At 39.2% G+C, this 72,089-nt stretch overlaps 1 long non-coding RNA gene and 1 other non-coding gene across 2 annotated transcripts; both read right to left on the minus strand.

Annotated features, from left to right (window-relative positions):
• Positions 1 to 29,087: 29,087 nt before the first annotated feature.
• On the minus strand, positions 29,088 to 37,086 carry LOC126514761 (uncharacterized). The gene is made up of 3 exons (XR_007595670.1): positions 36,994 to 37,086; positions 36,094 to 36,134; positions 29,088 to 30,687 (listed from the first exon to the last, which is right to left on the minus strand). It is a non-coding gene; the product is annotated as an uncharacterized lncRNA (long non-coding RNA).
• Positions 37,087 to 62,805: 25,719 nt separating this feature from the next.
• On the minus strand, positions 62,806 to 62,913 carry LOC126486890 (U6 spliceosomal RNA). The gene has a single exon (XR_007588227.1). It is a non-coding gene; the product is annotated as a U6 spliceosomal RNA (small nuclear RNA).
• Positions 62,914 to 72,089: the final 9,176 nt, after the last annotated feature.

Here is a 72,089-nt window from a genome sequence, read left to right on the forward strand (position 1 = left end):
ATGAAAGAAAATCTCATACTTGTAAAGACATTTTCACAGAATCATAAAACATTACTGAACATTAAACATAGCCCATTAAAAGTAGTTCAGACCCAAAGTAGTTCATGTATTACAAACTGGTTTGCAAGAAAACTTTATTTTTCATATGAATATTCTCTAGTTTAGATGAAACATTTCTTTGGTTCATGGCAAGTTCAAGTTCTCAGAGAATTAAAAAGCCCAGCATTTAGAGTCACAGCTCCAGGTAAGAGCTTATGCAGGAACGACATTTACAAATACGTACAATTTCCAGTCGTTGGGTTCTCATGACTTTCTGCAATGAAAGCTGTGAAGGACAGAACCTTGAATCTTACACTGCATAAAAAAAATCACATCATAACAGAATTGCATCAGAATTTGTAAGTGAAATAAACATGGCTAGTAACAAGGAAAGAGTGGGCCCTTTCAGGACAACATGTGAAAATCCAGGAAAAGGCAAACTATTAAATTCAGCTGCCACTGATATTTTTTTGATTCACTGTGGTCTCCTTTTTGGAATAATAAGGAAAAAAACTGGGGCCAAAGGATTATAGCTTAGTGATAGAATCCTTGCCTAGTATACGCAAGACTCGGGTAAATCCTCAAATAAATAAATGTATAAATAAGAAAGAAAATCAAAATAAACAACAAAGGACCTGGAAATTGACAGGTATTGTCCCTGTCTTTTGTGCAGATGCCACTGTATCCAGGTAACACCCAGAGCTCCTTTTTCCTTTCTGAGATGAGGTCTCCATATGCCTACAATGGTTTCAGACTCAGCTCTCTTGCTCTGCCCCCGAGTGCATCACTGCCATGCATTCCTCCATCCTCATCACCAATATGAGGAGTTCCTGTTCTGACCCAACACTAAAGATGGATCTTGCTTGGTAACTAGAGCTTTTAATCACTCCCTCCTCAGCTAGGCATTCTCTTCTTCTATACCCGTGAAGTTGTGTGAGACTTTGGTCTTGAGGTTGACTTGTAACGCTGAGGCTTTGTTTATCTTCCTGCATGCCAACCACCCAATACTGTTTCTCCTCAAACAACTTACACCAAGCACAACTCATTTAAGAGATTTGGTGACTGCGTGATGTGGGCCGCCCTTCTTTATACGTGTTGCTTTTATTGATTGATGAATAAAGCTGTTTTGGTCAATGGCTTAACATAGCAAATCCAGGAGGAAATCTTAACACACACACACACACACACACACACACACAGAGAGAGAAAGAGAGAATAGGTAGAGTCAAAGTGATGCCATGTAGTTGTCAAAGGAGTCAGATGCTGGACCCTTAAGTAAGCCACAGCCTCGTGTCTATATATATATATGTATGTGTATATGTATATTAATAGAAATGGGTTAATTTAAGATGTAAGAGTTAGTTAATAAGAAGCCTGAGCTAACAGCCAAGCAGTGTTGTAGTTAACACAGTTTCTCTGTGATTTTTCTGGTCTGGGTGTCCAGGAAACAAATGCACAGACTCTGCTTACAACTGCATTCTGCTTTCTCTTGATAAGCAAAGAATTTAGACAGAACTGGTATTAACACCAAATGTGTCTCAGTCACTTACATAACAGATAACAGTTTAAGAGAAAACACATTAAATATGATCTTATCTTTCCCTTTGGTCACTAATTTTGCATATCCTCCATGTAACTGGCAGAAAAGCCAGGGAAGGTTGCTGTGACTACCCAGTTTGCCGGCTCCCTTTGCTTTCCAATAGGATCCTTCCGGTAGTGCTGTGCTTGGCTGACTGATGTACTCACCTGCCCTTCCTCTCCTGCTACTCCAGGGCCTGTCAAGTTCAGTACCTCTTTCAGCTGCTCTGATTACTGGCGCAACCCTGTGTCCTTCACTAGGTGGCACTGTCAGTCTCTCCTGTGGAATTTGGATTCTGTGCCGTGGGTGAGCAGGTGAATCAGATATGTGGCACATGCAGAGAAGTTACTTCCTTAATCCATTGCAAGGCTCATGACTGAGAGCCCTGCAGCAGGGAGATATGATTACAGAGCAAGTGGGCATTATCCTCAGGGGCAGAGGTCTGAGCTTCAAAGATTAAGTTCAAAGTTTATATATTGGAATGTTAATTCCCAGTGCAACTGTGTTCAGATGCAGGAACTTTAAGAGATAAATTAATGATACCGTATGAGCAGTTTGCTGTCTCTTTTATCCCTGTCTCTCTGATGCTTTCTTGTTCTTCTGCTTTCTACTAGAGGATGATCTAGTAGGGAGGGCCTCACTGTATGCAACACCTTGGTCTTAGGCTTCTCATTCCCCAAAGACAAACCTATGTTCTTTATATTGTTTGTTCTGTGACGATTGCATCAACACAGGATATACTGAGATAGCCCAATTGCTCTGATCTTTCTTTGTATCTGCACTTTCATTCATTTCTTTCAGGTGCAGGGCTCCAGGGGTTTTGTGATTCCCAGGGGAAGCCGAGCTAGATCTCATGATCTGCTTTGGAAGAGAAGAAGTAAGGTGAAGTTCCAGTTTCTATGGTCTGCTTCGGGGAAGGCAGTGCACAGAGGAAGAAGAGATGCCTTCACATTTATGTAGCTTTCTGGTTCCTTCAGCTCTAAATATTCCATATCTCAGGTTAGCCCTTCCTGTGCCTTTTGGGATGTTGACACTTACTGAAGGAACTGTAATTAAGAGATTGGGAACCAATGGTAGACTTCTGCCCTCACCTCTTTGGTTAAACAGAGACTGTATGCAAGAAGTATCCTGTAAAACAAACAAAAACAAACAAATAAACAACAAAATTACACTTCCGTTCTGTGTCTTTCCTGCCTTTCTATCATTTCTTCATTCCTCTTGATGGTGTTGGAAGCTTCTGTGTATCATGCCATGTGCCCTTTTGTTCACTCAGCTTTACTTGCAAATGTTCATTGGATAATGTGTTGATGGTCAGTTTAAAGGACTCTGACTTCTGGCGCATCATCAATAAAGGACCCTCACTAAATCTCCTCTTGAGTATTCTGCAGTTCTCCTGAGTCATGGAGATCCTGCAACTTTGGTTCTGTAGGAGTAGTACCTTCATGCCCTTCAGCAGGTCATAGATGGGGTAGATGATGGGGAGTACCCACCCACAGTTCTGGATATATGTCTCATAGTACCTGGGTTGTTCTGACTGGGCTGCTGGGAACTCCACGTCAGTCAGATGAGGGGCAGAGCCATGCCCATCATGAAGGGAGGTGGGGGAGAGTTTTCCAAAGTAGAGGGCAGCAGAGAGAGAAACTACAACCCTTAATCCTTTCAAACATTCCCACTCATTGATAGCTAAGCATTCAAACATATGAACCACTGGGGGCCATTCTTATTCACACCAAAATGGGAGCCAAAGTTGTTGCTAATTAATATAGTAGGAAAAGTTATCCGGATTTACAAATATTATGATACTGATTAAAATATTGTCTAAGCCATCTTGCCTTTCTTTGTCATGTATACCAGGAGAACTTTGGGAAGCTGGTTCTATCTTCCCAAATGGGTGAAGGCAGTTGGTGCCCTTCTTTACATGTCCCTGTCTCTGCAAGTGTTTGACTCTTATGTCCCCTTGCTTTTTTATACAGCCATTCATTTTTTTTAAAGTGGGAATTAGACACACACCAAAACAACCTAAAAAATTATGGTCTGCACTCAGAATTCTTACGCCATTGTCCTTAAGGATTCTGAACTCTCTTATTTTTCACAAGATGTTTCCCAGCTAAGTATGTTTGACTTTCATTTATTTAATTTCATTTGGCAGGCAGCAGTTTGCAGAAATGCAAAGAATCAAACGACATTAGATAGCGACACATAAATGGAGCGACTTTGTCTCCTTGGAAGTCAACTGCATTTCATGGAAAAAGCCAGAGCAGTTGTGCTTTATGCACTTGAGAACATTTGTTTTATGATGGTTTTTGTCTTGTTGGAAGGTAAAACAATAGAGCCAGAACTGCTATGGCCCCAAGATAGAGTTCTAAAAAAATCACCAAAAGGAAATTGCTTCATTAAAACCCAACTTTCTTTTGTTTCATTAGGCTGTAACCAGATGGAAATTCAGTGTCTTTAAGCAGGCACTCATGTGGATATTGCTTTTGACATTGATGAATGACTGCCTGGATCCCAGGATGGATGTTTTCACTCTGCACTCTGACTGCAACTTTTGTTGATTTAGACACCAGCATAAGCCAACCAGTACACAGTTGAACAGCCACAGTAGTAAGACACAGGTGTCTAACTGCATTGCCTGGAGAAAACATACAGGGCCGAGGCAAAGCCTGCTCATATTGCAGCACTCTTAACTGCCTCGGATTGCTCTTCTCTCCTGTCACCAGCATCCATAAACTTGAATAGGAACCCATTTCAGTTATTCCTTATAAGGATCATTATAGACTCAACAAAGTAGTTCATATTTTGGCATTTGAAGTCCTTTGTTTGTGGTGGTGTACCACAGGAATGCAATGGTAGATGTTTATAATCATACAACATACGGCAATGGGGATGATGCATTCTGGGAAATATACTAGTACTCAGCTCCATCAGTGAGCAAATTTCAGAGTGTATTTATCCAAACCTGGATCAAACATGCTTGAATTCGCCTACACTAGGCAATACATCTCTTTGTTCTAGGTTACAAAGATGCACAAAATATCACCTTACTGAGAAACTGTAACAGAATTTCAAGTGTCTATGTTTAGAAATATGTGGAAATATGTCTAAAACTAGGAAAGGCACAGTGAAAAGTGCTGTGAAAGATACTGTTGACATCATTGTCAACTTGAACCTGAGAAGGGTGAGTTGTACTACATCTGAAGCAATGGAGAGTTTAGCTCTGTTATAATCTATGGCTTCATTTCTGAAAGTGCGGTTGACTGAAGCATCATCATGAATCCAAATGACTTAGATATTTGGAGAAAGAAAAATTAGTAATTTTTCTCGGTAACAATTTCTTTTGGTCACAGTAAATGGATACAATTGAAATTCATAAAGAAGTTTATCTGACTTGAAGCCTTTTTTTTTTTTCCTGCTCTTCAGTAGATTTTAATGTAATGATTGAAATTGTGCTAGATGGAGTCAGTCAGAGCTGGGGTAAAATTCCAACTTAGTAGTGACTAGCTCCATGCTTGGCCTGTAACTCATTTCCTCACCTTGTTTCCTTACAAAATCAAGCAAACAAAAACCTGTAGCGCACCACGCCCATCTGTGGTCTGTGTGCTATCATACAGTTCCTGAACCAGGCAAGGGGTGGAGATTGAAACACACAAAGACTCACAGACAGAGACACCGATCATCCTTGAAAGAAGAATGCACCCCCTATTGTGTACCAGAGCCACTTCTATAGAGATCCTTAACTGCTCCCCACGCCCCAGCCAAACCCACCAGAAACCACTCTCCTGCTATCAGGAACTCCTGAGAGTCTCATGCTCAGAGCAGCTGCAGGCTGTCTCAGAGCAGAGGAAAACAAGTTGTTTACCAGAAATTCAGGATCTGGGGCTTCACAGCTCCCAACAAAAACCTAAGCAAGTTTAACATTTGCTTCACAAAAGATGAATGCATGTCATATGAGACTCTTGCTTCCTTGAACCTCTTTAAATGTAACACTGGCACAGGAGTCCAGTTAGCTGTAACAGAGCCTGTCATTTGGCAATTCCTGTATTGTTACTGGATATAGTAAGTTTGGTTGTTTAAAACCTTAGGATGTTCCTCTCTATTCTTAAAATGCAACACTGAAATTGATTTTCCATTACATTCCTCTATCTGGATTTGAATATCTCTGTGATCTGTTTTATTAGGTTTTTCTAAGGCCTGTACTTAGCACTCAGATTACCCAGTTATTTTTAGTGATAAGACAATAATGACAAAGATGACGTTTACAATTTACATTATGTAAATCCCATATAAATTAGATATTCTCTCATTTAATCACTCCATTTTCAAACTGTCTAGCATATTATCATATAGAGACAAAAATACCTCTATTATAATTTTTTTTCCATTTTTTAATGTGGAAAAAAAACCTCTCCCTTTTAACTAATTCCTCCTTTTAAGAATTCCCAATTGTCATAACAAATCTACTGACAATGTTGATGAAGATGATGCGAGGCTTATTACTCCTACATGGAACAGTAAAGGCCTGATTGGATTTCCAGGCAGCTACCTAGTTTGACAGCAGCCTAAGAAAGCAGTTCAGGGAGAGCCAGAAAACCACAAGAGAGAGGGAAAGGGAGAGATAGATAGATAGATAGATAGATAGATAGATAGATAGATAGATAGATAGATAGATAGATGAGTTGTTCGAAAAATGTACAAGAGGCAGAACCAGCCAGTGTAGGGCAGCTGAGTCCTGTGTCATTTGGAGTCTAGGCACTTCTGGAATTTGTGTGGCAGCTGGAGGCTGTTTCAGAGAGGCTAAACCAGAAAAATCTCCAAATCACTCAGAGATTTGTGGTACAAAGGAAAGAAAACCTAGTTTGGTAGGGCTGGGCCCTCATGTGCAGCTCCAGCCTGTGCTGGTGGCTAAAAGGCCACAGGCAAATGGCTTTTCCATGAATTTTTACCCAAAACAAAATATATAACAAATATAGCATAAGCATTATAAATCTAGACACAGATATTAGGGTTCAACCTGAAGATCAGAAAAGCAAATCAGCCAAGCCACTAGAAAACTCTTACCTCTATGAAATCTTCAGACTGGAAAGGAGTGAGTTCCTGTCTCATCCCACCTTTTATATTACTCTCTAATGCAGAGGTTAAAGGTGTGCACCACCACTACCCAGCCACTGCTTTGCCTGTATGGCTGACTAAAGTGGCTGTTTTGCATTCTGATATTCATGCAAGCTTTATTTATAATACAAATGAAATATCACTACAACACTGGGAACCGCTGCTTCCCACTTCTTGCCACATGTTGCTTTTGGTCTCTATAGAGGGATTATTCACTGTGCCTATAGCTTGTACTTCTTATGTGCTCCTTTGAGAATTGTTTGATATTTTGTAATCATCACTTATTTCAAAAACACAAAAATTTAAAAAATGATAAAGCAAGGAAAGTTTTTTTTTTAAATGTGTGTGTGTCCATATAACTGTATGGGGAATATTCCAAACCTTTGGCTGAATTCTGTGCAGTTAGTGGGAATCCCCCACTGTCTTCTTTGATATAAGAGTCTCAAATTGAAGAATCTTTATTGTGCTATTAACTTATACTTTGTGTAGAGTATGTTTGATTAATGTATTCAATTTATGTTACTTAGATGGCATGGAGAATGAGAAGATGTTCCTGAAGAGCTGAGAAACTAATGACACGTGCTACAGACTCAGCAGCCCCAGGCACAGCCCACCTGCTGTTACATATTCGATTAACTGCACTGGGTTCAGTTAACAGTGGTTGCACAATAGCAGAAAGAATAGAAGGACAATTAATGTCACTGTAGAGGATGTATGATAGCTGGAATGAAATAGTGAAAAAAAATTGACTGAGACTTCAGAGTCTCATACCTCTCTAGGAGATTATAACACACAGAGAAAATAACTAGCAGGAATTTTTCTCTTTCTGCCGTTTTTCTACGCATTTCTGGATTATAAGATAAATATATTAATAACCGAATATGGGGCCTCCAACTCTGATACTAAAGTAGGGTGCTAGAAACACAGAATCGTTTATAGCAATTCCTTAAGTTGGGTCATTGTATATAATCTTTGTATTGATAATGTTTGATAGATGGAAAAATTGAGGTAAGCAAGTCTAAGCCATTTGTCTGATGTCCTACAATTAATAATCTGTAAAATAAAATTCGTGTCCAACCATCTCTGTTCTATAATAAAGTTTGGGCTGTATCCTAGTCCACTTGAATCACAATTGCAACAGCTTTTGTTTGTTTTTCTTTTCTAGGCACAGAAAATTTCCTTTCCCAATTTGGAAACTTATGTGGACTGAACCTTTCCCTGAGGGTACCTTTCCTTTTATTTTAATGCATGTTTGGCCTCTCTTTAGTGACAGTAACTTTTTTTTTAAACAATAATAGCCTTTTTTTTTTCAACACAAGCCTTGGTTGGAAGATTCCATGTGCTTTGCTACTCCAAACTGTACATTTTGTGTCATTTTCTGATCCTGCTATTTTCCACTGTTGCTCTGCCTAAGATTGGTCACTGATGGGGAGCCTCCTTTAGTCAATGGCTTTTGAGAGACTGGACCAGGTTGGGCATGGATTTGGGTACCAAAAGGTGCATGCTTGCCACCCCTACCACCCCACACCCCACCGCACTCTCATACCTGGATACTGGGTTCTGTTCCTGTTTCCTGTTGCGATCTGTGAGTTCCCCCTTAAATAAAGAACCCCTTATTAAAACTTATTCAGAGCTAGTGTGGGATTGCTTTATTTGTGTTCTCCTTCATCTGGCCACCCACCGTGGGAACAAGTACATGCTTACTGGGGCCAACCTAAAAGTCCCCCTCCATGCTGCGCTTCCAGGTCAACTAGATCCAGCATGTTTCTCACCTGCAGCCCATCTGCCACTGGTTTGCCAGTATTTTATTGAGCAATTTTCCATCAATATTCATGAGAAAGATTGGCCAATGATTCTCTTTTTAGTTGTGTTTTGGTGTGGTTTGGATGTCAAGATAATGGTAGCCTCGTTGAAAGATTTTGGCAGCGTTCTTTTCTGCTTCTATTGTGTGGAAAAATTTGAGGAGTAACTAGTGTTAGGTCTTCTTTGAAATTCTGGTAGAATTCTACACACAATTCATCTGGCCCTGGGATTTTTTTCATTGGGAGTCTTTGGATGACTGCTTCTATTTCATTCTGGGTAATAGATATATTTAATTCACTTATCTGGTCTTGATTTAATTTTGGTATGTGGTACTTATCCAGAAAATTGTCCACTTCTTTTAAATTTTCCAATTTTGTGGAGTTCAGGTTTTTTAAAGTATGACATGATGATTATCTGGATTTCCTCAATGTCAGTTATTATATCCCTCTTTTGTTAATTTGGAAATGCTCTCTCTGCATATTGGCTAGCTTGGGAAAGGTTTGCCAATGTTGTTTATTTTCTTGAAGAACCAACTCTTTGTTTCATTGATTCTTTGTATTCTTTTCTTTGTATTTAATATTTATTTCAGTACTCATTTTGATTATTTTCTGCCATCTACTCCTTCTAGGTGAGTTTGCTTCTTTTTGTTCTAGAGCTTTCATGTGTTCTGCCAATTTGTTAATGTGAAATTTTTCCAGCTTCTTTATGTAGGCATTTAGTGCTATGAACTTTCCGCTGAGCACTGCTTTCATGTGTCCTAGAAGTTTGGTTAAATTGTGTGGTCATTTTCATTTAATTTTAGAAAGTCTTTAGTTTCTTTCTTTCTTTCTTTCTTTCTTTCTTTCTTTCTTTCTTTCTTTCTTTCTTTCTTGACTCAATGGAGATTGTTCAACATCTTTAGTCATCAAGAAAGTAAAAATCAAAACAACTCTGAGATACCATCTTACACCGATCAAAATGACTAAGGTCAGAAATACTCATGACAGCTTATGTTGGAGAGGATGTGGGGTAAGGGTAACTAACACTTCTCCATTGTTGATGGGGGTGCAAACTTGTACAGCCACTGTGGAAATCAGTATGGTAATTTCTCAGAAAATTAGGAATCAATTTACCTCACGAATCATCAATACCGTTTTTTGGCCATATTCCCATAGAAAGCAGATTCACCACAAGGACATTTGTTCACCTATGTCCATAGTAACATTATTAAAAATAGCCAGAACCTGAAAGAAACCTAGATGTTCCTTAACTGAAGAATGAATAAAGAAAATGTGATATATTCACACAGTTGAGTACTACTCAGCAGTAAAATCAATGACATCTTTAAATATTCAGGCAAATGGATAGAACTAGAAGAAACCATCCCAGGTGAAGTAACCCAGACCCAGAAAGACAAATATAGTATTACTCACTCATGAGTGGATACCAGACACAAAGCAAGGATAAACAGCCTACAGTCTTCAACCCCAGAGAAGCTAGAAAACCCTTCCAGAAACAGATGGAAGCAGATGCAGAGATCCACAATTAATCACTGGGCCAAGTTCCCAGATTATAATTGAAGTGAGGCAGGAGTGATTATATGAACAAAGGGGTCAAGACCATGATGAGGAAACCCACAGAAACAGCTGACTTGAACTAGTGGGAGATCACTGCCTCTAGACTGAACAACTGGGGAACCTGAATAGGACCAAACTAGACCCCCTGAATACAGGTGACAACATTGTGGCTTGGGCAGTATATGGGGCCACTGGCAGTGGGATCAAGATCTAACTCTAATGATGAACTGACATTGTGGAGCCCGTTATTTATGGAGCGATATTTTGCTAAACTTAGGAATGGGGAAAGGGGAGGAAGGCATTGGTCCTGTTTCAAAGAGATGATGGGACAGACTTAGTTGACTTACCATGGGAGGTCTTCACTTCTCTGGGAAGTGGATGGGAGGTGGGGTGGTGAAGGAGGGGAGCAGGAGGAGAGGAGGAAGGTGAAACTTGGATTGCTATGTAAAGAACAAATAAACATATAAAAGTAATTATTAAAAAAACAAAAAGACACACTGCCTGTGAAATTAGATCTGTGAAGTGGTTTTGCAATGTATTAAAATTTATTTACCTGTAAAAATGCAATAATGATAAAACAGAGTGGTTACTAATGACCACATAATGGAGCCATTAAGTCTTGAATTCTCTTCCATCAAGGAAATTCATTCACTACATTAAAATTCAGTCTCAGGCAAGTTCTTAGAACACAGACAGAAATCAGCACCATTTTTTTTCTTTTCAAAATATCACAAGAACTCTCACTAGTCCTGGTGGTAATATTTTTTCCTCCTGAAACCTCTTGAGCTGGACCTCAACAGTCCATATTGTTGCTATAAATGTCTTTCAGGCACCTAGTAATGACCCATTAAGTTCTGCTTGCAACATTTAACCTCATTTATAGTCCACAGTCTCATATTCTTCCACATTCCTCAAAAAAAATGCTCAAACAAACAAACATAGACCACATGATCAGATTTTTAAAGCAAGCCCTCACTTCCTGGTACCAAATTCTATATTAGTTATTTTTTTCTGCTGTGATAATATACCACTACAAACAGAGTTTACACAACAGTTTCTTTTGTGTTAGGATCCATAGTGGAAGGGAAGTCAGGGAGCAGGCATGGTGGGTGCAGCTGGAAGCAGAGAGCTCACATCTCAAATCATAAGCCAAAACATGGCATATGGCTTTTGAAACCTCAAAGCACACTTAGTAGCACACTTCTCCCAGCAAAACCTCCCCAGATAATTTCAACAACTAGGGACCAAGTATTTAAATGCCTGAGAATTGTGGGTGGCATTATCATTCAGACAACCATAGTCTTGTACAGAAATTTTCCTACTGTTGAACATTAATTTTTCCTCAAACCTACATGATTATAAACATAATCAAGAAAGTATGCTTTAGGATTAGCTAATTTATATGTATTTTGCTGCCAATTAGTTATCAGTATTTCACATATACCATTTTAATCTTGATCATATTTAAATCATGTTCTGTTTTCATTATATACAAACATAAAATAGCAATATTTGGCAAAAATTAATTCTGCATCGCAAGTTCGGGGGTCCATCATCCAGACTGCATTCAGAGATCCTCATCCAAACTCAGTAGATCTTCTAATATTTCTCTGAATAATTTTTGGAATCTATCTTTCCAGACAAAATTTAATCAATTGTTATTAATTCTTACCTATTTTAGAGAAAGATGGGATAGAAATTCCAGTGTTTAGATTTCAGGCCAAGCCATCAAGCGTATTTCCTGTGCCACACTGCCAGCACTAACAATCCTCTCCAATATTAGTCCTCGGTGCCTAATTAAGGTTATTAGTGTCACCTCTGCAATCATATATTTCACAGCCTTCTTGACAGGGTGGTAATTAAATACAGACCAACATCAGTGATTTACATTAGTAATGACTATCTTTCCCATTAAATTTCTCTATTTTAATTCCATCAAAACAAATCTCAGCTGCCTAAATGCCTAATATTTACCCACACAGCAGTACTCTGCTACATCTTAACTTAAAATCAAAAATGCAAATTTTCAGAATCAAATACATTTAAATGAAAACCATTTAACAAATTGGAACCAAGTCCCATGTCTCATGTGGATAGTGTGGTAGTTTAAATGAGATGATCCACATACTCTTGGGCATATGAATATTTGATTTTCAGTTGGCAGCAGTGTACAGATAGGTTTAGTGGTGTGGCCTTGCTGGAGAAATTATGCCACAGGGGATGAGTTATGGATTTTGAGGTTTCAAAAACCATATGTTGCTTCCTGTGTGTTTTCTCTAATTCATGTTTGTGGTTTGACATGTGGGCTCTCACCTGCTATTACAGCTGCCTATCACCTGCTACCTTTGCTTTGCCATCATACACTATTGTACCATGGGAACTGGAAGTCAAATGAATCCTTTCTTTTATAAATTGCATTGGTCATGATGCTTTATCACAGCAGCAGAAAAATCTAACTAAGATAGAAGTTGCTATCATTTGCATTATGATGTGATCATGAGACAATGGAGATGGGGGTGGCATGTGGTGATTTGAAGGAGATGTCCCCCATAATTCTCATGCATATAAATACCCTGCCTGCAGTCATTGGTACTGTTTTGAGAGTTTTAGGGATACATCCTTGAGGGAAGAAGTGTGTCACTGAGCACGGGCCTGTGTGGTTTCAAAATCCATAAGCTGTTCCCAGTTAGTGCTCTCTATTTCCTGTGGCTCAAGATCTGTGAGATCTCAGCTTCTAGCTCTGTCTGCTATATCTGTTGATGGCCCCACTACTATGGAACCTAAACCTCTGGAGCTGAAAGTCCAAAATACATGCTTCTGTAAGTCACACTTGTCCTGATGTCTTATTACAGAACTAGAAAAGTTGTTAAAATATAGAGAATCATAGGATAGTGAACTTTGCTTTACATTGTGTATTAAATTACATTATATTAAATTTACTTTTATAAACATACAATACAGATATACCACTAATCCTTTGATGTGTATTTTCTAACAGAAGTCAGTGCCTCTCCTTTGTATTTTGTTCTGACTCTGCTGAAGTGATAATCTGGAGGGGTTCTTTCAACTATGACTGTTCTCAAGCATGCACCATTTTTGTTGGTTTTTACTTTGAAATAATAATAACATGTCCCAAAGTTGAATGTGCATGTGTGTTGGGGTATGCATGTACATATGTGTGTGTGTTCACACATGTGAATACATGTGTTTTCTATTGGCACAGAGAAGGTTTGGAGCCTTAGGCATTGTTTAGTAAGGATATATGCATGTATATCACGTAATATGATTGAAGCTTGCAGAGGTCAGATAAGGGTGTCCTTCGAATTGGAATTACAGGTGGTTGTATGACTTCCTTTTGGATGCCAATCTTGGCTCTTCTGAAGGAGCAAACGTTTCTCTTAACTGTTGAACCATGTCTCCAGTACACCCTAATAGACATATATTGTGTGTGAGACTTTTCCTGGATAGACACAACACACACACACACACACACATTTATGCACACACATGCACATGCGCACACAAGCACTCACACAATGCCTACTCATCTTAGAAAGGAAGAGGTCCTTTTGAATCTTGGAATCTCATGGGCTCCCCCACCTTCCTGGAGGGAATGGTTCCTTTCAGTGGAAACAGTTGTACAACACCATCTCACTTCATCCTTGGGATACTGACAAGAGATTTAGGTTCAAAGAAAGGAACTGGGAACTATGAGAGGAATAGATAAACAAACAGCTTTGACTAAACTGTGGTCTGGATGATCCTTCTCAGCCCCTTTACAATATTGTCAGGAGAAATCCTTGCTTCTTTTGGAGAAGAATCTAGTCCCTATGACATAACCCTTTCTGCTTGGTTCTTTTCTTCCTTCCGTCCATCCATCCATCCTTCCTCTTTTCCTTCCTTCCTTCCTTCCTTCCTTCCTTCCTTCCTTCCTTCCTTCCTTCCTTCCTTCCTTCCTTCCTTCTTTTTCAGTGCATGTCCAATTTAACACATACACAGAAGCACAAGGATAATGGAAGGTCAGTCTTACATTCTTCTTGAGTGGCTTTCCTTAATTTCAAAATAGGTTTGATTCTTGTGAATTAGGCCATTTCATATTGTTATTGGAAAAGAATGGAGGCAGAGTCCTTTATTTAAAAGAAAAAGTTCACTGTTTTTATAAGACCAAGAACAGGCAGAGACGGGAGGATTTGCCTTTGTCTCTGATAATGACATTGAAGATGTCATGATGGCTAGATGCATGCTAGAGAAGTATATTACAGGCAAAGAAGGAACCCAAAGATTGACTCAGGTAACACACTTTACTCTTATTTAAGCCTTCTTTTCAGGAGCTCACAGGTTCTGACACAGCTATGTCCCTTCCAATCTCAGATGACACTGTGACCTAATAAGATTCTCCGTAGGGTCCCTTACTGAAGATCTCTCCACCTCTCAGCACTGCTACACCCTAGGCTACTCTTCTACCACGGCCAAGTTTAGGGTGTGCACTCAAACTATATTTATACCATGGTAAAAAATAAGATCCTCCCACAGAATGTATTTATACTATATAGTACATATATATATTTATATATAACACATAATAAATTCCTCCCACAATCCAAAATACATTTCCAAGAACCAGAAGAATAACCTCAGAATATTTACATGTTGCAATATTTACACAGCTATTTAAAGTTTACTTGTGTTACTTAATGTCTTAAAAGTAATGTGGATAGATTTTTTTATATTTTTCCTTTTATTAAATATAGATTCTTTCCATGAATACAGTTTTCCCTTCCACTACCCTTGCAATTCCTCCCTGCCTCCTCTCCCATCTGGATAAGCTACCTTTCTGTGTCTCATAAGAAAATAACAGGCTTCTAAGTGGGAACAACATAAGAAAATAAAATACCATAAGATAAAACAATCATCATACTGAAATTGGACAAGAAGACAAGCCAATAGAAAAATAAACGAGCCCCAGTAGAAGGCACATAAATATGAGACCTAGTCATTCACACATCCAGGAGTTCAATTAAACTACTAAACTGAAAGCTATAAGATATGCACAGAAGACCTGGTGCAGACCCGAGTAGGCCCTGTGCATGCTGCCTCCGACTCTGAGTTCATGTGAGTTAGTTCAGTTATTTTAGAGAACCTTGTTCTTCTGGTGTTCTCCATCCCATCTGTCTCTCTCATTCCTTCTGCCTCCTGTTCCTTGGGTTTCTCTGAGTTCTGAGGGGGTGGGATTTGATGGAGATATTCCATTTCGAGCTGTGTGTTCCATGCTGCATCTGCTGTAGAAGGAAGCCTCTCTCATGATGGCTGACTAAGGCTCTGATCTTTGAGAAGAGCAGAATATCACTAGGAGTCATTTTATTGTTTTTATGGACCAGTAGTATTTAATTTTACTCTAAGTCTCTGGGCTATCTAGTCTCTGGTTCTTAGTCACCCAAGAAGTGTCAAGTATGGGCTCCTTCTCACAGAGCGGACCTTAGGTTAGTCACACATTGGCTGGTTACACCCACAAGGATTGTCCCAGGAAGATTGCAGATCAAAGGTCTTGTGGTTGGGTTGGTATTTGCCTTTCTCTTTTGGTTGCCTGCAGAGTATTGGAAGGCATAGTTCTAACAACTTCATCATAGCAGCATACAAAGTTGTCAAAGAGCTAAGGTGGATCACCAGGAAAGCTGTCCCATGGTTACGTCAGACATTTATCCTGAATCTGCCATATTTTCATATGGTCATTAGAGCTAAGGTTTAAGTCACCTCTAAATGTATTTCCTTCTGTCAGCTCTGCCTCTCAGAAGGGGATTCTGGTCCTGCAGAAACAGAGGGAGTGAGGACCGGAGATCACAGCTTCTCAATTATCAGCTTCCCTGGCATTCAGTCTTTGGAGCTATCCAGATCTCATAGTCACTTGTTTTGAATCTCTCTTTCCTTTCACTACCAGAAGAATGTTCACATTCCTTTAAGTAAGGGAACCACTTTATGGGATAGTGAAGGGGAACCAAAAGTAACACCTCATACAAATGCCTTGCCATTTTCTTTGGGAGACAACAGCTAATGAGCATCTCAGGTATTTGGCCTAAGAATCATTGGCCCCAAACATCTCACTCATTCAGCACATTGACACTAGTACAGATCGTGGCACGTTAGTGCCGGGAAGATGGCTAAGCCGAAAAAGCACCTGCCACACAAACATGAGGACTAGTGGTCGGATCCTCAGAATCCATATGCAAATCCTGAAGACCCCACCATTTCCTATAATCCCAGCACTTGGAAGGATTAGATGGGGGAATCCCTGGAACACACAGGTTGGCGAGGGAGAGAGAGAGAGAGAGAGAGAGAGAGAGAGAGAGAGAGAGAGAGAGAGAACCTGCCTCCAGAAATAAAGTGGAAAGATATTAAATAAGACACTTGACGTCTGCTTCTCATGTGTGACACACGTGCAACCCCTACATGTACCTGGCACACACACATGCACATGAAACTGGAAAGCAGCAGAAATAGTGTACTATACATCAAAATTGTCCTGCTTGACTTTTTCCTGCTCCTAGGCTATGAACCTACATAGCATGCTCCTGTGCTCAGCACTGTAGGCAGCTGTAACACAGGGTGCCTTCATATATCTACACCTTTCCAAACAAAGATGAAGTAAAACTGCAAGCTAGTATTCTGCTTCTGCCTCATTCTGTCCTTAGGGGGCTGCCATTGTACACCGAAGATCAACATGCCCATACATAGTACCTTGTTGTACCCGTGGGAAGGTTTGGTTGCTAATGTATGACGTTATCACTGCTGTGACCCAGTGCTTGACAGAAACCACTTAGGGAAGTAAGAATCTACTTATTCACACTTGAAAAGTGGAAGGGAAGACATAGTGGAAAAGCTATGCTATTCTTGACAGTCAGGATAAAGAATGGAGCAGCCCACATCAGTAGATGACAATGAGGGAGAGAGGGGTAAGAGAGAGAGAGAGAGAGAGAGAGAGAGAGAGAGAGAGGGAGAGAGAGAGAGAGAGAGAAAACTAGAGAAGAGGCCCAGTCCTCCAGATTCACTGTTTGACCTGTTTGCTTCCTCCATCTAGGTCCCATCTCCTAAAGTTCCTAGACCCTCCTCAACTAGTACCAAGAGTTTGTGACAACGAATTCCCAACATGAACCTTTGGGAGGCATTTCACATTAAAACCAAAACACCAAGGCAAAAATGTATTCTAGACGATTGGATTTTGTCACTAGAGACCAAACAATTCTGTTTATTTTCTCATGAGTTTACTATATTTACCTTCCTGAATTCCCACCCGGAAGATGTTGTAGTGACACACATTAAAACAGGTGCATATCTGTGTGCTGTGACTTTCTCTCTGGAGGACAACAAATGGGGGAACAATTGACACATTGTGACAACAACTGATACCACATGATGCTCATGTACACCAGGAAAATCTCTACAGTGACATAACACAAAACAGAGTCAGGAAGTCTTCGGCACCATTCCCAATGCTGCCAACCTTTACAAATTCACAGTGGTGGGAACTGGTCCAGGATGCTAGGAAGACGACTACAGTTTTCATCCGGAATGTCCTTCGGAATTCCGCTGGTAAAGCTTGTACCTCATCCTGCTGCACATGGGACATTAAGGTATGGGACCCCATGGGAGATTTTCAGTTATTGAGAATCTGCTCTTGAAGTGATTATGGGAGCCTGGTCTGGTTTTTTTTTTTGTTGTTTGTTTGTTTGTTTAATTTTTAATTTTGTGTTTCTGGGCATAAAAGAAAGGATTTGCTCCACTGTACTCCATGATATGATGTTCGGCTTTCCTACTGGCCCCAACAGTGGGACCAACCATGTAGGAACTGAGACTCTAATCTTTGTAAACTAATAATCTAAGGTGTGTGTTTTAGTAATGGGAATATGAGTAACAGATGGATCAATCAAGAGCCTTATCCATCACCTTTAGCTTATTTGATGCAACCCAAGTCTGTTTTGATTTTAGTTTCTTTAGTTTTAGCTCTTTTGATTCTACCTATGAATAATTTACAATTTCTGTTATAATCTAATTGAGACCATAACTAAGAGAGTGGTTTGGATCATGTCATTCTGTACAAATTTGAGATGCCTCCTTTAAATATTCACTTGTAAGTGTGTGACTCTACACATTTATTTTTTGCCCTTCTGGGCAGAACCATGACATTGCAGGTAAAGAGGAGAGATGATGCAGGTATTGCTCAATAGCACAATAATTTGTGTGCATTTGTCTTGACTTCTAATGACTCCCCTGACATGGTTTTGTGCACTTTTATACTTTATTTTAAATAAATAAATTTCTAAAATTAGGGATTTTTCACATTAAAATTAATTACCTTAAGTCATGCGAACATAAATACTGACCTAATTTCATAGCTATTTTCTCCAGAAGGACAATACTTTCCCCATATTTGGGGTTATCACTTCAAGCTGTTTTAATGTAGTTTAAATTTCTCAGAAGAAAAATAATAAATAGCTGCCTTTTATTATCAGAAGATTAGAAGGTGTGGCTTAGCCTATTAATTCTCTATTATCCCACAGAGTTTGAGAGAATCTTTTATTCACCACCGGTTGTTTGGGATGGATTGAAATGTGCTGTCTTTTAATCCTACGGAGACTTGTTTTGTGTTGGTGAATCTTGGTGGGTACTCTCTGTCGTAGTGCTAGGTCAGCAGTGTGCCTCAGCAGAATGTCATCATTCTTTTAAGAATGACTAAACATATTTTCATAAAACCAGTTTCCTTTTGAATATTTCTTTCTGTATCTCTGTAGCAGGACATAGAGTCCTTTGCATAGAGTGGAATCCTGTAATAGATCTATTTCTATTTTTTTGAGGAATCTTTACAGATTTCCATAGCGGCATCACCAATCTGCCTTATCACTGGCAATTCATAAGTGTTTCCTTTTCTCACCCCTCCATGACCTCTGTGTATGTCCCTGCTTCTAGGTTCCTGCACTGCTTGAATTCATGAGTATGCTCTCACTGGCTACAGAAAAGGTGTTTGGCAAAATACAAGTCCTGAAGTACTTGCCATCTGCTGATGGCATGGTTGGTTTTAAGAAATATATGTCGTATATTAGACAGATAATCTGTTTTGCTCACGAGAGAGCTCAAGTACTAATAAGCAAAGAAATATGGAGGGTAGTTTCTGGCTCTGAACAAGGGAAAGTCACAATTATTGGGCACTGAATGTGCTTACTAAGCTTTTCCCTCATCATTAGCAAAACAAATGGGAAGTAATTAGAAGTGAAACAGGGTTCAGGCAGCAGATGCCCTTCTAATTAAAGCTTCAAGTAAACACTTGTGGTTGAATCCTGATTATTGTTACCATAGATCCTCAGTTCCAAGACTGTGTCTGAGGGAGATGTCTGTTCTCTCTGGTTCCTATGTTACTCTCTCTCTCCCTTCAAGGATCCCTTTCCTGTCTTGCATTCTAAAGCGAGCCCTTTAAGTATGTCTTACCTAAAGAATTATCTATCATATGACCAAAAGATGTATGTGGTTGAGCCTAATTATAGATAGTGATGAGAAAATAAGCCTGACCTAACTATGCTGCAGATGACTTTAGGAGGATGAGAGACGAAACCAACAAGCGGTGCACGTGTCTTCCAGGCATCAGGATGCTCAGGCAGTGAGGAATTTAGTTGACTTTGGGCATTTGGTTTCTAGAACAAGAGTAGGGTAAGGTAAGCATTGTCCAAAGATTTCCACCCTGAGCGTCAATAGATGGAATGTCAATCATCACAGAGTCAATGGCCAGGGTGGAGGGATGTGTCTTTGTAGATGGCTGCTTACAAAGTTAAGTTTATAGAAGTCTTGAAATGCTTATATTTGATGTCTGTTTTCTATTGACATTTCCTAATTAAGGATGGAAAAAAATCTTCCCTATCCAAAAGCCTATACATCTCAAATTTCTAAGTCCAAACTTATGAAAGATTGCTTCCCTCTGATGCTTCTTCACTATATAAACTGTTGAGGGAGGCTGGACTTTCTGTTTCTTCAGCTATGAGTCCCTGTTTTCACACATGAAGGTCATAAATTCTTTGCATCACAAGTATCAGAGTTTAAAAATATTCTTTTGACTCTACTTGTGGAGGCATGCCAGTGCGGGGACCTAGCCCTTCTCCAGAATACCTGCTGCTATGGGCACTGCTTGCTTCCCACTGTATTCACTCTTTGGACAGCTGTGGTTTAGGAGCCCAGCATGTTCATTAGCTGCCATTCACCTCCTCAGGATGTTGGACTTTCTTATTGTCTTCAAGCACTAACGAAAACACAGTTTCTATTATAAAAACAATGTTCAACGAGTCTGGTTTTATCCCAGGCTTTTTCAGACTCGCTGAACATAGCGGACAATGAGGACTACTGAGAACTCAAGAACAATGGCAATGGGTTTTTTGATCCTACTGCACGTATTGGCTTTGTGGGAGCCTAGGCAGTTTGAATGCTCACCTTACTAGACCTGGATGGAGGTGGTTGGTCCTTGGACTTCCCACAGGGCAGGGAACCCTGATTGCTTTTTGGGCTGACGAGAGAGGGGGACTTGATTGGGGAAGGGGGAGGGAAATGGGAGGCGGCGGTGGGGAAGAGACAGAAATCTTTAATAAATAAATAAGTAAATAAATAAAATTGTATACATAATAAATAAATAAAACAATGTTCAAATTAAAAAGAACATTTGTTCATATAAGAAACTTTAGAAAATGTAATGAAGAATAAGTAGAGAAAATGCTCACTGTCTTGCCCAGAGACTTTCCTTCTGGTGTTTAATGTGTGTGCTGTCAACGTGGTCAGTTGCAAAACTGGGTTAAACTCTAGCTTCACACAGTATTCTCAGAACCAAGTGTTGCATTGTGAGGTCCTCACATTGTTGATCTGCTTCGTTACTGAAGTTTTCCACGGACAGGAGAACTGGTCCAGGTGAAACCGAAGATAAGAAGACTTTTGTGTTGGGGCAGTGGGGAGAGATGTGGAGAGATTCTACTGGGCTGTCCCAGAATGATAGCATCCCAAATTGTGGATCAGCTTGCCATGTAACGAGACAATGCATAAGGGAGCAAAGGGTGGGGTGGGTGGGGGGAGCAGAGCTACCCTGTCTCTGATGCTCGGGGCCAGCCGTGTTCAACCAATAAAATGGGAGCCTAGTTGGTGGGAGTCACCTTACTTCTTGCACATTTTGCAGAACCCCCAGGAAGGAGAAAGCAGCTTCCAGAACAGCATTGTCCACACCATCCTCACCATTTTTATGAGTTAGAAGTGAATAGGACAACAGTTATGTCAACTGGATAACCATAAATGATTGCATTTTAAATGGTTGTTTAGTGTTAATGGGAAATGTGCCTTAAGTTTTGGCTTTTACAGACTATACTATAAACCTTAAGAGGTACACATGCCTGTGCCTTTGTGTCTTATTATAAATGCGTCTGCACACTTACACGGTGTAAGCCCACGTACCTTATTCCTCTGCAGGATGTATCATGGGTCTGCTGAGTCTGCTGTGCACTGCTACCAGAAGGACTGTATGTATAATATGCAGTCACGCTTCTGCATGTTTCTGTATCCACATTTCTACTTACTTCTCCTGTCTATAAAACAGACTCTTCTGGAAAAAGACTCTCCTGAAAACAGATCAAGTTAAAACCTTTTCTTTTATTGATTAGAAAAGATCAAGGACAAGGTTTTTTTTTTGTTATGAAAATCATTAGACATCTTGTCTCCAGCTTTGTTAACTTGAGTACAGTACATAGATAGAAGACAGAGAACAGACAAATGCCATCCTCAGTAAGTTCTACATGGCCATCTTTAATCCTGGCTCACTGGCTGGATCTGCTTCTGGACTCAGTTCCAAGAAGCAATAAATGGGTGGAATGAAGATTAAGTAGAAGTGCTTATTGTCAACACCATTATCGCTCACAGCAATTAAGACACTTATAGAATCTGTATAATGGTTTAGTTTTCACTGAACTGGTCAGCTTTCTTTTGCCATAACAAACACATTCCAAACTAACTGTTTATAGGAGGAAATACTGAATGTATATATCATTGATTTATGGTTTCAGTCCATGATTGCTTTGGGACAGTGGTGAGGTCAGTGTATATGGGGTATTTTAGCTGTTGTTTATCTAGCTTCTGCTTGTAGTCTGTTTAAGAAAGCTTCACACAATGAAGGCATTGAACGTAAAGTTAAATAACTTGTCTATGGCCCCTAGTCAGAATGCCACAGGAAAAGGGAGACCATGTGTGAGTGTTCAATAGTCTGCAAGGACACCTCATCAGCTTCTGATCTATGCTATCACAAAACTAACATCCTTCAGAAGAGTGGCGGCTTTGTGGCCTGAACTCATACAGCTTGCAGTGATTCAAAACATTCATTTCATTCACTTATTAGGTATATTTTATCTGCTGTTTTGTGTTCTGGCCAAATGCGCTTGACCCTGGTGTGAGGTAGACTCTAATTTGATCTTAGGAGGCAGTCAGTAAACATAAGGCCATTTAGGGTCATAAGGTGATTTGAAAACTATGCTCCCTGTGTAAAACAAAGGAGAAGATCATGGAGATGGGCTGACAGGTGGCTGCAGGTGTCTTGTGACACTGAAAAGATTTCAAGCTGCATTCACAGCAGCTCTGGTGAGTGCACTGCCGCAGAGTGTGTCTGCCTGCTTGTCATTCAGAATGCTGTCAGGTCAATTTTCAGACTTCCTGTCTGCACATCAGTCAGGCAAACCATGTTAACTCTAGGGCTACTTGTGCTTTCTCAACTGAATTCTTTCCAAACGCTGATGCCCAAATGCACATGGTCTATCGTCATTATATCTCTGTGATGATATGACAGCCCCAAGGATCATCAGGGTCCCAGGCTGCTCGAATGCCCTGGTTACAACCCCAGCACCATGAGAAAAAGAAGAAAAACTTCCTGAAGGACTTGGGGTAATGCAAAACCTGAGTGCTCTTTCTCAGGGATCCTGACTCAGGGACTTTGTCACTGTCCACAGAGACCTGGATTTTGTGGAATATTAGTTTACGATGTGTTACACTCATTTATGCTGTGGACTTGCTTAATGATGCAAAGACGTGTTTCATTCTTTCATGTTGCATTTGATTAACTCTGTAAAGCTGTGTTACTTTAGCTGGGCGGTGGTGGCGCACGCCTTTAATCCCAGCACTTGGGAGGCAGAGGCAGGTGGATCTCTGTGAGTTCGAGACCAGCCTGGTCTACAAGAGCTAGTTCCAGGACAGGCTCCAAAACCACAGAGAAACCCTGTCTCGAAAAACCAAAAAAAAAAAAAAAAAAAGCTGTGTTACTTTGCCTGCCTAAAACATCTGGTTGATATAATAAAGAGCTGAATGGGCAGTCGCTAGATAGGAGAGAGAGATACAGGTGGGATTGAGGAGGAGTACTCTAGGTTAGAGAAGAAGAATGAGGAGGGAGGAAATAGAAAAGGAGAATATTGATATGGGTTTCTGTCCTGCCTTGTTCCATAGTCATTCAATCCCAAAGAAACACACAGGTGTTTAGATTAATTGTAAACTTCTTGGCCTATTAGCTCAAGCTTATTATTAATTAGCTCTTATAACTTGAATTAATCCATAATTTTATTTATGTTTAGCCATGTGGCTTGGCACCTTTTCTCAGTGCAGCATTTTCATCTTGCTTCCTTTTGTGTCTTGCTGGAGACTGACTCTCTGCTTTTCCTCTTCCCAGAATTCTCTTAGTTTAGTTGTCCTGCCTATATTACCTGTCTGTCTAATGGCCAACTCGCATGTTATTAAATAAATATGAGGGACAAACCTTTACAGTGTACAAGAGCATTTTCTCACAGCAGGAGGAGAGAGAGGAGGACAACAAGGGCCAGCCATCTAGCCACATGGAGTGTTGAAATAGGAGCGGCGGGGCTGCGTCCCCGGCACCTGGCCACCCACATGGCTAGCTTATGCCCAGAAATAATTACACGGAAACTGTATTCTTTCAAACACTGCCTGGCCCGGCTAGTTCCAGCTTCTTATTGGCTAGCTCTTACATATTGTTCTAACCCATTTCTAATATTCTGTGTAGCCCACGAGCTGGCTTACCAGGGAGAATCTTAACCTGCGTCTGTCGGGAGTGGGAGAATCAGGCGACTCCTCGACTAAGCTTTCTTTCTCCCACAATCCTGTTCTGTTTTCTCCACCCACCTAAGGGTTGGCCTATCAAGGGGCTTAGGCAGTTTCTTTATTAATAAGAAATCACTCCCACATCACATGGAGTAAGAAAGAAAGAAAGAGATACAGAATACAGAAAGCTAACAAGCTCAGAGGCAACATGCAGTTAAAGAGACATGGGATAATTTAAGTTAGAAAAGTTGGCTGCTAAGACCCGGCATTCATAAGTAAGAATAAGTCTTCTCGTATTTGTTTGACAGCTGGGTGTTGGGCCCCAAAAGAGTAAAAAACAAGGAGCTGCTGAGTGAACAACTGTCTCATTCATGCCTCAGATTTTATATTATTAGATGTGTTTGAGCCTCTTCATTAGTTTTTCTGCAGACTGTGATAGGGTGTTGGCTTGTGTTGAGGTTGTTCCCTGTTATTGCAACGGCTAATGACCCATCAAATTACCCATTTTATAGAAACTCTGCCTTCTATTAATTGTTACATAAACATTTTCATTATAAAAGACAATAAAATAATTGCTAATTAATAATGATAGCATTAGTGGCAAGCTTTATTCCGTAGTTGTTACTATGTAGGTACTATACTTCTATACAGTATAGCCTGAATTTTATGGCTGCAAAGCAATTTGTCTAAGTTCATACAACTACAAGGAGAGAGGGAAGAATGAGAATTATTTGTTCAGAAAATGAGAGATACAAAGACACCCGAGACTGTAGTGTGTTTTTGTGAGGCTTGTCCATTGAAGTAAGTTCTTGCTTGTATTCCAGTCCAAGGTCACCTGAAATGTCTTCAAGGAATACAAACCAGGCCAATTGGAAGATCCACAGAAAAACAAAAGCCTCCATCTCTCAAGAACTGGAAGGAATACTGTGCCCCGGGAGCCATGGATCTAATCTTAAAAAACCTGTGATGCATGTCTCTCAAGGTAGCTCTGCCCGGCTAACTCCATGTTCCCCTGCAAAGTGCCAAGGAATTTCTCTAATTTATTGTTAACAGCAAAAAGAAATGTGGGTAAAGTATATTAAAGAATTTCATGGAAGAATACTGAACAACTTTGAACACATTACTTCCAAACATAGCTTAACAAAAACAAGAAGAAGATGGTGTACTTGGGGTCATTTTTTTTCTAACTGCACAGACATTTCTTTCCTTTTTCTATGTTTAAAAACAACCACAAGTCACATTGCTCTCATATTATAAAAGGAGAGTTTCCTCAGGAACAATTGATATTTTGGTTATGCCTTGAACTTGCTATGAGGTCTGTGCCTTGTTCTTTGTCATTGGTATTTATGGCTAAAGCCCAGAAGCACCAGACCAAACTCAAGTAACTGCTATCTAAAGACCCAGGTTTTCCGCTAATCCAGAGCCAAGTGATGCTTGGTGGAACATAATGTCTTGGTCTTGAAGTTTCTGGGTAAAATAGGTAAGAGTGATGTATTTGGTGAGCAAGCTCAGGTTCCACAGTGGACAGGTCTGTGTTGCGTCTGGAAAAGAAGACTGTGACCTAGGGAATCAACACAGGTTAAAAAGCATCAAAGATAGGAAGTTAGGTTGAGTGCAGAGACAAAGCAGGTGCACCTTGTTATTTCAATCATAGCCAAAAAGCTCAACTTTTACTGCAGGACATGCCAACTTCCTGTTCTTCTGAAAGGACGACCCAAGCAAATGACAAGATGAACATAGCGACAGTCAGAGGTGCATGTCATTTCAGATCCTCCAAATACTTTTATGAACTTTAACATGTTGTTAAACTCTTTACGCTTCAAGTCAAACATTTCCCTGATACCTTGAAAATTGAAAACTACCCAAGATGTGAAACAGTGGTGTGCAATGGAGACTCTACCTCCACTTATATACATGCATCAATTGTTGACAGCCTATTGTATTCACGTCTCTCTTTGCTGATGCATGTGCTGTGTTATGTGCAAACATATGCATGTGTGTATGTGCTTCTCTGATTTGCTTGAACCATTTCCAAACATTCTAAAGATATTGTGGTATTTTAGTCTAGGAAATTTATTAGAGAACTCTCGACATAAGTTCATACATTTTACAGTTGCATTATTATATTAACACTTAAGAAATTTAATCTTGATTAAATATTATTTTAGAGCCTATATTTAATATTTTTACACCCCCTTCTGAGACTCCCAATTTCATTTGTGTATATTTTGCCTCCTGATTCAGGAACAATTACTGGTCATGTTAATTATTATGGCCCTTTTGTTTCATTTTGTTTTTTTATTTTTATTTATTAAAGATTTCTGATTCTTCCCCGTCACCGCCTCCCATTTCCCTCCCCCTCCCCCAATCAAGTCCCCCTCCCTTGTTTTCATTTTGTTTTTGAGATTGTCTCCACCATACCTGGATTTTCATGGCTCTTTAATATCTTGTCTTAGCGTTGTTATTTTTTGTGAAGGGGCACCATGACAATAGCAGTTGTTATAAAGGAAAATATTTAATTGGGGTGGTTTGTTTACAGTTCAGAAGTAGCCATTATCATCAGGGTGGGGAGCATGGCAGGCATGCACTCAGGTATGGTTCTGGAGAAGTAGCTGAGATTCCTACATCTTGTAGGCAACAGGAAGTCAGCTGAGACACTGGGCCATATCTTGAGCACAGGAAAACTGAAAGCTCACCCCCACAGTGACATACTTCCTCTATCAAGGCCTTACCCACTCCAACAAAGCCACACCTCCTAATAGTGCCAATCTCTATGAGATTATGGGGGCCAATTACATTCAAATGATCATATATACTTTAGTCTAGAACAATCATGTAATTTTGTGTGTGTGTGTTTCAAAATATAAATGGCTTTTTAGATTTTCGCCTGATAGAACACACCATGGTCTAGTTGTGTCTCATTAGTTTCTCTGGACCAACTACGGTGCTTTGCTTTTTGATTTATTGGAGTGTCACCTGCTATGGGAACTCCTTTGGCCAAGAGCCTTTAAGATACCAGCCCACTTAGATGTGGTCTCTTATGCTATAAAACATGCACTCACTTCTGGCTGCTAGACTAGGTTCCTGTTCCTCATTTGTGCAGACCATTGTGATCTAAGACAGTGATCTGTGAGTCTCCCCTGAATAAATAACCCTTTATTATACGTAATTCTGAACTAGTGTGGGGTTATTTTGTAACTTCTGTCATCATCTGGCACCAGAATATGGGGACCAGTCCACACTTTTTGGGATCGGTTTGCTAGCCGTGTGGCACATTACATACTGATTCTCCCACCCATAGATCTAATAGGCCATCAAATGCAGCAGACTGCTGCTCAGCACTCCCCGACTCGCAACTCATCCACTGCATGTCTCTGTAGGTTACATGCCATCCCACACACTGCTGCCTGTGATCCCCTGGGCACACACAGTAAGCAATTCACACTGACGGAAGACATTGGGTTTTCTCCTTATCCTGGGCCCCAACTCTTGGAATCATTTGATCACCTAAATAACTGTTCCTAGTTTGTTAAACAAAGCATTTTTTCAGTACTTAAGTAAGCAACGTGTGCTGTTCGCTGCTGCTAGCATCTCTAGGCTATGTCCCTGCAACTGCGACACCTGCTGGCCAACAAACAGAAAGAGATGGAAAATACCCACAAAATAGACTGCTAATGCTTTGTTAAACTTGAATTTTCCTAACACTAATGAGAAAGGAACAACACCAGCAAAGAGACATTGGATAATAGAAAAAAAACTTCTTTTTTTTAAAGTATGTTGACAACTCTTTACTCCTATGACAACTGAGCTTACTGTTTATTTTTATTTATTTATTTTTTAAATACTTATTTATTTATTATGTATACAATATTCTGTCTGTGTGTATTCCTGAAGGCCAGAAGAGGGCACCAGACCTCATTACAGATGGTTGTGAGCCACCATGTGGTTGCTGGGAATTGAACTCAGGACCTTTGGAAGAGTAGGCAATGCTCTTAACCACTGAGTCATGTCTCCAGCCAGAAAAAAACTTCTGAATTAAATCATCTGGTCTATTTCAAGGATGTGTTGACCTCGCAGAAGAAACTCTCTGTCCTGTGTTAATGTTATGCCAAATTGGCTCAACCTAGAGACACACCTAGGAAGAGGGAAACTTAACTGAGAAAAAGCCTCCATATGATTGGCTTGTGGGCAAATCTGCAGTGCAATTTCTTGATTGGTGATCAACGTGGGTAAGCCCAGCCTTTTGTGAGCTGTGTAATACATGGCAGGTGGTCATGGGTTGTATAAGAAAGCAGACTGAGAAAGTCATGAGGAGCAAGCCATTGAGCTGCCCTACTCCACAGTCTCTATATATCAGTTGCTACCTCCAGGTTCCCGTCCTGCTTTGAGTTCCTAACCCCGACTGCCCTCAGTGATAGACTACGATATGGAACTGTAGCTGAAAAAAAAAATCATTCCTCCTTTCCAGGTTGCTTTGGTCATGATGTTTTTCACAATAATTGCAACCTTGTTAAGACAGCCCCTGCTAGATTTATGCCCTATATGATCTCATAATGATGCTCCTGGAACTTATTGTCTGTATTCTAGACCATTAGGTATATCACTTTTTTTGTGACACGAATCCTCATTCAAAAGCTTTCTGCTTTGTGAAATGTTTCTGTATTCCAGTATTAAGCCTCTCTGCCGATACAGTCAATCAAACAAACTGAGCCAATTTAAGAATTAATAAGTGCAGGTTTAGTCTGTGTAAAGCATTCCTGGTAACCCCAGGGGAAGAAGAGAAACCCAGGTAATAGAACAGGAGAGAGGGTGTATGCCCAGATCTGTGAAGTCCCCCTAAACCAACAAGGAAACCGAGTCCTGTATGTAAAACAAAGAGCCTTTATTTTATACAAGTTTCCAAATTCAGTCTCTTTGCATGTCCAACATATTGGAATAATGGAAGAGCCCCGAGCTCAGTTAGAGTTGAGTTTTTATAATAGTAAAGGTTTCTGAGGTTCAGGACCCCTGATTGACTGACATTTGTCTCCGGGTGTCCTGGTGAATGTGCTGGCAGGCGATCAGATCTACAATGGTTGGAATGCTAGATAATTCCTTTGGATGGTCTGTTCTTGCTTGGGTGGTGCTTCGGTAATCTCAGTTTGTGGTTCTCCCTGCAACCAGGTGTTGCTTCAGGGTAAACTACTGAGACTCAGGCCTCCAATAAACTTATCAATGGCTGAGTCCTACTCTGGCAGGTGATAATGGTTGGAAGTAAAGAACTTCCTTTGGGTGGTCTATTTCTATTTAGCTTATCGTGGCTGGCTCCTATAGAGGGCAGGTTGGCAGACCACATCTTAAATAGCCTGCAGACATGATCCCGGGCATCTTGGGGGAAGAGTTGCAGATGGTAGGCTTTCTCAGAGGCAGAGTCTGGCAGGGCAGCTCCAGGGAACTGTTGCTTGGAATACTGAGGGCAGGGTCTGGAATGGGGCCTCAACCTGGAGATTCCAAACACTTGGGTCATTCCATTTCAGTTTTCACTGTCTCATGAAGGTCATGAAGGTGTGTGTTTGGTTGGGGGTAATTAAAACATGTCTTTCTCCTGTTAACACATGTTATTGATGCCTACATACAGTGAGAAATCTAGATTAATAACTAATAGGGGTAGAGATGACCTTGTAAAATCCCTAAAGAATTATTATTTTTTAAAATTATACCAAATTTTACATTAATGGAAAAAATAAATGACACATTGGAATCACTGACAATGGCAAAAGAACAGAAAGCCAACAGGTCTTTCACTTTTCTCAGGTCTGGGGGAAAATGCACATACATTCACACACATGTGCACACTCTGTAGGTGATTCCCCTGTAGCTGCTGCATTCAGACACAAAGATGTGCAAATGGCTAAAAACCCTCTTTTGAAGAAAGCTGAGCTTCACAGAAGCTTTTCTGGCTTCCAAGCTGCAGCTTCCTGCTGAGTCATTGTGCAGCTAAAGTGGTCTTCAGAGTCCCAGGTGCAGCCTCTCCATGGAGACTGCCAGTCATCTGGGCTTTCCCTGGAGAAGCAGCTGGACTAAACGCTAATGGCAGAGGCAAGGGTAATCAACAAAGCAAGGAACAGGATAGAGGCAGGAAGTCAGGAAGTTCTGCAAACTAGGGCAGGCAGCCACAGACTGAAGTGGCTAGCACATGTGCACAAGCAGCAAGAAAAACAAAAGCGTGTGTGATAGGTTTACTGGGGAAGAACTGGGGTACAGATATTACTGCTGCAGAACCAGGTGCCCAAAAATCTACACAACACTCTTTTGGAGACCCTTTCTCTTTACAAGTACGCTGTCCAGCAATCTCCAAATATCACCAACTGATGATGTAGCTGTGTTTCTCAGCTCATGGTAATAATGGTCTAGATGGCAGCTCCAGAGGATGGACATTCTGACTGGATGTCCTACTGAAGGCCTCCTCCAGAGAAAGGCAGGTGTGGAGATTGGTGATGTGAAGTTCCGCTGGCACCACTGCAAGTGGACGGTGGCAATTCACACAGAGGCAGGAGAACGCAAATGTTGAACTCGGTTCCCTGGACTCATGCAGCCTGCAGCTTCAAGCCACATAAAGGACTATTTTGCTAACCCATACAAAAAGAAAAGTAATACTTCCCAGAAGCATTTGTCCTGAAGGTTTACACTATTCAGAGTTGGGTTTTAACGAATCCTCAAAAGATACAGAATCTGGTGGTGCACGCCTTTAATCCCAGCACTTGGGAGGCAGAGGCAGGCAGATCTCTGTGAGTTCGAGACCAGCCTGGTCTACAGAGCTAGTTCCAGGACAGGCTCCAAAACCACAGAGAAACCCTGTCTCGAAAAACGAAAAACAAAAAACAAAACAAAAAAAAAAAAAAAGAAGAAGACGATACAGAACGATATGATCCCTGGCGAGAAACAACCCTTCACACAATGGCTACGAAGTGCTTTGCATTCCTGGTACATTTCCAGGGCATTTCTAGGGCATGAAAATACAGTATAAATACTGCGTTCTGGAATACAGGTCAGGCTGACGTGAAACAAGGCAAAGGAAAGTGTCAGCAGAATGAAGATGTTTCAATGGAGATTTTGGACGAAGTTCGTCATTGACTTGAAAGTCAAAGCCAAGGACAGGATGACTGTGCCACACTCACCAGCTATCCCCCAGGAACTGTAGGCACAACGATTCAGATTCACTAATGCGTCTAATGCTGGAGGGTGAAAAATCATTCCATGATTCAGCGATGCATGGAATAAGGAAGCGCCCAGATTTACTGTGCAAAAGTGTGGTTTGGTCTGGAGATGGGGCCGGGTGGGGTGGTAACAAGGACCATTTCTGATAGCTTCCTTCTTGTTTCTGTTTTCAAAAATTTAATTGTCTGAGTAAGTGTTGCCAGTTACATATTTGTAGGTAAACATTAGGCTGTACTATGCTCTGTTGTGAATTCTCCTTGCTGACTGACTGGCTTTCATATGGAGGAAGCTGCTTTGCTGGAAACCAGGGCAGGGCATGGGGAGGGGGTGGGGGGCTCTTGAGGAGTTGTAGGGGAGGCAGTGGTGAAGCCATTCCTTCTCGTGCCAGCTGGTGGACCATGCATAATATACTACTGACCTGCTAGTGTGCCCAGGGGTGAAGTAGCGGCTTGACTGTTTGGGAGTTAACTGTCTGCTGAGTTCTCAGTCTTAATTAGTTTTCATAATGTTATTTGGTTTTGAGAATTTCATACAGTGTATTTTGATTATATCCATGTCCTTATTCCAACCCTTCCCAATTCTTTTCCCACTACCCTAACAATCCAAACTCATGCTCTGTCCTTTTAATTTTTATTAAACCCACTTTGTCTGGATTGTGTGGAGTAACTTGCTCCTCAGTTAGGAGGGATAGCAGGGATTGTGAAATCTTTAAGTAGCAGCCCCCTGCATGCATTGACCAGTCATTAGAGAGCAATTTTTTTTTTCTGAGACAGGGTTTCTCTGTGGCTTTGGAGCCTGTCCTGGAACTAGCTCTGTAGACCAGGCTGGTCTCGAACTCACAGAGATCCGCCTGCCTCTGCCTCCCGAGTGCTAGAATTAAAGGCCTGCACCACCACCGCCCGGCTCAGAGAGCAATTTGGAATAGCTTGAATCCTCAGAACAATTACTTAGGGGAAGGCATTGTTAGTCAGCTGTAAACCGAAGTTAAATTCCACTGAGAAATAACAACATACTTTTAACTTTGAAGCATTCAGTAGCAGATTAATTCATGAACTGAACTCATATATCACTAACACAGTGAAAAATAAAGTATTTTATATATTATTAACTCCATCTTTTAAAAATTGATGTGCACATACATCAAGTGCATTTTAATTCAAATAGCTGGATAAAAATACTGTCACATTTTCTCTGTTCCCGTCAATAAAGATGTACAGTAAAATTCTTCATACCATAAGGATGGCCCTAATCTGCAAGTTATAGATGGCATGTTATTGTTTTATGGTTAAATATAAATATGTTATATATTATGAAATATTAAAGGGTTATATTTAAAAATCAGTTAAATGCACTTTATTAATTATCTACTCATGTTGCCGTAATGAAATCCTGTTCCGAAAAATATGGTGAATTTACAGAAAAATAACATTTAAAACACAAAAAAACACTATAAGGGTATAATATGAATAAAATTGTCTAGCAGAAATTGAGACTCTGGATGACATGACAGAACAAATTATAAAATGCCATTTGTCTAGGATTTATCCTACAAAAAGGGGGTTGAAGGTTATGAAATATACCCATACTTCTGATATATCACATGTATTATATCTATTTTGTAGATCTGATTAGATGTTCTCTGATTTATTCTGACTTAATTCCAAGTGCCTTTAAAAGTTGTGATTTTTTTTTAACCATACTAGCCAAAGAAGCAATCCAAGACTTGAAATATAAGAAGGCCCTCGTAGGTTTAGGCTAGAGTTCAAGATATAGGAGACCACCTACCATGATCAGGTAGCAGCTAAGACCCACCCTGAACACAAGCTGACAAAAGGATTGGGGATTTAGCTGTACAAATTCCAGAACTTTCACACTTCCAGGGGATCACACCACCAACAAATGGGCTGGGCCCTCCCCCTTATGCTATCAATTAAGAAAATATATTACTGCTGGGTCTTATAAAGGCATTTTCTCAATGGATGTTCCCTCCTTCAGATGACACTAGTTTGTGTGAAGTTGACCTAAACTACCCAGTACATATTTCTAAATTATACCTAATTTTTCATTTATAACAAAGCTATGTCTTGGTTGTTTGAAGTGCTCTAGGCTGGGCCCCTCTGGCATGGTGTCACTAGGTTTATGTGCCCAAGACTGGCTGTGCCAGGCTCACCCTAACTTCAATCAAAAAAAAAAAAAAAAAGAATGCTGAGGAGGACAGTTAATAGCCTAGGAGTCTAAATGGATTGCTGTCTGTCCATTGCATAACCGTGTCTGGCCTACTGCTCTCTATAACACTTTGAAGATTTCTTTAAAAAGAAACACAAGATTCCTTCCTCCTCCTCCTCCTCCTCCTCCTCCTCCTCCCCTCCTCCTCCTCCTTCCTCCTCTCCCTCTTCCTCTTTTTCGAGACAGGTTTCTCTGTAGCTTTGGAACTAAATCCTATAGACCAGGCTGGCCTTGAAATCACAGAGATCCGCCTGCCTCTGCCTTCCAAGTGCTGGGATTAAAGTTGTGCACCACCACTGGGGGCCTTACTCTTCTTTATTGAAATATTTATATGCAGTTTTTTTCCAAGCTGCAGTTTTACCCATACTATGTAATGGGCTTCCTCTGAACCCACTTTCTAGCCACTAAGTTTGAACATCGTCTCCACCACTCTACATTGGGGAGTCACTCAGGGCACAGAGGGTCAGTGAGTTTGCAGGGCACAGCTTTCTGCCACATGCCGCTTCTCCACCATCAACCTTCCCTGTTGTCCTTTCACTGGGCCTTGCCTCGCTTTCCCAAAATGACGCCAATGCTATAAGGGGTGGTTAAAAGATTATATAAAAGATTAACACACTTGCAGTGTTTCATTAGTCCTGGCTGTTCTCTTGTTATTACAGTCTGCTTTTCCTGCAGCCCATAGGTGTAAGTGTATGCCCGTGCACGTGACAAATGTGTTTATTTGGCAGGTAATCAGCATCAGCAGTACCTACACATTCTCTGCCTAATCTCCATTTCAGAAGGTTCCAGGTGGTCTCCAGACAGCACTCTGTAGTGCTCACTGGGGACACTTAAGAGCTCTTACAACGGGTGAATGAACAAGTTTCTCAGCTTTACACACCTCCACCCCCATACAGACACACACATACAAGCACACACACACACACACACACACACAGAGAGAGAGAGAGAGAGAGAGAGAGAGAGAGAGAGAGAGAGAACCAAAATAGAATAGACAGTTGGTCCCTCCCTCTCATAAAGTGTTACATTTTCTCCTTTTTCTTATTAGAGAAAATATTCCAGAATTGATGCTCAGTGTCTGGAACTTTAACAGAGATAAACACATGGGGTAAACCTTACTTTTCTAAATGAGCCCCACAAGCATAAAGTCTTTGGAAAATTACTGAATCAAGCAATTGAACTACAGTTTTTTTTGTTTTTGTTTGTTTGTTTGTTTGCTTTTTTGCAGTTGAGATTCTCAAACCCTTGGCTTTCCTTATCAAGCAGGAGCCTTAATCTATGAAAATAGAATTTGATCTGGCAAAAAACACAGGGTGAGATACACTATGGAAAATACACATAAGGAAACAGTCATGCCTTTGTGTTTTCTTCTATTTTGTCCAAAAAGGGAGGCTGCACTGCTTTGGTTCTGTTCAATGGCACCAGAACAGTGGCATGGTCATGGACATTCCGTGCAGTGCCACAAATAACGTTCATCTCCGTTTTTAGTATCATTGTCCTCATTTTTTGTCCCTTTAACTTCAGCTCTGGAAAAGAAACAGTACTGTACACATGTTAAACACTTATTGGGCAGCACACTTACACTCCCAGCCTCCAAGACAGTACATGCTGCACTGGCCATCATACAATTATGAGTCATGTGGAAAAAATGGTTATCTAAAGCCTACTCTATCTTACCATCTTTTTCTCATACACAAATGTCCTGTGTTTCTCAGACTGCATTATTAAAATCAAACCCTACCTGGGGAGTGAAAGTGTTCTAGGGCTCCCAGTTGAAAGTCAGAATTAAGATACTATTTCAAACATAAATCTGAAATTAGTCATAATCAGGCAGTTATTTATATTTAATTATCATCATGCCTCACCTATTACTGGGCTGAGGTTTTAGTAATAAGGTTGTAAATCATAATTTTAAAAGTTAAATGACGAATGGCTGAATCATGAGTTTTACATCATTTTAATATTTTATAATTATTATGAAAAATTATCTATCATGTCCAAGATATTCATAAAAGTAGGGGATATTATGAAAACAAGGTTTTTTTCTCCAGAAACCTGTGAGATTCATAGATGGTACCCTAGAATTCAGGTGCTTGATGGGAAAGGGTGTTGATTCTGGATTCTGAGTGGACAAGCTCTATCTACTATACTTAGCATAAGTCACAACATGCTTGTTTCTCATGACAGTATACTTTTAAAACTTAAATTTTCTTGAAAAGATTGAAACAAGGAATTCTCTTCTACCCATGGGGACAGAGGCAGGATGGTATTAAACCATGATTCTCATAAGTTTTATAGGACCTACGGACTTCCAAACACCAACATCATCTCCATCAATATATTTAAAGACAAGTTCTATGTAATTAGTCCTTACGTTAATCCAAGAACAAGCCATACTATAAACTCTGCAAGGGCCTTACATTAGAAACCAGTACAAAACACAAAACACACAACTTCTTTCTGAGGGAAAAACATACTTACACAGACTTTCAGAATATCCAAGTTCAGACTTTGTGTTGTGGCTATGCAAGGGAACAACAGGGAAGAGGGGATTTTATCAGCACAGGGTAATGCATCATTGGAACAGCTTACAGAGAAAGTTCAGTTATTAAACTGGGAGATCAGGATGTCTAGCCACAGTCACACGACAGAAGAAAACTGAAAGAACAAGTCAGTATAGAAAAGATTTCCTCCCAGCAAAAGCAAAATAGTCACCTCTCTTTAAAACATTTATTCAATATATATATACATATATATTTTTTTGAGGAAAGAAACTCTGGCCTAGAATTTTATCACCCTTTCATCTTATAATCAGACTTACTAAACAGTTGCTCAAAGATTGAAAGTTTTTCGTTGAAAATTCTGTAGTCTTTGAGCTTTCCCAAAATAATGAGAAAATTCGGATTTCATTGCACTGCACCACCAAAGGCCTTCAAAGCCTAATGCCTATCACAGAGTAAAGCCTTTGCTGTAGTTTTATGAATTGAAAATATAAGGATCATCACCTTAACAATCACCTGAACCAATGAAAAAATACTACCAACAAGTACTTCCTCATAGATAACAGCGCAAATGAACACTTCCATGTGGAATTGACATTTGCTACAATACTTACCACTTAGGGCTGTGGTAACCTCTGCATGATATCTATAACCTCCATATAATATGATATAACCTCCTGTGTGTTGAAATAGGAGCGGCGGGGCTGCGTCCCCGGCACCCGGCCGCCCGCATGGCTAGCTTATGCCCGAAATAATTACACAGAAACTGTATTCTTTCAAACACTGCCTGGCCCGGCTAGTTCCAGCTTCTTATTGGCTAGCTCTTGCATATTGTTCTAACCCATTTCTAATATTCTGTGTAGCCCACGAGCTGGCTTACCAGGGAGGATCTTAACCTGCGTCTGTCTGGAGCGGGAGAATCATGGCGACTCCTCCACTAAGCTTCTTTCTCCCAGAATTCTCTTCTGTCTACTCCGCCTACCTAATTTTCTGTCCTATGAGGGCCGAGGCAGTTTCTTTATTATTACAAGACCCACCTCCATCACCTGCGTAATATCTCCGTATCTGTACAAACCAATAAACCACCTTTTATTCACTCTGATTTATGGATACAAAACTCAAGTTCTCCTCTTATCATAGCCTATGCCTTACCAAGCAACTTTCTGAAACTCCTTTCAAGAATGAAGAAACTGTGTCCTCTCCTGGAAGGGTCCTGCTTGGCTGACTCGCAATAAGCCCTTCTTCCTTATTTTGTGTAAGCATCCTTCACAGGACCACAGATTTCTGTTATTTGCCTTTAATAACTTAACCAAGAAGGCCAATGTTCTACTTAAAAACTCCAAGCAGATTTCCCATCTCCCTGACCTTTGTTTTGCCTTGATAGTACCTGGTAAATGTAGATGCCATCATGTTGTCAAGCATTCAAAACAGGTGTTGGCATGTAAGTATAATTTTTTTCAAAATTACTCATTGTGTAGAAGAGGCAGTTCTATTTAGGCAAATATTCAAATATTTAAACCTATAAGTTTAGTAATGAATAAATATAAGTTCACATAAAAACCATTAAGTTTATCATCATAAACCAAAAAGACTACTTGTTATATGGTTTTTAAAAATTGTTACATAGTAAACAGTGGCAGAAAGAATCAAAGTTGTCATCATTAAGACTGGACCAGCTGAATAAGTTAGGTTTCCTGTGCACAACCTATAGTTTGGGCTCCAGGAATTAGGTCCATTCACTAAGTTCCCTGATGGCAATCAAAATGGTCAACCTCAAGAACTCAAAAGCAGACTCATCTTCCATGTACCAAAAAATACCTCAGTTCTGGTAACTGGGACACAAACACGGAGGTCATCTGTGAATGCATATACATTTCCGAGCTTTTGATCTACCTCTTCTGTAAATTGTAACACTGCTACAGGAAAACCATGTATGTATTAAGGATTTCTACCTATCCACTTCTGGTAAAAACTATGAATAACTTTGTTTTTCCACTTTGGTGTGGATTATGTCTTCTGTTTTTAAGATTTATTTGTATTTATGTGCCTGTGCTTGTATATGTCATGTGAGTTCAGGCTAGAAGAAAACATCAGATCTCTTAGAGATGAAGTTACAGAAGTTGTGAGCTGACTAAACTCCAGTCCTCTGGAAAAGCAACAAGCACTATTATCAGCTGAACCATCTCTCAAGCCCTTTTTATGTCTTTTCTTATGAAAAGAGTTCAGACTATACCCCAGCGTTATAGGCCCAAGTTCTAGTTAACATGTATAGCAATAGTTATTTTTCTCATGGTAAAGATTAGTAAATATCGCCTGGCAGTGGTGGCACACGCCTTTAATCCCAGCACTCGGGAGGCAGAGGCAGGATCTCTGGGAGTTCAAGACCAGGCTGGCTAGTTCCTGGACAGGCACCAAAGCTACAAAAAAAAAAAAAAAAAAAAAAAAAAAAAAAAAAAAAAGGTTAGTAAATATCTTAGTTCAGGTTTCTGTTGTTGGTGCAAAACACCATGAACATAAATAACTCTAGGGGAAAAAAAGGTTTATTTCAGCTTCCAGCTCTCAGGTTGCCAAGGGATGTCAGGACAAGAATCTGGAGGTAGGAGCTGAAGCAGAGGTCTTGGAAGAATGCTACGTACTGACTTCCTCTTTGTAGCTTACCCAGACTGCCTTCATCAGCACCCAAAACCACAAGCCAAGCATCATCCAGAGTGGACAGATCCTACCCAGGTCAATCACCAGGCAAGAAAAAAGACCATTGTCTTTCCAACAGGCTAAGCTGATGGAGGTATTTTCTCTATGTTGCTGGGGTCCAAACATTACACAGTGAGCACAGCTGGTAGTCTCTAGGCTAACACCCAACTTGCAAGACTTTGGGGAACCTGTCTTTTAACTAGTTGCTGTCATTTCTGTAAAATCCTTGTGAAGCCATTGTGCTCCCCTGTCCATAGTGGGATTCATCCCAGGAAACCCCAGTAGAGTATCAATTTTTAGGGCATAACCTCCCCACATTCTGTTATACTGGGTGACTTTTCATTTGGTTGTATAATCTTGATATGTAGAATACATACTGGGACCTTTGAGTTCTGGAAAAGGCCCAGGAGAAAGTAAATGCTTTTCTTTGGAGTCTCTGCAGGAACAAAGTCACAGCTTGACCTGGAGCCTGGAAGTGCCAGGCTCAGGATCTTACACTACAACAGTTTCCCCCCTTGATGTAGCCACCTTAGATATTATCTCTAGGACCAAGAGACTTCATTTCATTTTATTCAGCTGGCAAAAATGCCAATGCAAAAAAGCCCCATCACTTTCCTTCTGAAGCTCAAGTCGGTTGCCATGGCTACCACAAACCCCGTGTTCCCAGTCGGAGGAAGACAAGTGCTTAGAGAGTGCACAGCACTGTAGAATTTTTCTTCCCTTTCCCCCTACATTTATGAATTACAAACTTCCATCTTAGCTAGCCACAGGGATGTAGTTAACACATAAACTCCCTCTCTCTTAGAAATCATAGCCCTTTCCTTTACCTTTACTCGGATTGCCCAGGAACTTCACAGCCTCGCCCCTTCTCGGACAGTAGTAAGTTGACAGGCTTTGTCAAACTTATTACTTACGGTAGCTCTGTGAAATGCATGCTTGGTATGGCCTATGGAATTGCTCATCGTGCCTATTTGTGTGTGTAAAGTGTAAACCTAGTGCAATAGTGGAACATCGAGAGAGATCATCCGAAGGACACCCGAAAGAGCGATGGAGAGAGCATTGGGCAAAGCATAGGGAGAATAAGTGGGGCATAATGAAAAGATGTATGTGAGTTAATTTATTTACCCTCAGATCTCTTTTAGGCAGTTTCCCCCTGCTATAGCTTTTCTTCTGAATCCTGAGAGGCTTAGAGGCTTAGGGGGCTGGCATCCCAACATAAACCTCGATACTATATTAGTTCCCTCTTCCAAAATGACTCTAGTGTATGTCCTTTTGATGTAAACACTACCAGCACAGAAAACTTACATTACAGCAAGGTATTTCATGTCACAGATGAAAATACATATGTGAATCCTTCCTAAACAGGTCCACAAACTGGGGACTAAGCATTCAAACATATGTGCCTATGGAGGCCATATTCATGTACTCCCACAGGGGTAACCAACTGCCAACTAATTAGATTTTAGGTCCCTTCAGTGTGGAGAATGATTAATACTGTAAATCTAATAAACTTTCCATAATTGAAAATGTCACAGATCCTAAAAAAGAATCTTCGACTGCCATTTTCCTTAGCCAAATAAGATTTCTAACTATTTTTAAGTACTTAATTTAAACCCACAAGTAAGTTTGACTCTCAGCCCCCATCAAAGAAACTTCTTTGTACAGCAGAAGGTGACTATTTCAGAGACACACAACTCATCAAAATGCAGAGAACAATAGCCTGTGGGGTTCCCAGTCCCAACTTACTTATTATATGTGTCTAGAGTATAAGTAAGTACTTGTGGGACAATTTGCACAAAAGGCAACTGTAGGGGATTTTTCAAACTTAATGAATCAAACTGGTCTTGAATCAGCTCAGTATGAATAACTCTAGAGTGAGATTCTCCCTTGTGGCCTTGGCCTGATAAGAGGGATTCTTTCAAGTATCTGTGGGACAGCATACACTTACCCTTGCCTAGAAGAAAAGAAGCCTGCTGTGAACTGCTGGGGAGAGGAGAAGGTGTAATGAATGCCTTTCACCTGGGATGCTTTGAATTCCCAGCACAGACAGAGTGAGTTTGAAAGACAAGCTTGACCTCTAGGTAAGTGCTTAGCCAGACTCATATTTTCATTTCAGCATAGAGAAGCTTAGATGAAAATCTAGTGAGGCTGTGGCTACACAAGTGATAAATGAAAACTGAGACCATAAAGGGATGCTGTTTTAAAGTCACCAAATTGACAGTAATTTCTTAAATGACAATAGAAGATGAGACTCTATTAGCAACATCTGAAATAGAACTTTATACAATGTTTTCCAGAAATAGTACAGCATTAAAGGAAAAAGAAGAGGTCTATTTTTAATAATTTGAAGTCTTCGGAATTGAATACCATTTAAATGAACCCAGCATGGATTTGAAAGTTTTGCTTTGAATTTTATTTATAAGATGTATATTATTGTGAATAATTCATTTTCATTAATAGACATGGAATCCAGGTTTAATTTGTGGTAGCCCATGTATGTGCAAATATATTAGCTACAATTTTTCAAAATAATTCCTAATAAGTCTTGATTTTTGTGTTCTATTTTGTTGAAATGTCCTTTTTATGCCTCTAACCTTATTTATTTTTATCACTTTACATTTTGTTGTGTGTCTAAAGGAATTTTACTGATTTTTATATTTTTCATTTTAAGTGTGTTTTATTTTTATTTGCTCAATTTTTTTTTTAACTTTTCTATTTCTAATCTTGAGTTTGGTTTATCCTTGCTTCTCTAAAGTCCTCTGATATAATTATATGTTGTTTATTTTTAGTATAGTACTACAACCAGCTACTTTCAGAAGTCTATTGACTGTATTCCATGAGGAGATACTATTAATTGAACCATGGGTTGTTTACTCTCCGTGTATTAATTTATTTTATATCTTCTTTTGTTTTTCTATTCTCATTCTTTATAAAAACATGTTATCATTATAAAAGATAAAGGTTCTGGTTTCATTATTTAAAAATTTGCTGAGATTTTTTTTTAGAAGACCAATATGGACTATTCTAAAAACACGTACATAGTGATAAAAAACTTCATATTCTTCAGCTATATGATGGAACATTCTAGATTCATGTTTGTGCTTTCATCTGTTTGCTTGTTTTGTCCAGTGCTAGAGATTAAATCTATGGTATTTTGCATTCTAGTCAATAACTTAACTGTAGCCTCCTCCTTTCTACATTTAATTTTTGTAGAGGGTCTCACAGCCAGGCTTGTACTAACTAGTCTTGCATTCATTCTCTACCCCAATGCTAGTTTTGACATTGTAGTCCTCTTTTACCAGCCTCTTAAGCAGCCATGTTTTCACACCTGTACTACCAGGCTTACTTGTTAAGTCTCTCAACCTGTGCTGTAGCTTAATTTGATCTTCCTTTGTTTATTTTGTCTTCATGATCTGTCCATTTGTGAAAGTAGAATGTTTTATTACCAACTATTACTGTTGCTTTCTGTCTGTTATTATTTTCTCTTTATATTAAATAGTGTTTGTTTTATAAAATTGGGTGTCCCTTTTTATAAACGTGTAGATTTACAATCACTATATCTTCCTCTTGAGTTGTCTCTTCATCATTCTATATTGACCTGCTTTGCGATTTCTTAATGTTTTGTCTTAAAGTTGTTTTTCTGCGAGCAAAGGCTCAATGTAGATGTGACTTCCTTGGGATCAAGTTACATCATTCCACTTTCAGCCTGTGCGTGTCTTTGTCTGTGAGGTGAATTTCTTATGAATGCCCTATTTATTTTTTTCCTCCTCCAGACAATTTGTGTCTTTTAATTGGTGAATTGTGATTGATAGAAAAGAGTTTGTTCACATTATTTTATTGATTTGTATCATAGTTTCTTTGGATAATCTGTGTTCTTTTCATCATTTTGGGTTTATCTGTGTACTTTGATGATCTGTTCTGTTGATGATGTCTGACATTCACTTTCGTGTATCTACTTATCTTGTAGGATTTGTGCTTTCATGGTGGTAGCTGCCTTACTTTCACTTCTAATGCAAGACTCCTTTATGTATCTTTTGTAAGACTTGTTATGAACTCGCAAAGTTTTCATTTGTCTTAATGTATCTTTAATTTTTATTTATTAATGAAGTATAAACTTGATGACATAATGTTCTTGGTTAGTGGTTAGAATTGTTCAAAACTTAGGATAAAGAATTCCATACTTTTTTGGCCTCTAGGTCTTACTGTGAAATCTATAGTTATTCCCAGAGTGATATTTTAAAATGCAACTTAGCATATTTTCTTAGAATTTAAATAGTTTTCTTTTCAGTTTTAATTTTGATAATATGCAATGGTGTTGATATTTATCATACATTATTTTCAAGATATTTAGAGTTCAGTCAGCATCTTGTATTTATACATCTTTCTCAAAGTTGAAGACATGCTATTCAAATATTTTGTTGAATATATTCTTATGCCATTAGGTTTTTTCCCTTATAGTGTCATGTTTAAAAATGTAATATGTAATATTTGTTCATTTAAAGATTTCCCATAGTTTTTTTTTTTTTTTTTGGTTTTTCGAGACAGGGTTTCTTTGTGGCTTTGGAGCCTGTCCCGGCACTAGCTCTGTAGACCAGGCTGGTCTCGAACTGACAGAGATCCGCCTGCCTCTGCCTCCCGAGTGCTGGGATTAAAGGCGTGCACCACCATCGCCCGGCTCCCATAGATTTTGAATACTTTTCTCATTCTTCTTATCTCTTTCTGTTTTTAACAATACCTATGTTCAAGTTCAAATATGTTTTCTACTCCTTGATTTATTTGTTATATTAGCTTTTTACTATATATATTTTGTTTGGCAAATTGAGTTCTTTCATTCCCAAAATTTCTGAAGGGTTTGTTTTAAAAAATTCTCCATTTTGATGAATTTCTCACTCATGACTTTCATTGTCTTTCTAATTTTAATTCTGCCATTTGACTCTAGTCTCTTGTTTTCCATTTTACTCTAGTCTCTTGTTTCTCACTCAGCTCTGTGTAATCATTCCTTCAAATTTTTGTTGGGTATTTTCTTCAAACTTGTTCTTTTTCTAGAGAGTTATATTCTTTGGAAGCATTTTATATCCCTGTTCTTTCACACTTCTCATGTTCTGACATGAGAGATTTTGCTTTTTGATGTTTTTTCTCCTATATCTAAGGCATCAAGAATCTCTGGCCTCTTTATAGGAAGACCTTCTTAATAAAAATATTTGTCTTAAATATGTGTCTTAAAATGTTGATTATTACAGTGTTGTCTTTGATTTCATCTAGGAACTATAGTAAATTTTCCCTTAGAATTTCTTTATGATTGATTTTGGGTATAGGGTGTACCACAGAGGATTTGGAGAGAGTCACTGTCTGCACGGGTTGTCCAAGAGTTGGATTACTCCAGCAGTTAAGTAAGATAAGGTATAGCTAGAAGTGAGAATGTGGAGCTAATAAGTGCACTAACTAACTCAGTGAAAAGTGTTTGGTTAGCAGGCATATGGCTACAGTTTCAATTCCAAATACTGGACGATATAAACAAATAAAAATCCAGACATATACGGACATTCCTTGAAATAGCTGCTGGACACTGGCCTTTATTTAGTGATGAAGACCTCAGATACGTTTAAATCTTGCTCTGTTGTTACACAGGTACTCAGGTACCAGCATTTCCAGCAGTACTGAGGGGCTTAAGTACTTGTCCTTCAATCTTGGAAACAGCCATGGTGAAACCATACCACATGCTATGTGACCCTGAAATCCAGACCTGAAAGTTGTGTTCACAGGAATTATGGAAGGTGTTGAGTGACAGCTTTCTCTGGGAGTTTTTCTCTCTCCGATGCTGCTGTAGGTCTGATAGCTATGAGTGTGGAACTTTCCTCTGCTTCTTTCTTGTAGTCTCTACATGGATTCAGAACTGTGGCTTGAGATGGACAAAGTTCCAGTTGTTTTACCCATTATAGGTGAGCATCTGAGGATGAAGTGGAAACGGGGGCCCCAGAATTATTCAAGACTCCCTCGGCACACCATTGCGAGTATAACAAGATGTTCTTTCCCTGATCTGCCACTAGCAAGCAACTGGAAAGAATGCAGGAAGCAGTGTTATGGAAAATCTGGATGCTTGCCTTCAGTCATGCAAGTTCAACTGATTTTTATGGTGGTACATCTTGTTCTTTCCCCTTATGATGCAGGACACTCGCCATGTTTACTTCATAGTCACTCTGTTAGATCAAATTGGTTTCATGAGCCAGCTGTGGCCACATCGAACACAATGAAAGGCCCGTGGGCCATAGAGATAACAATATTTTAGGGATTCTGACATATTTCCCTTCTTGAGATAATTCTGGTTACAGCAGTCAAAGTGACTCTGGGAAAGCAGGCAGAATCTATTTCCAGGGCTAGGCTACTGTGCAGATAGAGATATTAGGTTATTCAATGAGGCTGAAAGCTTATAACAACAGTAACTCTTTCCAGTCACTACACTTCCAGAACCCACAGTGATGGAGTTTTCTGAAACTCTCTCTGTTTTCCTTGTTTTGTAAACGGTTGATGCCCCTACCCAGCAGATACGGCAGCAGATGTCCAGGTATTTTGTTCTTCAGCTATGCTGCTATCCTTAGTCTAGGACCCTCACAAGATTTTGATGTTTTGATGTGATGAGAGAGGTAATTATTGCCTCTCTCTTTCTCCTTTATCCCTTTCTCCCCCCCCCCACATCTCTATCTCTTTACTCCACAATCCCTTTACCCAATAAATATATATACACTATACCCAAACTCTCTCCCCATGGTGTATCTGCCTGTCTCCCACCTGCCACGGTCTCCCACCCACCAGGAGCCCTGCCAAGATTGCACCGACATGAATCTTTCATATGACATTTCAAGATGTTTTAATAACACGGGTTCTATTTTTTATGACCATGAGACATATCATAAAATTGGTGCTCCTGGCAGCACCAATCTTCTTTGGAGAAGATGATGGGTATCAAAGAAAGTGTACATGGTGTTTACTTTCTTTGCAGCAAGAGTAAGACACTTGGCAAGAAAGTGTTCTTGCCTTGACTGAAGACAGTACTCTGTCCAAACTGGACAAGCAGCACAGAGGAGAAAGTGACTGTAAAACCTTACCAAGACAACGTGGGGCAATCCTTAGAATATTCTGCTTCACAGATAAGTCTGTCAGATATAGTAGATCTATAGGTTGAAGATAAATGTCCCAGCATTACAGAGGAACTGTCCAGGCAACCAGCTGTTTCTGTCATTTCTTATATTTTTTGGAAGTCACTTGCTTGCACTTCCTTCTTACTCAGGTAATACTATTTTCTTCTTGAGTCTCTGAAAGAGTTGAAGGTTAGATAGTTATAGTTTTCCTTCTTTACTACACAAAGAAAAGAAATTCACTAAAGGGTATAAAATGTATAAGCTTGAGAGACATCAAAAGATAGTTTTAGATAGTAATGCAAGGTATAATATAAAGTAAATTAGGAACAATATTTTTGCCTCACCAAGATAGTATATATAATGGAGAATTTTCTTTGGATTTGTCAACTGAAAATGGACTAGACATTATTGATGCATTTGCTGTTTGTATATATTGTATATAGTTATTGTGCTTATTATATAAAGTTTTTTCTTATATTAGTTATAGCCTTCTTTTTTATTTTAGGCAAAAAGAGGAAGTGTACTGGTGTTTCGATTGTAATCTAATGAATAAAACTTGCCTGAAGATCAGAGTGTAGAGCTGAGCCACTAGTTAGCCACAGAAGCCAGGGAGTGGTGGCTCACACCTTTAATCCCAGAACTCAGGAGACAGAGGCAGAGAGATCTCTGTGAGTTTAAGGAAACCCTGGGCTACACAAGATTGAATCTGTCTAAAGGAATAACAGAGCTCAAACAAAGCTGGTCCCAGCACTTGTGATCACCTACCTATAATTCCAGCACTAGGTATGTGGAGAGAGGAGTGATAGGCAGGGCAGAGAGAGGAATATAAGGTGGGAGGAGTCAAGAGTTCAGATGCGGTCTGAGGAGTCAGTAGGAGCATGCAGTCTGAGGTTTTGTAAAGAGAGCAGTAGTCTGAGGATTGATAGAGATATGATTGCTCCTCTGATCTGATAATTGTTAGAGGTAAGGACTCTCTAGAGACTGGCTGCTCTGCTTCTCTGATCCTTCAGCTTTCACCCCGATAGCTAACTCCGAGTTTTTATTTATTAAGACCAATTAGAATTGGTGCGACAATCTTGGTTCCTGCTTGGCATCAGTTACTCTATTTGCTGCTCTAGTCATTCATAATGGAGCTAATGTACTGTATAGGTTATAACCTCATTGCTTTCAGTGTCTCACACAGTACTAACAATGCTTCAAGCTTGTATGTGGTACAAGATAGATCTCTTTCTTGCTAGTGAATGACCTCCAATTTCTCCCAAGTTTCATCTCAGTCCTGCTCTGTGGTTTTCTATTGATATGTCTGGAGTTAAAGACTCCTTAGAGAAAGATAAGTTATTAAATAGACCAAAACAAAACCAAGAGCTGTATAACATTTCCCATAATGACCAAGATGGAATCTGCATTTTAATAGCACTCTGTGAAGAAGATGTCCAGCAAAATGGGGACCATTAATTAGAAGTTAACTTTAGATCACAGGAATATTCAGTGATTTCTACATATTGGTCAACTACATTCACAAGTGTGTTTACTCTAGGTCAGTGTAAAGAGAGCAGTAACAAAACTTAAATCAATGCTTTGGCCAATAAAATCATGGTTTGTCAAGTAAAAGATAAAAGATAAAGATTAAAGTCTCTGGCTTCCTAGAGGCATATCATTCAAAGGAGAGAGGATGGTTTATAAATGTTACACAAAGCAGCAGGTAATTTCACCTGTGACCTTCACAACACACTTTTCACATTTCCAGTGACAGCCAAACAGATATTGTCTCTGGTGCCGGGAAATTGACAGGAAGTAGCCCAAAGAGGCATTTGATGCACACACACACACACACACACACACACACACACACACACACACACACACAATTTGTTGATCTTCATTCGTTCTTTATTCTTATTCTGCTGTTCATTTATTTAAATAGAATAGACTCTGGCTCTAAGCCCCCACACACATGGCTAACCGTTCTTTACTTTTGGTTTCTTACCTTTAGCCCCAGATTTGATGAGATGCCCTGCCCAAACCACTACAACTCTCCATCCTCTCTGTCATTATTTATTCCTTTGCTTATTTCTTGCATTCATTTCTGTAGCCTGTGAAGATGAGTGCCCTAGAGACAGGCCCTGCTCATTCTCATTACCCTTCACCTACCACCAGCATCTAGAAAACAATAGGAGCCCCTAAAATTTTGTTAGCCAAAGTGGAAAGAAAGTACTCAGTAAATGTTTATCATTTGACTAGTAAGACTCTCAGTTATCCTGAGGTGATTATCACGAGAAGATAACATTCTCTCATCACATACATATCTGTACTTCTCTATAGAAATAAATCATGTATTCATCAATTATTGAAAATGTGCCTTTTCACAAGGTGCACATGTGTATATAACATAAAGTGGTTATAGTGTTTCCATGCTTCTAATTCAATTTCCATCAGACTAAGCATAATACAGAATTTTGGTTTACTTACCAAACACAAATGTTAGTATATCATTTTCTCTAGAAAATCATTTGAAATTCTAATGATTTTGAGTTCAGAATGTAGCAACAACTCCCTTGGGCAACAAAAAAAAACAAATGGAAGTGTGATGGGACAAATGTTGTTTTCAGAGTCACAAGGAACAGCACAATTGCCTCAGAATACTCTTAAGAGCTGTGGTTCATGCAAGGTCAGCTGAATTCCATGGCTAAGATATACTGAAGAACTGAGAGGAAAATATTCCTATTCTTTCATTTTGGCAGAATGGCATTACTAAGAAGAGCACTTTTTATTTATTATTTTAATCTTCTTTAAGCTCATCTAATGATAAATTCGAAATGATATTTATGTATTCAGAGAGACACTGGCATTCTAGTGATAATGACCTAGTTACTTATAAACAGTTATAACAGAGTACATTAGAAAAAATTATCCATGCAGCAAAACCTGTGCAATAAGCTGGGCACCATCTGCCAATCTATGGAGAAGAGATTATTTAATATTCTGATCTGTGATTCTGTTCTGGATATGGCCTTCATTTCCTGAATTTAGTTTTTTCTTCAAGATGGAGCTCCTTTTTGTCTCCATCCAACCCTAAATACGCTTCACTGAAAATTCTCACCAGGTATAAGTGCTAGCTCAAGATGTCCTAGTAAATGTGTTTTCTTTCTTTTCTTATCTTTTTTTTGGTCTCTGGGAATTTTTTGAAATATAGCTCATTTCCTCTGCAACTTGTAGATAAAAGTATGATTGTAACTCCTTTTTTTTTTTTTTTTTTTAGACATTTGGCCAGTATATAGTATTTACCACTGAAGAATCTATTGGTCAATAATGTACCCGTAAGACACGCAAATAGCAGCATGACTGGATATTCTAAGTACGAATTTTAATGGTAATTTTATAAAATGAAAGACATTTTCAAGCACAGGGGTTTTTCTTTTGTTTTTGCTTTTCTGTGTTCCCTTTTGCTGTGTATAGAACTGGTTAGGAACTTAATGGTTTGTAAGAAGAAAGAATGACTAGTTTGTGTCCTTTCACAGGTGGACAGAAAGTTCTATTTTGTCTTGACCAGACTGTCCGGACCACAACACCACTGTATGTTCACTCATCTGGTAATTGCACAGTGGAAGACAGAAATTCTTTCTCTTTCACGTAACCTCTTTTTCATGTGTTTTATAATTTAAAAAGCGGCAAGAGAGAGGAAGGCGACACACAACAGAGTCCGTGTGGAGTGTTTTTTTATTTGGGGAAAGGGAATTGAAAAAGGGAGAGGGGAGGGAAATGACTGGCCTCTGGGGACAGTAGTGGCAGGAGAGAAGGGAGACGGGAGAGAGGGAGAAAGAGGGAGAGGAAGAGACAGAGAGAGGGGGAGAAAAATGGGAGTTGGGCAAAGCCCACCTTTTAAAGGAAATATAGTGAATGTGTACAGGAGGTGTTTTTAGTGGCTGCAGCTGAGGATGTATCCTGTCAGGACCCTATGGGCAGGCCAGTACCAATGCCTGAATAATAACACTCCCCTCTTTTGTTTATTATTAAAAAAGTGAGGAGTAGAAAGGGTTAGCAGATGAGATGGGGATGAGGATGCTGTGTTCTGGAGACTGCTTCTTGCTGACCTGAGGGCATCACAATCCTTGGGGGGGACCTGAAAATGCTAGGGTGTTGGCCAAGTCCAGGAATAGCAGGCTGTTTCACTTTGCTTTCCATGCTCCGTGGGGCTGTCTGGTGCCTGTTGGAACTGTCAAGATATTGGTTGAGATTTCCCCAAATTGTCTCCCTGGATATTTGAGTTTGTGAAAAAATAAGTTTTAGACACATTAGCATTCCAGTGCTGGTAATCCGTACTGAAATCTACATTACAGATCAGGTAATATATTCACGTAGCGGTAGTACTCTGCCAGATTAATAGTTTATCAGAATTCCATCAATTAATGTTAAGACTATGAACTTTTGAAGTATTACTATAACAGTAGCATAATTAAGCAGAAACCTGAAACAGATTTCATCCTTTAAAATGTATAAATTCAATTTTCCTTATCACAAATTATGCTTTCTTATCTTTACATAAACAAACCTTACAGCACCTGATCCTTTCCCATCACCACAACCTCACCTGAACATACTCTTCCTATCTAATTTATCAGGAGACAAAGGTGGTTGAGTATTGAGGGCAGTCATTGCAGAGCTGGTACCTTTTAAACAAAGGAACGGTAAAAGTTACATTAGAATCTGTTCTGTGAGACTCTTTTCTGAATCGGGAGGGACATGGATACCTCTGGGGTGCTGCTGGTTTTTGTCATCTGGACATGTTTGGTAGTGTTGCACCTCCAGCTCTGTGGCTAACAGTCGGTAGTCCTGTAGCAATAGCTGATTAGTTGTTTTCCCACAAAGCCAATACGTGCAGTAGGATCAAAAACCCATTGCCATTGTTCTTGAGGTCTCAGTAGTCCTCATGGTCCTCTCTGTTCAGAGAGACCGGTTTTAACCCAGGCTTTTTCAGGCCCAGGCCAGCTGGCCTTGGTGAGTTCCCGATAGAACATCCCCATTGTCTCAGTGTGTGGGTGCACCCCTCACGGTCCTGAGTTCCTTGCTTGTGCTCTCTCTCCTTCTGCTCCTGATTTGGACCTTGAGATTTCAGTCCGGTGCTCCAATGTGGGTCTCTGTCTCTGTCTATCCTGAGTGAGGTAAGCCAGACCCAAAAAGAGGAACATGGGATGTACTCACTCATATTTGGTTTCTAGCCATAAATAAAGGACATTGAGCCTATAATTCGGGTTCTTAGAGAAGCTAAATAAGAAGGAGAACCCAAAGAAAAACATATAGGCTTCCTCCTGAATATTAACCTTCATCAGGCGATGAAACAAGGGTGCTTTTTAAGGAGTGGTTAGTTCATTCTATCATTCCAGAGGACCGGTCTACACCTCTGATTCCCATACTGTAGCAGACCTAGACAAGACTGGAAGATGAAGCCACTAGTGAACAAGAAAAGAGATTTGTTGCAGGTGGGAGAGAGAGAGTGCCTGTTTTAGGTGGAGTAGGTCAGTAGAATCCCTGCGTGAAGTGGGTGCTTTTGGTGGCCCCGCCAAAACATGTGATTAAGCAAACAAGCCACATGTAACAGAGTTAGGTGAATCAGAGACAAAGAAAGGAATAAAAAGCAAGAGACAAGGCAGAGTACTAGCTTTTCCTGGCAGGCACTTTTAAAGGGTGAACATGTTGCATAATTGATGGCAGAAAGGGACCTGGCCGTAATTTTTTTTTGAGAGAGTTTATTTAATAAAAGAGGGAAATGTACCTTAACAGATTTTATAGCTGAGTAGAGGAACAAGGATAAAGAACAGCGTACAGTCTTGGACTAAAGATGTTGAAAATAAGGTACCTCCTTCCAACTATGAGATCACTGGCAGAATGTTGAAAAGGTCCTATAAAATATCAGGAAATGGCGTGCCGGGAACCAGCTATTTGGATTGTGTCTAGTGTATCTGGGCCATGTCTAACTGCAAAGGCAGACAAGTTTACAGTGGAAGACCCAGATTTCACGAATGAGGTAGGGAAGTGAGATCCAAAGTCTTTATATCAGGCACTTTTTATAAAGTCACTCGGTGATTCATCTGTCAAAGATGTAAGGATGAGGGACTAAGCTCAGGGGACACTTTGGTTTGAGAGATGAAAAGCGAGGCCTCACTCCTGGGGAATGACCAGAGGGCATTTCCAGCAAAAGGGACCAGTAGCGGCCCTCAAGGCAATGAATGGGTGTTCTGATGCTCCCAAGGACACCAGAGAGGTGCCACATACTCAGTCATCACCCCCAGAGATCCAGGGAAGCATTTACACTCACCAGGAGAAGGGAAACTTGCCAATTTTGCCAGTGTTGTGTGGTTGACCCAGCAACCCATTAGTTGGAAGAGCTAGTCTGTCACATGTGGCCTGGATTCCAGGGTCCTGGTGTATCTCAGACTGCCAGACTGCCAGCAGGCAGGAGCAACTGCCAGGAAAACCTGCCAAGGTCATCGCACTTGTTACAATTTAAAGAGCAGCATGCGAGAGAAAGATATCACATGACAGGGTTCATGTAGAGGGTTTTTTAATTGAAGGAAAGGGAAAAGGAAAAAGGGAGAGGAGGCGGGAGTCCAGCCTCTGGGGACAGGAGTGACGGAAGAGAAGAGAGAGGTAGAGAGAGACAGAGAGGGGGAAAAGCAGGAGGTGGGAAAAGCCCACTTTGGAAAAGGGACCATAGCAAATATGCAGAGCAGGTGCTCTTACTAGCTGGAGCTGAGGACGTATCCCCTCAGGACCCTATGAGCAGACCAGTACAGATGCCTGAATACTAATAATATCAGCTCAGTCATATAGTTCACAGAGTAAACTGGTTCCTAATGTAGTAAGAAATAAGTGTTTTAAGCGTATCTTATGTCTTGTTTTGTAGTATACTATGTGACTGATCAAGCTTTACAGCCAAAGTTTGATCGAAGCCCTGGAGGAACAATATTTTAGTTAAAGTGGCAAATTATCTTTGCAGAAAAGGTGTGGAATTGGGAATGGATAAATCCGTCATTATCTCTGCAATCTCCTTATATTCATATTTATAAAAACAAAACCTGGAGACAGGTGTAGTCACAAACAGGGGTTAGCATTAGTTATCAAGGTGAACTCACACAATGTTGATGGTAGAGGAATCAAACACAGAGAGGCCATGTTCGTTTGTAAGCATATCAGAGGTAGCAGGGACAGGCTGGATAATGCTAGCGGGAACACTTTGGTTTAGCATTGGATAGATGGGATCTAGGAAAAGGTAAGAGTTCTCTGTTACATTCGGGTCAGGAAAATTATCTTTGAATGATTTGATATTAGGGACAGAAAGAAACATGGTGAGTGATTAAGCTGCAAGTTTAACAAGAGTCAAAGGGAAAGGCTTTGCATACCAATATCTGCCTTCTTGGCATTTGACTCTGATTTGCTTCTATCCATCCTACTCCAACTTCCACGTCTGCCACTCCGCTGATTGTAATGTCAACTAAATCTCTAGATATGTCCCATGTTTCATTATACCTCAAGGTCCCCTCTGGTATCCTTACCCACCTATTTCCTTTGGACTGCCGGGTTTGACTTCTTGGTTTGCTTTCTCAGATCTCTGCATCCACAGCTGTTTCCTGCACTCTGTACCTCTCTCTGCTGGACATATCCATGTCCACTGTGACATCTTAATGTTTCTGGGTCCCAGACATTTATTTCTAGCTTTGATTGCTAGTATGCCTCCAAATCCAAACACTCTCTCTTGACCTCCATATTCACCAGAATAAAATGTAAAAGATCACTGAAAGAGTCAAGACTCTCCTTCCCACAGTATTATACAGTGACGGCTTCATGGAGACCCAGAGTTTAGAAACAAAAGACATGGTATTTGTTTGCCTCTACCATGGTCAGAGTACACTAGCTGTTCAATGTCCTATGAGTCTTTCATATTTTAACTGCTATGTGAGCAAAATTTCTCCCACAATTACTGGAGAACTAAACAGTTTTGTGTGGTGTGAACTTATACAAAGGGGAATGATCCAAATGAAGACTGACATCACCCCAGGCTTCTCTTGATTTTTTTGTTCATATATTCTTTTTATTTCTATTTTATTTTACATTCTAACCACAGTTCTCCCTCCCACCTTTCCTTCCATCTCTCCTTGCCTCCTCTGCAGCCCCCCCCCCATCCACTTCTCAGAATGGGTAAGGCCTAGCATTGGGAATCAACAAAGCCTGGCACATAAAGTTGAGGCTAAGAACAAACCTACACAACTGTGTCTCACATGCACAGGACCTCGTTTGGTACCATGGAGGCTCCACAACTATCAGTTTAGAGTTCATTTGAGTTCCCACGAGCATGATTAAGCTGTCTCTGTAGATTACCCATCATGATCCTCTTTCTCATATTTTCCCTCCTCCCTCTCTTTGAGTGGATTCCCAGGACTCTGCCTGGTGCTTAGTTGTGGGTCTCTGAATCTGGTTCTGTGAGCTACTCGATGAAGGCTCTATGATGACACTTGGGGTATTCACCAGTCTGATTCTAGGGGAACGCCAGGTCAGACACCCTCTCCACTATTGATAGGAGTATTAGCCGGGTCACCCTTGTTGATTCCTAGGAGTTTCTCTAGCACTAGGTTTCTCCCTTACTGCATAATGACTCAGTATGTCAAGTTGCCTCCTTAATTGCTCTTGTACTCTGTCCCTCCCGCAACTCAAACATCCCATTCTCTCATGTCCTCGTCCATCATTTCTCCCCCCCAACTCTTCCCTTTCACTCCTAGTTTATCCAGGAGATCTCATGTAAATCCCTTCCCCAGGACAATCCATGCATTCCTCCAGGATCCTCCTTGTTACATAGCTTCTCTGGAGCTATGAATTGTAGCCTGATAATCCTTTGATTTATATCTAGTATTCACATATGAGTGAGTACATACCGTGTTTATCTTTCTGAGTCTGGGTTACCTCACTCAGTATGATTTTCTTTCTAGTTCCATCCATTTGCCTGAAAATTTCATGACACCATTGTTTTATACAGCTGAGTAATACTCCATGTGTAAATGTATCACATTTTTTTCTTTATCAATTCTTCAGTTGAGGGGAACATTTAGATGCACTTAGTGTGTAGTTTTCAGATAGTAAATTTGACTAACTGTGTGGCCGGTGTTCTCCATATCTTTTATGGATATTTCTGTAACTGGAGGCAATAAATGTCAAGTAAAATTTTGGACAGTGTTGGAGTAGTAGGTTAAATAGCTTCTCACAGTAAATTAAACACTCTAAGATTTGCTTTCTTTTTTTTGAGATGCAAAAGGGTGTTTTTAATCAAACAAATTAACTTTGTAGACAATGAGAACTCCCTCAGCCCTTGTAGACTATAGGCCTTTAAAGATGGTAAGAACTGAAGTATTTTTTTTTAAAAAAATGAATTGTTGAAAACATGAAGTAAAATATTTTCTGATAAGATTAGTATACAAATCCATAAAAACACAGGTCAACGTAAATATTTAGAAGTAATTACAATACAATCTGTACATACACAAAGGGTAGTGTTATTTATTGCCCCTGAATGTTAACGGGTATAAAAGTGAATATAGACTTTATCTGTGTTATTATATGAACCACTTTTTTGTTGTTATCTAAGAGAATTTTAATAAAAACATGAAAATTTAAAAAATGTAGAAAACACTATCCTGAGTGAGGTATCCCAGATCCAAAAAGATGAACATGGGATGTACTCACTCATAATTGGTTTCTAGCCATAAATAAAGGACATTGAGCATATAATTTGAGGTCCTAGAGAAGCTAAATGAGAAGGTGAACCCAAAAGAAAAACATATAGTCATCCTCCTGGATATGGGAAGTAGACAAGATTACCGGGCAAAAACTGGGAACTTGGGGGTGAGGTGGCATGGGACTAAGGGGAAATGCGGTGAGAAACGTGGGAAGGGGAGGATGGGGGGAGCTTGGGGGAATGGGATGGTTGGGATAAAGGAAGGGTGGATACGGGAGCAGAGAAATATATATCCTAGTTAAGGGAGCCATCTTAGGGTTGGCAAGAGACTTGACTCTAGAGGGGCTCGCAGGTGTCCAGGGAGATGTCCCCAGCTAGATTTGCTTTCTTGATAAATCTTGGAGATGTTTCTTTCTGTTCTTTCACAAACTGGAATACACTTTCTGTCCTGCAGGTGGCAATGCTAACCAACAGTGTGACCTCCATGTGTCAAGCTCAGTACTTGGGGCCAATACAAACTCAAAGGGAGAATTCAGAGGGCAGATTATAATCAAATGAAGTAGATATATTGGTGACTTCCTTTGTCCAGGAGAAAAACTGTATTTGCAGTATTTTTTTTTTTTTTTGGTTTTTCGAGACAAGGTTTTTTCTTTAGTTTTGGAGCCTGTCTTGGAACTAGCTCTTGTAGACCAGGCTGGCCTCAAACTAACAGCAATCCACCTGCCTCTGCCTCCTGAGTGCTAGGACAAAAGCGTGCACCACCACCACCTGGCTTGCAGTAAATTTAATGGATGAAAAATATTTGAGTTTCTAACAAAATCTTTTGGGGTTTTGTGTGTTTTTGTCCAGTCTTAGACTTGTCTTTATAGCAAGTTCTTGATTTCCTACATGTTAAAGAAAGCATATTTGTTGATGTGAAGAAGCATGTTTCATTCGGTTGGATCAATATTGTTTAGTGAGTGCAATATATAAGGAAAGCAGAAAACTTAGGCGTTGACAAAGAGATGCACAGGACAGCTACTGCATCATTTAAAATTTTCTCCAGTGATATAAATTTTTAAAAAATGGGTTTATCAATGGTTAATTTACATTGCATAAAAGCCATCCACTTAAATCAATGTATAATTTTTAACAAAATAATTATGTAATTTAATTCATATCGGGTGAAAGAGAATGCAGAATTGATTTCATAAACATCTCCTGCTTTTGATAGCTAGAAGGGGAGAATATTAGAAGCTGCCCTTGTTTTAAATAACAAGTTTTAGGAGCTGAGAGTCATGTTTGCTTTAGAGATTTTTTTTTTGTGTGTGTGTGTTCTCTTTAGAAGGAGCACAGTCCATTCTACATGCATTTCAACAGGCTCAGCACGCTCTACTCTTTCTGGCTTGTTTTAAAATGCTTGTATTGCTGCTCTCAATTTGCTCTAAGACAGCAGAGTTTCAGATCGCAGAACTGGGCAAAAAAAAAAATACCAAGAACAATTTCCTATAAAGTTGTGTTGTTTGTATTTTATAAGAGAAATAGAAAAGAATTTGGTAGTTTAGGGAGGCTGTGAACTAGAAACAAACTAAAAGTAAAAGCATTATTTTACTGACAGATCCAGATTGATAAAACAGTACCTTTCTAAAACAAGAATTCATAGAGATAACTTATGCTAAAGGAGTCGTCTGTTTGATTTCCTGGTGATAACATGAGCAAAGCACGCTATGTCGTTTTGTGCTATTCTTGACTCCATGTTGGAAGTTGTTACGATCTTTCTAAAAACTCTGAAAAAGAGATTCAAGAGGTTCTTTTAAAGGACTCAGTGTCTTAGTTAGGGATTTATTGCATGACTACTGTGACCATTATAAAGGGAGACATTTAGCTGGTTTAGAGGTTTAGACCATTGTCATCACGGCGGGAAGCATGGCAGCACTTAGGCAGACATGACGTTGGAGATGTAGCTCAGAGTTCTACATCCAGATCTGCAGGCAGCATGAGCAGATCAATGTCTGTGACTTCATGGCTTGACCCCTAGTGACACACCTCCTTCAACAAAGCCACAGCTCCTAATAATTCAACTCCCTATGGGCTGTTGTGTGCCATCTTTATTCAAAGCACCACACTCAGATTCTAAAAGTTTCAATCTTGTAGAGGAAGAACCAGGCCATTGAGCTTGTAGTCTGCATCATACCTGCTAGCTTTTAGAAAACATATTTCTGAGCTTCGCAATCTACCTCTCAGCAAAATTGAATAAATTTTACTGATTTAGTAATACCTAGCATTTTTTACACTCATAAAATGAATGCCTTGTTTTTATCCATTTTAATTACCAGAAAATACTGCATTTTAGAAGAGTGAAATAAAGTACATTTCCCCGAAGTAACCATTGTTCATTTTCCAAAGTATTTGACAGTTTCAGTGTGCTCAATCAAATAATGCTATTAATTAATTTCTTTCAGAGATACCCTGTGTGTTTCCTTTTTTCACTAAGAAATTTTTAAATAGAATCTTTTCTCATTTTACATAGCTATTCCTGTTCTCACTCCCTTCCCTCCTCCCACTTCCTCCACCTTCTCCTCACCCTACCTCCCTCTCTACTCATCAGAAAGGGTAAGGCTTCCCATGGGGAGTCAACAAAGCCCTGACCAAAGCCCTTTCCCCATACCTAGGCTGAGCAAGGTATTCCTCCAAAAAGAGTGTGCCCATAGATGCCAAATCAAGCAATAGGGATAACTGCTGGTCCCACTTCCAGTGGTCCCACAGACTGTCCAAGACTCCAAACTGTCCCACACTTTCAGTGGGCTGAATTTAGTCCTATGAAGGTTTGCCTGTTAGTACAGCACCTTTGGCTTCTCAGAAATTTGGGAATCAATCTACCACAGGACCCAGCAATATCACTCTTGGGCATATACCCAAAGGATGCACTATCATACCACAAGGACATTCACTTAACGGTGTTCATAGCAGCATTGTTTGTAGAAGCCAGAACCTGGAAACAACCTAGATGTCCCTCAACTGGAGAATGGTTAAAGAAAATTTTGTACATTTACACTATGAAGTACTACTCAGTCATACACAAAAATCACATGTTGACATTTGCATGCAAATCGATGGAATTAGAAAACAAAAATCCTGAGTGAGGTAACTCAGACCCAGATAGATAAACATGGTATGTATTCACATATAAGTGGATATTAGCTATAAAGCAAAGGATAACCAGCCATGAGCCCAGAGAAGCTAGGTGACAAGGAGAACCCTAAGTAAGACATACATGGTTCCCTGTGTTAAGCAGAAACAGACAAGACCTCCTGAGTAAATTAGGAAGGACGGAGGAGGGAAGGTGGAAAGGGAGGGGGAGAGGAGAAGGGAAGGGTGGAGGAGAACATGAGGGAATGGAATGTTCAAGAAGGGGAAAGGAAAGTGAGGGAGAGAAAGGGAAGTGATGTCTTGATTGAGGGAGCCATTAAAGGGCTATCAAGAATCATAGCATTAGGGAAACTCCCTGGGATCCTCAAGGATGACCCTAAGGGAGATTCTTTTTCAGCCTGTAACAAAACACATCAATTGCTAAGTTTTAGTCAAGACCATAGGAAATAGTGAGGAACCAAGTGAGCACATTCAGGAGGCAGCAGCTTGACTTGATGGGGTCTCACACTATTTGAATATGCTCCATTTACAGCCCATTCCTGGGTTGCTTTCACCACAGAAAAGTTAATTAAGCCCTTGAGCTCCGGACATCAGCTGCGAAGCTTACACGTTTTTTCCATTGTTCTCTGTAAGAATTCTCACAGTTTCCTTTTTCAGCATTGTTTTCATTCCTAATAAAATAGGGCATTTTCTGATGTTCCTCAATTAGGTAAAAACAAAAATTCTTGTCTAGCTTGACGTTAGAGCAATTCAAATGTTTTGGTTGCTGAGATCTTCTAGGCACGAGATGCATCCTTTTACACAGGGGTGGAGGTAGAGCACCATCCTAACCTACACGGGCAGGACACTTGCAGACGTGTGATCCTTACATACGTGGTTAGTAGAGCTGAATGCCTTTTGCAAGGACACATTTTAAATCTGCAATGAAGTAATGCTTCCTTGTGATGAAACTTACTCACAAGGAAGATCTCACAGCTGTAGGTCATTCTCGCTCTAGAAAAAGGGAAGAAACTCAGATAAAGTATACACATTTACAATTAAGAGACACTGATCAAGTGAGCAGGATGCCCACTGATTTCTGCATAATGTCCTCACCTTTCTCTCCCCATCTGTTTCATGCCCACCACCTCACTTCCAGTCCATTATTTCCTTTTCACCTACCCTCCCCCTTAATGAAAATTCAAAGAACCACTTTTACTCTCCTTTCTTCTCGTCTACACAGGCTTCTTCTCAAAGAAATCAAATATTTCAATACTGATACTTTCTTAAAGTTTAAATATATACTTTATTCCAAAATTTCCAGTTTTATTTTTTAAAATTCTGACTAAAATCTCCGAATGAACTTCAATTCACCATCTCTTTTGTGTTTTCTGTCAGCTTTTAGTTTTTCCTCTCCTTTCACACTGACCTCTATCAAACCTCCCTTTATAACAAACCGTACATTTGCCACTGGAGATTTTCCGCTACCCGAATTCTCCTACTCAGTCTTTGCATCTCGGTTAGGCTCACACTCAGCTACCTTCTTTCTCATTACTATGTAGTTTTCCATGCCATCTAAGGAAATGATGTCACACTCCCTCAGGCTTCAGTCTCAGGATACAAATCACCTATGTACCACATCCCTTTACTTCTACAATACCTGCAGAAATTTATGGAAGTTAGTTTGATTTATGCTAAGGTTTAAGCTATGACTTATGCTATTTTTCTAACACTAATTTCTTCCTCATGTCTTTGTCGCTGACAGTATTTTTAAAGATGCAGCAAGGTAACAGTAACATCTCCCTTGATATCTTCAGTCCAGAAGATCTTAGATACCAACTAAAGATCTTTGTTTGCTAATCAAAACACCCATCACTAAAGCCCTGTTTAAAACAAGTTAGATTATTTTATAGTAATTACTTCATGGGTGTAGGTCTTGTTTTTTCTAGGTGTTGGGTTCACTGATGGAATTTGACTGGAATATCACTAACATATACCGTATGGTTTCAGGTGTAAACACAGGTCAATTGACGAAGAGGGTTTGCATCCTTCTGCAGGGTAACAATAACAACAAAACTCTTAGTCATTCTATATTACACTTTCTTTGTCCTTTTTATTTAAGACAAGAATTCTGTGAATAAGCAGGACAAATTCTGTGAATAAGCAGAGCTGTAGGAGGATGTGTCAGAGATGTGGCTTTGACATTACACGATGATTCATTGAAGAATTAAGTACACTAGGCAAAACCAATCTGTTAGAACATTAATCAAAATGCCAGTCGTATGTGTCTTTTATTTTACACCCATATACAAAGGACTAGCATGGAGAACAAAGGCAAACTTTTGCCTTTAAGTGCTAGCTTAGATGATCAAAACACAGCCACTAATACGTCATTAATGGGGGACAGATTTTTGCAAAATGAAAGCTGCGGTTACGGTGTCCTAGACTGCAGTTCCCCACAGACTTTCCTCCAAAGCTCTTTGGCAGCTTGTCACCAACAAGGACAAAAAGAAAATTTGTAAAATTGCTCCTTGATAAAACCTATAAGAAGCAACTATCCGTGTAATAGTATTCTCACTCATCTTTGACGCACCATACAGAGACGGTGTGACGAATTTTATTTTGTACCACTGTTTTAAAACACAGATGCCCTAGGAAAGGATTAGACCAGATATTACATTCGGCTCCCTGAGATTTACTGTGACTGTTTAACTTGTTGGTTTCAGGTTTGTTTGTGCACAAGAAAAGCACAGTGAGTATTGTCTAACTGTATATTATTTAAAAACTACTTTAATATATTTTAGTAAATTGAGATGTGATATAGAATCAGTTTTAATTTTATAAATATCAATTTTCCTCCAAAGGTTCACATAACAATTATCTATGGAATTTGTGAAAAATAATAGTAACTATCTCACCCACCATCATGATATTAGATTCTCTCTGAATGGGTTTTTGGCATCTACACTAAAACAGAACAAGTATGTCCATCACTGATGAGACTCAATAATGAAAAGTTACATCAAATTGAAATGAAGCCAATGACACTGTTTATTCACTATTTAAAAATGATGTCTTCAATAGAATAGGGCAGATTTATATAGCCAAAATAGAAGCTGAATCATTGACACATTACTAGTTGGGACTGATGATAAAGAGGGAGTGACCGCACTAGATCTCCTGGCTTTGCCAGTCTCTTATTACCTGCTTTGTGATGCTTCAGTATTGAAATAGGACTTTAAAGCAATTAACACTTTTAGGGCACTGACCATCTATTTAACTCAAAAGTTTTACAGCCTTATCAATCCCTCATGTCAGGAAACAGTTAAATAGCTCCGGCAGACAATTATCAAGGACTGAATCAATGCAATCAGTGGCCAGGGTAAAATGCTTGCATAACTTTGGGCAAGTTTATGTAATTTACTCCTCGTTCTCATCTTGGCAAATGGGAATAGCAGGGCACTCTCCAGGGAATGCTGATATTTAAAAATAATTTTGTCTAGCAACATTCTGGGAGCAGAATGCCAATTTAAAAGAATGAAATGAAGAGGCATGAAAAAACTTAATTATCTATCATGATTTTTTATCAGTCCTTTTTGTGGTTTTAATGAATAAATAAAAATGAAAGCATATTCTTGGAAAGACTGCAAATTACGTCTATTAAAGCCATCACTGGCAAAGGGTTCTGACTTAAATACCTGTTTATTAGTAGTATGGGCATGAGGAAAAATTAACATTTTAGAATTGAGTTGAATTTATATTTTTAATCATAAGTGGTTGTGAAGTATTTTCCCAAGTGAGCTCTGCGTTATGTCTTACATAGTTTATGTAACTTCTGTAGAAGGGACACGATTCTTTGATTTAAATTATATTTGCTACTTCTCATCTCAGAAAAATCTTTATAAATGTAAAAGGAGCTTTCTTAAAGTTACATAATTTCATTTCAAAATAAGATTTAGTACATCCTTTCATAGTCAGAAACATAGAGAAAAATCCCTCCCCCCAAATCTGGATCTACAACCTGTTCATTTTTTTAAAAAATATGGAACGCTTCACGAATTTGTGTGTCATCCTTGCGCAAGGGTCACACTAATCTTCTCTGTATCATTCAAATTTTTAGTATATGTGCTGCCGAAGCAAGCATCATCCTATTCATTTTTTACTATTAGAAAGTAGATATCTTATTATAACATCAGTAATGATCTTGAACTATAGCTCCGCTTCTCAGTGGTTTAAATTACTTACATGGTTTTATAAAACTAGTATGTTTCTTTAGTCTATGAAAACTATCTTGATGAGAGGTCGAAGGATCACTAGCACAAGAATCCATGCTGCAACTTTCTCTTGCTTGTCACCAAGACTGTGGGGGAGCAAAAGTGAGAGAAATGCCATGTAGCCCCTCCAGAGACAGACACTGGAACTTTAGCCAGTAAGCCAGAGCCATGTGGTGATACACAGATTAATAGAAATGGGTTAAATTAATATGTAAGAATTAGCCAATAAGAAGTTAGAGCTAATGGGTCAAGAAGTGATTTAATCAATACAGTGTCTGTGTGGTTATTGAGGCTGAGCAGCTGGGAATGATCAAGCGGCCCTCCTCCAACGATCTTCAACATAGAGACATCCAGTTATGTCAACACATTTGTTGAAGATGCTCTTTTTTTTTCATTGTCCAATTTTGGATTCATTGTCAAATGTCAGGTGTAGATTTACATAGAGGGGGTCTTGTATTCAGTTCTATTGATCCACCTGTCTTTTTATGCCAATTCTGTTTGATGGTTTTATGCTGCTCTTGCTTATTTGTTTATATGTTAATAGTACAGCTCTATAGTAGAGTTTGAAATCTGGGATGGAGGTACCTCTAGAAGTTCCTTATTGTAGAGGATTGTTTTAGCTTCTGGGTTGTTTGCTTAGCCATACAATGTTGAATATCATTCTTTTAAGTTCTGGAAATAATTCTGTTGGAATTTTGATGGAAACTGTGTTCAGATGAATTCTATTTACCAATTAGTTATAAATGATTTCTGATTTATCAATAAGCATATTTTTCTATTATCTTCATGCAATTTGTTATTGGACCAGCTTTATAAATCATTTCCACTATATTTGGAAATGATTGCGTATATTTGGTATTTTTTGAGTAGAAGTTTTCAATAAGGGCATTTTAATTATTTTCTTGAGGATCTTCTTTTTGATTGTTGTGAAGATTACAGATAACACTACTTGTTTATGACACAGTCATTTAAATAATCTTGATGTGGGATAAGAATGTGGTATTTTCTTTTTGCCTGAAGTCTTTGGATTTAACTGGTCACCTTGTCCATGAAACAAGCGTTAATCCATCAGTTTATGCGTTTTGTAGAAATATGCCACTCCTTCAAAAATAGTCTTTTTCTTGACCAGAATAAAATTTGATGCTATCTTGTGATAGCTAGAGAGATAGTATAAGTCACAGAAGTCCTAATGGTACTGCTTGGGAAAGAGTTGGATATTTGTTTGTGTGCGTATTCTTCTTTCTTCCTGATTTAACTCTTTCCCCAATTATCACTTGTATGAATTTGAAGTTTATTATTTTTCCAAATGTCTGAGTAATTGATTTTCTAAAAGTGATATGGCCAGCTGACATAGCATTCGGATTTATAGTGTTTGATAAGGCTGCATATATTGACAAAAAAATGATACTGGAGAGATGTTATATTGGCTTCCATCCACAGTAATACCAATGTTCACTTCATCTTCTCAGGACACAAGTATAAATTTAGGAAAGCAATTAAATATTTCACATCATGCTTAAGGGCACTTCATCCATGGTTTCTTAGAATAAGGTAACATCTCCACTTTAAAAAGCGATATTAGGACATGCGCGGGTATGTTGACTCCTGAGATAGAGATAACATTTCTCCTGTCCATTTCTGGTCGATGTAAATTTTGCCAGCAGGTAGGAATTTTACACTGTAGCAGGTTTATACCTTGGATTTTCATTTTTAAATGTAGGTATCTGATTTTGTTTCAGGCCTTGGATAGAGTTTATCATTTCTCATTTGCTTGGTGATAAAAACTTTATAAGCATAATGAAATTCCTCCAGGCAAAATTGCCTTTGTTATATATAAATTAATAGATGCAGTATTGAAAAAAATATAAGTTATTAACTCAGAAATAGGTTGAAAATAAGTCATTAGCTGAACCAAGAAACAGATGAAAAGGACATGAAGAAAAGGACTTGTAACTTGAAACCAGAATTGTTCTAAAAAACAATAGTTTTTATTAATGTACTATACTTCCTTTTATTAATGTATTACACTTATTATTTTAAAAATAGTTTTTATTAATGTATTACAATTCTCTGAGCTATGTTATTTTAACACCCCTGCTTTTTCCATTTTAAGTTTTTGTGTCAAAATGAAATCATTGGTCTTGAATACTGGTGGCCTTAAAAATCGATCAATATACACAAAGCTGAATGGCAACTTTATGGAAAACATTGTTAAAAGATGTAAATTCGAAAGGTTATAGAACTGTTTTCAAAATATTTGGTTGATTCTGTCACCACCATGTAGTCATAAAATCTTGTACTCATGAGCCTCGTGTCTGCTTTACCAGTGAACATTTCTCTACAGTGTTTGTGTTTACTGAGCCACAGAGTGAGCTTTTGACCCATGAGTATTCTCATATTGTCTGAACATGTTAGAGAATTTTTCATTTATTTTACTCATTTTACTGCTAAAATAAGTAATACAAAATATGAGTTTTAGTGTCTAAACTTGCTTAATATTTTAGTAAATTCTTCATCCTTAAATCACATCAGAACATTGGAGGGGGTGCACTGTGATCACAGATTGACTGATCAAAGAGTACATGAAAGGCATGCTACATATGCTGTTTGTTTAGGCTTCACAACAACCCGTTTTCATCTTTCAAGAAAAAGTATTTCTTAGGACACTTCTCCTACATGCACAGAAACTCCCTATGACTGCCAGACAAAAGACTGATTGGAAAAGTATCTGATGGTTCAGTATCAAGGCAAAGATGGACAGAGCTGTGCATTTTGCCCAGGGCTTCTGGTCATAGTAACTGAAAAGTAATGAGAAAGGTCTTTGTGAAGAAGACTGAGTCCATCTCAGGGAAAGGCTGAGAGAAAAAAGCCTTGGACAACCACGTTTTAGTTGTATTTAAGGCATATCCCATCCATACATTACACAGGTAAGGTGGCTAGGACCCTGAGAATTTAGGTCATCAACCTAGAGTAAACCCTTCTACTATTATCCCACAAAGAAACATAGCAATAAAATAATGTCTAAAGACATTAATAATCATTTATACCCATAAAACTGAGAATGGATTAAACCTCACCAGAGAAGATACTTTTTTAAGTAAGTGGGAACTAACACTGAGACCCAGAATTGGACAATGTACAAAGAAAAGCGAAAGACATTGGAGAACTTGGTCCTAAATAGATGTGTTTGTTGCTTTAACTTAAGTACAGTGGCAGTGCCTTAATCTACTGCTATCTTAGCCAGCAATTGCAACTTCACAGTTATTGGTCTGCTTCTTTAGCAGCAGCCTGGCTGTTCAGGAGGCAACCTGATGGAAATTCTGTTTCTGCAGCCACCAATCCTGTTGCTGCCACTAACGGTAGCTTTAACTAAGCCTCTATCATTCTATTTATGAATAACACTTGAGATTCAAAGGCTGGAGTGGAAACCTCTGAGCTCAGAGAGACTGAGTAGCAAGTAGCTAGCCCTCTCTCCTTACTGGCATCTGTGCTTCTGCTTTGCCAAAACAGAAAAACCTGTGCCACTCCAAACCCCACCCGACCATTTCTGGTGTCCGTCTCTCCTGGATGCCCTCTGAGGTTCTATAATTACTTTCTGTCAACTAGTTGCTACCTCTGCTTCCTGCCACAAGGTTAATGTTATTTAACTAATGCAAATGCAAACTTGGAGTTCCCAGTGTAATCAACTATCTCCCAACATGTCGTCATCAAAATCCTCTCATCAAAGCTCAGGGTTCCATCAAAAAGAGGAGAGGTGGTAGATGACTACAAGAAAACAGTACCTTATACAGTACAGTGAACACTTAGGACACAAAATAAAGAGAATAAAGATGAAAACACTTCTGCTCAAAGTCCTGACATCAGAATGTGTTGACATCAGAAGGAATCGTCTATATGTATCCTGAAAAGGCTTAGAAGTCAGCAGCTCATACCAATTAGAGCCAGGGACCGGAAAGTCTGCAAGAATGAGATAAACATGAATTCGGCTACAGCAACAGAGTGGTGGACCTCATGGTGCCAAGGAGTAAGAAGCCCGCCCTGGACCACCCATCCCAGCAAGGACACAGCAAGAGAGAGGTACTCGGCTGCTGAGCAGTCCCTGTACTAACTAACCCTTGACACTGAGCATCTCCCTCACGGTTTCCATCCAGACCCCCAGAATAGCAGGAGGGGGCTTAGGGAGCCCTACTCTCTTGAATACCATCAATAAAGTTCATTGCACCCCTCAAAAAAATGAGATAAACATATGAAGGGCTCTGAGAAACTAGAGAATCCCAGGCTTCATGCAGCTCAGGTGCTGTCCTCTACTTTATTCCATTTGCAAACAAGCCATGAGAGCTTACAAAAGCACATCATGTTAAACACATCACCAAAGATCTCCTGCATTCAGCCTGATTCTGGACCTGGGACTGTTGAGTGTCAAGTGCCCTGTCCATGACCAGGTAGCCTCCATCATTCTCACGGGGCCTCCATTGCGGAGTCAGCATCCACTCACTGTTCTTTGCCTACTAGCGGACATAGGTATGGTAGCTGGCTGTGCCACTGGGCAATTAGATTTTCACCCCACTTTTGCCACCTCCACCTGCTGCCTGTGAATAGACTCTGTCTGCGGGTATCTGTGACCTCAGATAGATGTAGATTGTTAGTGTTTCAGAACATTTTGCTGCCAATTCTTTAAGGTGATTTTTTTCGCTTTCTCTGAGGCATGATGTGTGAACAATAAACCGTATGTTTGAAGAGACACCTGATTATTTGTGTAAATCATGTGTGTGTGTGTGTGTGTGTGTGTGTGTGTGTGTGTGAGAGAGAGAGAGAGAGAGAGAGAGAGAGAGAGAGAATGGGATTAATATACATCTGAACTCACAAAGACAGTGATAACATATATAGGACCAGTATAAATTTAAGCAGTACAAAATTACAATGGTAAGAAATGGAAATATAGGTAAATTTCCACCCATAACCAAGAAATTGCTACTTTCTGGGAAATGATAAGTCACTTTTCTCTAGTAGACTGTCACTAAGTATACCAACCCCACCTCACAACAGGCTCATGTCCAGGGGTATTTTGGCCAACACAAAATAAAATCTATGCTTTTTCTGCATGTGAAATTATTGTTTTGTTTTGTATGTTTTTGTCTTATTAATCTTCTTCCTCACTTTTGTTCCCTCCTTTTTTGGGAGAGAAAAAGAACGTAAGAAAATGCAGTTAGGTTGGCATGAAGGTAAGGATCTGAAAGAAGTATGGAAAAAATAATTAAAAGAGAGAACGTGAAGGTTTAGCTCAGAGAGTTTGGACCAACTGCCAGGAAACCTGTATAGGACCAACCTTCATCCCCCACGTATGTGTAACAGTTGTGTGGCTTGATTTACTTGGGAGATTCCTGCCAGTGGGAGCACTTACTGTCCCTCATGATTTGGTTGGCTTTTGGGGATCTATTCCTTACACGGGGTTGCCATTCCTAGCTTTAATACAATGGCAGGAGCTCAGTCCTCAACAACTTGGTATGCCATGATTTATTGATATCCATGAAAGGCACTGTGGTTGGGATGTAAAATAAATGAATAAATCTAATTAATAAAAATTAAATGAAATGATAAAGCTAACAAAATAGGTGAAAGCTGTTTTATTATGTTTTTATATCTCTATACTTAGCTCTACATTATGTTAGTGAGCATGAACAAAATCAATGTCTCAAAAGAACACTAACAATAAGAGTTAGAAAATGAGGATTTTTTAAAACTAAAATCTTAAGTAGTAGGATATAGTATGCATCATAAGAAAACATAGAGCCAGAGACTGAAGACTGTGGAAGTCAACAGGTGTTGGTTATTCTGGCTTAGCATGTGCATCATATATTAAAAAAGAATCAAATAGTATTCAAGTTAAGATTTTCTACAAGAAGAACAGATATTTCAATGTTTGCAAGTATTTGTAAGTAAACAAAAGGCATTGCTTTTATATTTAGTCATCCACCTGGTTAGATAACTATAATCCTCTGCTACTTCAATTTGTATTATTACTATTTTTTTAAAGTTCCTATAATTTTGTGAAAATATAAAACAATATTTTCATCTCAATGACTCAATTTCTGTTACAAATGAAAGAATGTTTATAGAGAGGATCGTATAAATAGAACAGAAAACCCAGCTGAGGCTACAGGATGGAGATTGTTATTGACGGCAAGGACCATGTGGAATGCTCTTCTTAAAAGGAAAGCATTTGAGAACAGAGCATGAAGCATGTGCACATCACAGGTGAATGTTTACAAATACACCTGAGTGTCTGTTGTTAACCCCTAGCAGTTAAAATAAAGGTGCTCTGCCAAAAGCACCTGTGCTGCTGTTTCAAGCTTTGTCATCAACTGCTTTCCTTAGAAACTGGCCAATTGCATGAGTATCACTTTTACAGACCTTGTAATCGGTTCTATTGTGGTATTTCCATATGCTTTTTACTATCATTCTTTGTCCATTTTTATCATTATTCCCTCTATCCTATCCCATCTCTTGGTCTTACTCTGGTTTGCCCCTTCCTCTCTTTGTGAAATAGATTCTCTTCTGACTTTCACAGCACTTTCAACACATAATCCTCTTTTCTCTTCAGTCTTATCACCCTCTTTCTACCTTCAGTATTTACATACCAACACATACATGCACACAGATACTTTTCACATATATACGCATACACATTTGTATACACATGCATACAAACTCACATTCATATATATTTGAATATACATATATACAGATATATTATCTTAGTTGCTTTTTAATTGCTGTGACAAAACACCATAATCAAAGTCATTTATAAAGAAAGATTTAATTTGTGGCTCAATGTTTCAAAGGGTTAGAACTCATGATCCTCATGTCTGGAAGAATAGTAGCAGGCAGGCAGGCAGGCAGGCATGCATGGGATTAGAGCAAGAGCTGAAAACTTGTATCTTGGTCCACAAGTCACAGGCAGAGAGAGCTGAGAATGGTGTCAGCCTTTGATATCTGAAAGACGACTCCTAATGATAAACCTCCTCTAACAAGCCTATACCAACAAGGTCCTCAAACTATTTCATCAACTGAGGACAAAGAATTCAAATATATGAGCCTATGGGGGCTCTTCTCATTCAAACCACTTCACATATACACATGCATACGGACATACACACATAATGCATATAAACACTGTTCTCCCAGTCTAGTTCTGAATATGAGAGAAATATGAGATATTTGCCTGTCTTGAGTAAAGCTTATTTCTAGTGCTTATAAGGCTTTAAAAGAGATTGAGTAGCTTTCGTTCTCTAGGCTTGACTTAAAATAAGTTATTTATCAAATTGTATCCAATAAGGTGTCTCTATTTCTCAAGCCTATTAGTAGTTTCATATTCTTCTACTCAAATAGTCTTTGAAGATAAACTTATGATAATCTACTTTTCTTGAATGCTTTATATAAACTCTACATTTTCTTTAGACATATTAATCTTCATCTGTTAATTATACTAGATTGCAAAATTATATTATTTACAGTATATTATTCTTAAAATTATAAAAACTTAAGTTAACAATTAGCAAAAATTTATACTAGTAGAAGCCCTTCATCATTTAGAATTACTGAGAGTTACAAAATTTCAAGCCTATTTTGTTCTTTTCTAAGGTTCATGTTTTCCTAATTTAAACTCTTCAGTTGTTCTAGTGCCTTTTATAAATTTATGAAGGTTTCTTCTTGCTCTTCTATTATTTATATGATCTGTTGCAAAATATCCTTTAACTATTTTGGGGAAAAAAAAGCAACAACAAAATACTGACAGTGCAATATTAAGTAACAAGTCTTTTTCCGAGATGCTGGGATCTCTGTAATTAAATAAGCAAGCGTACCCACTCACAGTGCTTAGGTACTGCTTGCCTTGACTTGACATGGGTTGAGAATGCTCTAAACAAAGTAGAAAGAAAGCAACAATTTAGAGTCTCTAACCTAAGTATCATACTTCATAGATATAAAGTCAATTATGCAATATTATAGTAATTTTTTTCTCTCTGTAAGCCCATAATGTAACAGGGAGGACTCTAAGAGGGAAACATGAATTGCACTTGGACGGGGAAATACACAAGATCTCCTAGGTAAATGGGGTGGTGGAAGAAGATGCAAAGAGTGTAGGGGCAATAGAGGGAATGGGGTGGGGGATGAGGACATGAGGGAAAAGGATGGTCTAGTTGGGAGAAGGATGGAGTGGGAGAGCAATGAAAGAGATGTCTTGATAGAGGGAAACATTATGGGCTTAAGGAGAAACCCAGTGCTAGGGAAGTTCCCAGGAATCCACAAGGATGACCCCAGTTATGATGCCATTTATAATCTTAATGCTTTTTTGCTCTCTCTGTCATCAGTTCTATAGTACTTTCTTTACCTTCAAATATAAACACACCTTTGAGACTCTGCTGTCCTTGTGCAAGGTAACAGTGACAACACTAGCCATTAAATGGAAGCATATGACTAATGCCACTTTTAATACTTCAAATCTCTAACATAGTAATGAAAAGAAAATGACATATTAATTAATTGAGACATACACAAATCTAATATAGCAATACACAAATCAATATGTGGAAATCAATTCACATAAATTAGCATATATAAATAATCACATATAAATCAAGAGAGAAATATTTAATCTCATTTGCTTATTAATTAGGGATATTCCTTTATGAATTTATTCTGCTGAACCATATTAGTTGCATATACTGCAGAGAATCTCAGTGATATTTTCAAACACAAATACAGCATGTATGTATTGATCAAATCTCTCCCATGCCTCCTTTTCATGGCCTCAAAATCAGTGTTTTCTTTTCAGGTCAATGATTTCTGTAGCTGCAAGTGTACATATGGTTCTCTTCTTAACACACATAACTTAGCTAATGCATGATACTGCCTTTCAGTTCCCTGCATTTTACTGAAAATAGTAGAATTAAATCTACTTTATGGCTGATTCCTCTATTGTGAATCTATACCACTTTTCTTCCATCTATCTGTTGTCATTCTTGTATCTACCTGTTTGAAAAGTCAT

This window comes from Alexandromys fortis, unplaced genomic scaffold, assembly GCF_014885135.2.
Source record: "Alexandromys fortis isolate MF-2015 unplaced genomic scaffold, M_Fortis_MF-2015_v1.1 scaffold_18, whole genome shotgun sequence".
NCBI lineage: Eukaryota > Metazoa > Chordata > Mammalia > Rodentia > Cricetidae > Alexandromys > Alexandromys fortis.